At 47.2% G+C, this 72,089-nt stretch overlaps 2 protein-coding genes across 3 annotated transcripts in view; both read right to left on the minus strand.

Moving 5' to 3' along the window:
- Positions 1-10,072: 10,072 nt before the first annotated feature.
- Positions 10,073-38,115, minus strand: LOC144162146 (uncharacterized). The gene is made up of 9 exons (XM_077692634.1): positions 37,703-38,115; positions 34,094-34,205; positions 26,345-26,387; positions 22,624-22,651; positions 21,331-21,674; positions 20,707-20,966; positions 18,055-18,189; positions 16,615-17,024; positions 10,073-12,464 (listed from the first exon to the last, which is right to left on the minus strand). The coding sequence occupies exons 1-9, from the start codon at positions 38,085-38,087 to the stop codon at positions 11,359-11,361; spliced, it is 2,823 nt and encodes a 940-aa protein (XP_077548760.1). The 5' UTR covers positions 38,088-38,115; the 3' UTR covers positions 10,073-11,358.
- Positions 38,116-44,017: 5,902 nt separating this feature from the next.
- The window catches only part of Mob3 (MOB kinase activator 3), a 33,821-nt gene continuing 5,749 nt past the window's right edge, over positions 44,018-72,089 (minus strand). For both annotated transcript variants that reach the window (XM_077694378.1, XM_077694380.1), the window contains exons 3-7: positions 67,400-67,493; positions 64,061-64,194; positions 59,693-59,808; positions 52,776-52,862; positions 44,018-51,535 (exon numbers count right to left, since the gene is read on the minus strand). In XM_077694378.1, coding sequence (XP_077550504.1) covers positions 51,476-51,535; positions 52,776-52,862; positions 59,693-59,808; positions 64,061-64,194; positions 67,400-67,493 — 491 coding nt within the window. In that variant the 3' untranslated portion in view covers positions 44,018-51,475. The remainder of the gene's footprint in view (positions 51,536-52,775; positions 52,863-59,692; positions 59,809-64,060; positions 64,195-67,399; positions 67,494-72,089) is intronic.

Consider the following 72,089-nt stretch of genomic DNA (forward strand, 5'->3'; position numbering starts at 1 on the left):
GAGAACTCGTCACAAGGAACCCTTTCGTTTGCTTTTTTTTTTTTTTTTCATTTTCGTTACCCCCTCACTGGCACCCATGTGCTCGCAGCGTGGTCAGCTTCAAACGTATTTGCCCCTTTTCTTAGAAAGCCATTTTTGTGTGCACGTACGAACCCACTACGAGGTATCGAAAGAGAGAGGAAAAAAAAAAAAAAAGAAAACGTGCCGCGCTAGACAGTATAGCCGCTCCCTAAGTAGAAAACTGAGGGGCACACTTTTGTTTATTTTGCCCGAGGCGCCTGCCAAGAATGGCGGACCGGCAGGCCGCGCAGATCGCTACTGGGAAAAGGTCCATACAGGCTGAGGTGCAACGAGGGGAAGATGAAAACGAAGCAACCTGCAGCACGGTGAATAGTTTTTAACTAAAGTTTTCCTCGTTAGTTCATGTAAGGCATCGAGAACAGTAGTGCAAGGCTTGGTAACCTCTTAGCAACAGAACTCAGTGCCCATTAAGAATTAGGAATGCAGAAATCGGGAGAGACTTTTGCTAGCTCGTTCCAGTTAAGTTTCTGACATTGGACCCACAAGCGCCAAGAAGTGCCTTATGTACGATATACGCGGCGAAATAATTAGATTGTGTGGACACAAAAGCGGTGTACACAAAAAAGTACGAAGCATATCGAGGCATTTTAATCAGTACGCCACAATGCCGTGATATGCTTCGGATCAGAGGGGGGACTAGAGACACAAGGAGATTCGTTATGGCAGTACCACCTGCGCAATGAACAGAAGAAAAAATTCTAGAGACATATTTCGCGCATCACAAAAAGAAAAAACACGCATGAAATAAAAGTCAATTAGTACAAAGACTATAATTTTTTTTTTATATAGGCTCACTGTGGAGACAAGATTTGCAAATTACCCAGCGAGGAGGAAATTAAAAAAACGTACTGCAAATTCTGAAACTCGAAAAGACCTAGAAAAACACATTCGATAAAACGGCTTCGATAAAACGTACGTCGATAAAACGTACGTCGATGAAACGGCGTTCGATAAAACGGCGTTCGATAAACTGTCCGGATCCCATAGAGGTTACTTTTCGTTTTCCGTCTAAAAGCGACTGACAAGGAAGTGGGCTCAATCATGTCAAGTAGTACAGGGTGATTATTCAGGAGATTAGGATTTTACCATTTAAGTGTTTGAGTGCCATAATTCGCTCTATACTTCGTACTTTTATAAAGTTTTTATGCTGGAGATTATATGCCTCCTCAGTGTTAGAGTAATTAAAAAGAAAAAAAGCTCTGGGTCAGCCTTGAACTTTACAAAAATCGTTTCAGCCAGTCGTTGAGTATACCAAGACTGAACATCAAGTATGCAACCTTGTTGAAAGTATGGAAATCTGTTCGCATAGCTAGAGATTATGGATAAACCGCAGACCCTCCTTTTGCAAGCGATGCAAGCCTACCATGAACTTCGACGCAACTCCCCATGCAAGTAAGCAATAATGTAACCATGAGTGCACATTGGAAAAATAAAGTTGCTTTTTTATTCTCTTGGGGAAAAGGGCTCTAATTTTACTCAACATGCCAATGTGTCGCGCAATATTACGTTTTATAGAACTAGAATGACATCCCCGAAGAAGATTCTCATGAAATACTACATCTAGAAACTTGTGTTCGGAAACTCGTTCCAAAGGTTTAGATTCAAAAGTAAGTGGATTAGTAAGAGTAGCAGTTCTGTTAATAGAGTAAAAGTTTTATTAATCTTCAGCTCAAGCTGATTAGAACTAAGCCATCGGGACAGGCTGTCGAGCCATGAATTTGTTAAGGAAACAAGAGATGATACGTTCGGCTATGAAAAGCAGACATTTGTGTCATCTGCGTAAAGCACAATTTCCGGTTTGGAGGATAGTAACTATGTCATTGCTGCACAAAATAAATAATATTGGTCCTAATACTGACCCCTGCGGCACACCAAACTTTATACATTCAGTATGTGAAGACATATTATGACGAACTACAAACTTCTTCCGATAAGATAAATGACTGTGTAGCAACTCGAGTGCAATACCTTTTATTCCGTAATATGGTAACTTAAAAAACATTATGTCATCCCTAGAGAGAGAGAGAATCAACTTTTGCTAGATGGCCAGCGTTGCAGGGGGCGGCAGAAAGTTAGATGGGCAGATGAGATCAAGAAGTTTGCAGGGATAAATTGGTCACAGTTGGCGCAGGACCGCGGTAATAGGAGAATAATGGGAGAGGCCTTTGGCCTGCAGTGGGCGTAGATAGGCTGGTGATGATGATGATGTCATGCTTAACCAAATCTAACACTTTACTGAAGTCTAAAAAAATACCAATAGTGTACAGCTGTTTTTCAAATTTAACAGAGCCATCTCCGTTTATTTGTTCTTCTGAAACTCATGCTGATTAGCTGATATGAGATGGTATTTCTTTAAGGGACTTGTGATACGGGAATTAATAACTTTTTCTACTATTTTCGAGGAAAGAGGGGGCAGATATTGGCCTGTAATTACTGACACAGTCTACGGCACCACACTAGTATCAAACAGACTCTCGCCACGTTCATTTTATCCGGGAACATTCCAGTGGATAAAAATGCGTTTGTAACGTGACAGAATAATCAGCTATATTGTTCGCTACAGCTTTGATTGGGGCAGCCTTAATACCATCAAATCCCCATGAACAAATATTTTTACTTCCCTTATAAATCCAACGATTTGTGTTGGTGTTGCGGGATGAAGAAAAACGGAGTTAACGAGATTAAAGTTCTCGGGCTGTTCAGCAGTAACTCAGCCAGTTTCTCCAAAAGGCAAAAAGTGTCGGTTAAACTCATTAGTAAGGGCCTTCCCAGTGACAACTTGTTCACCTACTTTCCTTTCAACAGGGATACTGGTTTGTGTTTTCCTTTGTAAATATTTTACAATACGCCAATCTCTCCGAGGGTCACAGGATACATCCACAAATTTGTCAGTATAATACCGGGTTCGTGATTTCTTTATATCAGAATTTAATTTATTTCAAACTTCTGAAAATTCCTTTAAAACACACAGGTCTCTGCTCACTATAACCTTGCTAAAAGTTTATTTCTGGATTTTATTCTTTGTTGAAGCTCGCGGATTATCCTGGCTTTCTTGCCTCATTGCACTTCTTTATCGTAGCCGTTGGGAATCATCCCCATCATCATCATCACCAGCCTATCTACGCCCACTGCAGGGCCAAGGTCTCTCCCATTAATCTTCAATTACCCCGGTCCCCTGCTAACTGCGACCAATTTGCCCCCGCAAACTTCTTGATCTCATCCGCCCATCTAACTTTCTGACACCCCCTGCTACGCTTGCCTTCTCTAGCGATCCACTCTGTTACCATTAATGACCAACGGTTATCCTGCCTGCGCATTACATGCCCTGCCCACGTCCATTTCTTCTTCTTAATTTCCACCAGTATGTCCTTAACACGCGTTTGTTCCCTGACCCAGTCCGCTCTCTTCTTGTCCCTTAATGTTACACCTATCATCTTCCGTTCCATTGCTCGCCATTGGGAATGCGCGATCGTAAATTTGGTATTTTGTTCAGGAAGGAATCGTACAGTAAATTACGATATACTATTTTTGAGAACTCGCCCCAATCAACCATGGGCAACGCGTCTGTAGAAAATATCAATGTTGTCGTCCGTAATCACTCTAAAAGCAACAGGTGTGTCATTTCTGTTACAAGCGTACGAGTTCAGTTTTGGAATAAGACAAAAAATGGTTATATGATCACTAATATCGCTCGTAAGACCACATGACTTCACTTAAGCTATATTTATATTTGTTAGGCAGAAGTCATTCAGTGTTTTACTCGTATCTATAATGCGAGTAGGAACGTCAATTAAGTTTAAGAAAATGTTAGAAGGCATAACGTCTTCTAAACGCCTTCTAAGGCATGTCGCGATTCGCCGTCAGCCATGTTGCAAGATGCGAACCTTCAACTTTTGGCCGATTGAAGGAAAACTGCACGGCTTAATTTTTTCCGTCTCTTATACTTTTCCAGATCAGGATTGCATGCTCCAGATTACATAACAAAGGACAGAACCAGGGCTTCACCTCATAAACATAGTCTTAGCATTACACCTATATTCGCACGTACTAACATTTACAAGTATTCATTTTTCCAGAGAACAGTTTCTGATTGGAATGCTCTGCCCCACAATTTCCCTATGCTCGACACGCCGAGATGAAACTGTACAACGTTTTCTTGTCGCTTACGTCTGCTTCCTTGCCTGTATCTGTCCGTTGTTTTTCCCTAATTTCTAGTGTAACATGAATTTTGCTCTGCAGTGTATGTATACTGCAGCAGCAGTGTATGTATGAAAATGAATTTTGAACTGTATCGCCCTCTCCTGCATGAACCATACTTGGTCCGCAGTATGTGATAAATCGAATTAACAGACTCAGACGGATGCAAGACATCAATATTAAAGTCCCCAAAATCACCACACGACTATTTACGGATGCCAGATAATCTAACAAAGAATCAAGAAACTCAAAGAACTCTGTGAGCGACCCAGACTGCTACAAACGCGCTAGATTGAGCAAAAAGGCATTCAAACCTTCTATTCATTACTATTTATTCAAAAGCTCAAGAATTGGACGGGATTCTTATCAGCAAAAGGGAAATAGCGAAATGAAGTGGCATTGTGATAGCGGCGTCATAGCGGCGTTGTGGCAAATTCGGCAGTGCTGTGAAATAAGGACAAATTATTCCACACTTATTTTGCCAAGGTTGATCTTGCTGTAAACGACAACCACCGGAAAGCCTTCTTGCCTCAGAAGAACCTTTTTATTGGAATGCCAGGCATAGAGGAATCCATTTTCCCTTGCCCAGTCGCGCGCATATCGAAGAATCCCTGTCATATTTGGTTTGGTTCCCAGCAAACGATACGGTCGATTTCGCAGACCTTAGGACCTGCGGTTTGTCAAACCAAGAGTCTCGAAGTGATTGACGGGAAAAACGCACAATGATGCCTGGCGGGTCTAGGAGAACTCGTCACAAGTGAACTCGTCACAGCCAACTCGTCTTAGGTGAACTCGTCAAATAGGGCAAGTCGTCATAGGCCATCTCGCACTAGGGAAACTCGTAACCTAGAGCAACTGTACAGTTGTCCATCTCGTCGCAATTTCCGTTTTTCGTCAGTCATGTTCAAATGAAAAGAATACAGGACTTCATTTCTCTACTTAAGTGTAAATATTCTTAAACCTTTTTTTTACCTAACGTTTCCCTAATGGCGTCGGAGGAACATGCCAGACCCGACAGCGCATTTTGTCGGTTTTTTTTGTGTGCTTCGTTCAGGTAATCGCATGAGGACACTACGTATATTAGATTTTGTTTGCTGTTTTCTGCTTATTTTTTTAACTTTTACACTATTACTTCTAGGTAATCAGGTGATGAAGCTATATTGCGTATACCTTTGCGCTTTGGTTCTGCATTTCCGGTTTTTAACATTTTGATCTTTTTGTTTTCTATGTCTTCTCAACAATCACGACTGTCAGGTTTTTCCAACAGTAGCTCAACTGGATAACTTTCGTTTCCCTATTGTTGTTACATTGATGTATATTTACACCAATCCCACAGATTCCACCATGCTTTGGTCGCGCGCGCCCCCGAAACATGAAAACATCACTTCGTGTGGCTCCTCTAACTAGTGGTTCAACAACAAAAGCACAGAAATTGAAGATCGGACAAAAAAGGCGACTTTTGACTCCCCCCCTCCGCCCCCCCAAAAAAAGTGGGACAATTTTTTTAGAAAGAGTAGAAAACTGAAATGGCAAGCAAAACTTGTGTTAAAACCAAAAAGCCAATTTCAACCACCACCTGCAAAAAAACGAACAGAGAGGCCTACCCTCGAACTACGAATAGGTTAAGCTGGGACCAATTATCAGGGCTGAAGCCATTGACTCACCCTCCCCCCTATCCCTTCACCCCCCACCCCCCCCCCCCCCCCCCCGCGCGCTTCTCGACATCCGACAAAAATGGAACTGGGAGACGAAATTTCCAAGAACGAGAAGGTCGGTGCTACCAGTTTCCTGTGTACAGGATCACCTAGAACCAGATGCCCGCTTCGACCAATTCACCTACTACCAGTTTTTCTAGTACGAGTTGGCTGCGGCGAGTAGGCCTGTTCCCGTGCCTGGCGCCCTCTCTTGCCTCGAGGGAAGTCTGTGTACAGACATGGACAATTCAAATGCGGACAGCGGAACACATGGCCGAAGATACCAGTGCCGTCACCTGGCAGCGGCCCTGGAAAACAGACGGACATGCGCAGTTGAGGTGTCGGGAGCGATGTTGCGTGACCCAATCCGATATGCCGCCCTCTCCTCGCTCGCATGCTTGCCTTGTCGCCATGCCGCAAGAGCGCTGCAGGCACTGAAAGTACTACCGCCACCGCAGCTGAGTGTTGGTCGTGCTGAGGCAATTCGGCGCGTAATTGCTTGCAGCGGCGGCCAGTGCTTGCGTGAAAAACGCGTGCACGCTCTGGAAGGCATGCATACTGTTGAGTTTATCGTGCTTTCTTGAACAAAACCAGCGCACTGAAATGGGACAAAAATTAAAGCATGACGCCTAATTTCTGATGGCACTGCATTGTTTGGCGTTCGTGGTGCAGTGGCTCGAGAATTGAACAATGAGCTGGCCGCCAAGAACACGCCTCTGTTTGACGCAGTCATGGCTGAGTCACATCCCCGCTTCGGTACTTGTAGCAAACAATAAATATACCACCAGAATTCGTTTCCAATGACATGTATTAACTGCCAGCATTGTGTGGGTCGGGATAATTACTGGCAGAATTCTAACGCTCACAAAAATTAAGAAGTTACCGAGCCCTAGCCGTTCAATAGGCCAGTTTCCCCTGCACAACAATGTGGGCGGCCCGATTTTTTCGTTTTTTTTTTTTCGCAGGCAGCAATGAACATGCTTTTCTGTGTGACCCAAGTGTCCATCGTTATTTGCTCAAGTTGCTGCATTCCACATGCAAACTTATGCCGAAAATGGGACGCCGACACAGACGAGGAGCAGGCGCTCGCGTGCGCCGAGCACGCAGTGGCCGCAGTTATCTCGCGGCGCAGAGCCAACAGTTGTTTTCAGCGCTCTCGGGGCTTGGCGACGAGGCAAGCATGCGAGCGAGGAGAGGGTGACATCTCGCAGTGGTACACGCAGCCTCCCTCCCGGCATATCTTCTGCGTATGTCCCTGTGTTTCCCACGGCTGCAGCCAGGTGACAGCACCGATATCTCTACCCGCGCGTTCTACGGTTCGTATTTGAATTGCCCATGACTGTACATCAACTACATCAAGAGAAAGTTCAGGCAAGCCGACAGTCCGGGCCACATCGTTAAGTTTCGACGTCATATCTTCATTCTCAGAAGGTGGAATGCCATGGATTTCCCAATTTTGCTTTCTACTGCGCCACTCAAAGTCGTTCACAGCTGTCTGGAAGGACGGAACGTCCGGTTTAGCGCACTTCCATTCAACTTTGTTGATTTTGCGAGTTGTCTGCCAGTGCAGTTAACTGGAACAAGTGCATAGGATTTTGGCACAGTGACTGGCAAAGTAGGCCAGTGTTTTTCGAGAACATGCCTTGGACGACAACTCCGGCCGGGTATCTGGGCATCCCACTTTGAAACTACCAGGACGCTAGAGAGTACTGGGACGGAGAAACTGATAGAGTTAGATAGAAATTAACACAATTGGGGGGAAGAGATCTGTCAATGTTTACCCGTGCATCAGCATGTAATGTGTTTGCTGTTGCCAAGGTATGGTACGTCCTACAGGCGATTTGTATGTCAAGAAGGAACATGCAAAAGCTGCACAGAGTGTTTGCGTTGTTTTTGTGGGGCTCAAGTTGGGAGCGCTCGAGTCGAACTAATTTGTTTCGCTCGGTGAAAAGTGGCGGATTGGGACTGGCACATTTGTTTATCCGACAAATAGTTTCTAGGTTTATGTTTCTGAGAGATCAGAGAGATTGCTTTCTACGTACTGTGGTACAAGTCCGACTACGTGATGTTAATCCAGACTATGTAGTTTTATTTTCTGAAATGCGATGTGTACGCGTGCGTGGGTTCTTGCGCGAAGTGGTGGATGCTTTTAGGATTTTAAGGGTTAGGTTTTCCTCGGAGTATTTGAGTAGTGTACCTCGGAAACCTTTGTACAAAGATATGATTGATGTGCGTCTGCCTGTTCCGGTTTATCGTAAGTTATATGTAGTGGGTTCAAGAAAAAGAGTGAAACGAATGCCAGTACGTTCATCTGTTAAATCTTTCTTCTTTAAACATCAAACCGGCACGCTACCGGTAAAACCCTGGCTGCAGGAAAAAGGACTATATGTACACCCATGGACACTGAACTGTAGATTATCCCAAAAGCTGGAAACAATTGAGCATATCTTTCTGGACTGTTGGGATGCGGTGTTCCACTGGGACATCCTTCAACGAACCTTGAAAATATCGATCAGCATGTCCCAGCACCAATGACCTTGCTTCGGCCACAGTTGCATGGATATTGCAGATACAACTTGATTGTGAAATGTGACCTATATACCGTCACTACCAAAAAAAATGCTTGCGGAGTTGTTAACTAACTAACTGACTGACTGACTGACTGACTGACTGACTGACTGCAACGGCTTACTTGCACGAATGCTTTGCTCTGTGGACAGCCAATGCACTCGTCATTTGTACAAGTGCGGCACGCACACACATAGCTGGCTGGCGCCGCATCTTTTCAAAGTGCTACGAGTTGTGCCGCGCCTCCGCCAGATGGCGCCACGGGTCCCGCGACCGAGAGAAGACGCAGTGAAACATCCCCCTCGCGAGGGGCACGATCAAATGCAGAGCATTTCCGGGGGCGCACGACGTTAAGTAGTTTGCGTTACGTTAATGTCGTTGCACTTGTGGCAACTGCTGACGAGAGAGCGCTCGTCAGCAGTAATTTGAATGAGTCAACGATATAAGGCGCGTTCGTAGCGTCCCATTCTGTGTCGGCTTTGTGCAGTGGGTAGAGCACCATGTACATTGCGTTCCGCCCGCAGGGTCGAGGGATCGAAACCGGGCGCCGGATAGTATTTTTTTTATATATAGTAGGGACAACGACGGTGCGGACTACGGACGCCAACGCGGGTGACATCGTGAGTTACTGAAATGCTCTGCATTTAAAAGACTTACCATTAACGCCTTATGGCATTCGCTTTTTGCCCGTAAACAATGATGGAGGCGTGCCCTATGATATGTTCATGGCGCTCTGCATTATATGTGCAAAACTCGCATGGCGGTTCAAAATGCCGAAGACGATGCTCGCACAGTGCCAGAGTACTTCATTGAAAGCGTTGCTTACTTAAGAGAAGTTTATCGAGTTATGCCGGAAGAACCTGAGTGGTTACCCATTCTGGATGTTCTAGCGCAATTTAAGATGTTTTAAGCCACTCTCTTCAGCCGATTGGTGGCTGGAGCTACTAATTTGTGTACTGAGCAGTGCGTGTTGTGTTGTCGCCAAGCAGGCAATAAAGAAAAAAAAGTCGCAAGGGTAGCTATGTAAAGGGACAATTGCACCCAAGGGCAGAGAAAGAATACACGGTTACTCAACTAAGTATAGTGCTTGGGTTTGTAGCTCCAGGGAGGCACGGTTACTCATAAAGTGCTTGGCTTCGTAACTCCAGGCAGGCGCCCTGAATCCAAGATGCCTCGAGCGCGGGTGGCACCAACGGCCCTTCACTGCAGCCAAAATGGCAACAAGCACAGGCTGCACAGCTTCTCTTTCGGTGCGGTCACAAACAATGTGCCTCATCCTACCAGGATCTGATACACTCGACGTAACCAATAGTTTCGCTGTGAACAATGATCGCATGAAATGATAGAGAGAGAGAGAAAAAGTAAAGGAAAGGCAGGAATGTTAACCAGGCTACGGCCTAGTATGCTATCCTGCACGGGGGAAAGGGGAACAATGAGGAAAAAGAGGAAAACAGAAAAAGAAGCATGAAATGTGTCCGCGGTGCTGTTTGCACGATGAACCTAACCACATTACTACCGTCGTTGCTGACAATGCCACATTCGGCTACGCCTTTTGGGCAATAGACGATGCTCTCGAAGGCAACTTGACGCGCCACAGACACAAAGGAAAGGGGCTTGTAACTTTTTCTTTCTGCCTTCAGCCCGCGTGGAATAATTTAATAATTGGTGCAGGGCTTAAGTACAAGCATTTACAGGCAGCGTAACTGTCCTGCATGAGGAGCCCGTTAAACGCCCTTCACCTTGGCTTCCCGTCATGAGAGAACTTCCCTCTGAGCCCGCCACGTACCCGCTGAAGAGTTCAATCACTGATCCCATTTCATTTGCCCTTCATTACCACGAGAAACGGTGTCATGACCTCCCTGCTCACACACCCTTGGACCCCCTACAGAATTCTCGCGTTGTGCCTTCGGCATCGCAGTACGACCCCTTTGCTTGGAAGGGTGCGAATGCCTGCCATTTTAGTTATAATCCTCAATGGCTGATAAAAAAATGAAAGAAGCTCTCACTAACGCTTAAGACTTGAAGGTGGCGAAGCTGTACGCAACCTTCACGACCATCACGAAGTTTACATCCACGATTGCAGCCGATTTGCTTCTTCTTCGGTGCCGCAGCGACTTTTACTCCGCCATTGTTGCATTAAGTGTGAGCTTCTTTCATTTTTTGGAAGTTATAATCAATTGACATCACCATACAGGGCTGTACGCTATGACGTATCTTTCTCGTTCCGAGCAAATGTTGCCACAATTACGGCGAACGCTCGAGCTTTTTTTTTTTTTTTGGCCAATCTTGGCCAATCCCCCTGAATTGGTATGCTTGGCTTGGCGAACGTGCTCAGGGGACGCTGGGCGGTCGCCGCAAGGCCCATGCTCACGTGCACGCGCTTGGCAATTTCTTGGTATTTTTAATTGCGGACACGACAAATGAAAATTTGCTAAACAGCTTGATATTTTGCATTTTTTGCGTGTCTGAATAAGTTTATTTAGAGCGAGCTCATACAGGCGAATTACAGTGACGTATGTCCAGCAGCTGGCTAAGCGAAGGCTAGCTGCGCCTGCGGTATGTGCATGTGCATGGCTGTTTCTTCGTTTAAATCAGAACAGCACGGCGCAAAATCTCCGAGTACTCATTGTCGCACCGTGTTTGCTGCAGTGACGCATACAGCAGGTTGGGCGTTATATGAACAGTGGCGTATACAATCCACCCTCCGTTCGAATGGAATAACAAATTACGTATACGGTGCCAGAAAACGTACAAAAGGGTATGCTAAAATGCACTCATCGGTGCGCAAAACAATGTCCTGGGGCTTCTTTTAGACGGGTTACCCCGGCAGCACGTCCATCGGCGATGTACTATCAAAAAGCTGCGTCGGATGAGCATTGGGCGAGATGGTCCACGGAGTCGCGGTCTGGGCGTGCTTGTGCCGAGGGCGGCGCTGGCGCGACTTGGAGTGCCGCTGAGATTTGCTGCCGCTGCCCTTGGAGGTGTGCCTGTCGTCGCTCTTGGGGGACATCTCACCGCGTCGCCGGTGATGCCGACGAGTTCGGCAGTGCGTCTTCCCGTTTTCGACTGCGGGGGCGAAGTTTTCGATGGTGTTCGGCGCCCCTTCCGAGGGCGCCACCGCCTCCTGCCGTAGGCTGCTGGGCGGATCTTCCGGAGCCTGGACCTCGAGCTTCTGGTCCGTATTCTTGCTGACCTTACTGCTGCTCCCGGTCGCACCGCGTCGTCGCCGGTGACGTCGACGAGTGCGGGAGCTCGTCTTTGAGTCGGCGGGGGCGGCGGCCAAGTTTTCGATGGTGCTCGGCGCCCCTTCCGAGGGCGCCACCGCCTCCTGCCGGAGGCCGCGGGGCGGATCTTCCGGCACCTGGACCTCGAGCTTCTGGTCCGTATTCTTGCTAGCCTTATTGCTGCTCCCGGTCGCACCGCGCAGTCGCCGGTGACGTCGACGAGTGCGGGAGCCCGTCTTTGAGTCGGCGGGGGCGGAGGCGAAGTTTTCGATGGTGTTCGGCGCCCCTTCCGAGGGTGCCACCGCCTCCTGCCGTAGGCTGCTGGGCGGATCTTCCGGCACTTGGACCTCGAGCTTCTGGGCCGTATTCTTGCTGGCCTTACTGCTGCTCCCGGTCGCACCGCGTAGTCGCCGGTGACGTCGACGAGTGCGGGAGCCCGTCTTTGAGCTGGCGGCGGCGTGGACTAAGTTTTCGCTGGTGCTCGGCGCCCCTTCCGAGGGCACCACCGCTTCCTCCTGACCGCTAGGACGATTCTCCGGCGATCGGACATCGAGTAAGCACTGGCCCGAACTCTTGATGATGCCGCTTCGGGCAGGCGACGTGCCATCCACGACCACCTGGCAGCGCACTGGCGTTTGGCCGTTTGCGTGTGAGATCACATCGAAAAAGTCTGACGAAGCTCCGGTCGTAAACACCGGCACTGCGTGAAAGAGATTAAACCAGCTGTTACGATGGAGTCGTTATCTTGGAGGCAAGAAACAACACACAAAAACGCCTGGCAAACAACGTTCCCGCGTTGACGACGCTCAGTATATAGTAGCAGTCTGAAGACACCGATACAAAATGACGCAGTTATGAACGCAATGCTGGTAGAGCTGATGAACTGAGATCTACCATACGCATGAGAGGAGGTGAAAGAGCTGGACGTGGAATTGATGGAACAGCAGTTCGCAGCCCTTGAAACAAACGAGCCTCGAATATTGCACCTCATTTGAACACACGGGCACTGCTTCCCAGCACCTAATACTTCGTGAGGCAACTTTAATTCAGATTTGCTAGCCTGCATTAAGACGACTGTCATACGGGTTCCCCGACAAGACATCTCGTCCTCATAGCTCGTATGCTGCTTTACCCGCGGAGCTTAGAGCCACTAGTTCTTGTTCCAGAGTATCGGCACTCTTTTCTGCCATTGTTGTATGCCGCCGGCAGCGGCCATCGGTCGAACCGCGTCACGTGACATTTGTTTACCCCGAAAGACCCATGGGCGCTGACATTTTGGTGCCTCTGTGTTGCCGCGCGAGAGCGCAATGCGGCTGTATGACACGTTAAGAATGAGTTTTTAAGACCCCAGACAAAGTAGCGATGGCGTGCTGCGTCGGATGAGCATTGGGCGAGATGGGCCACGGAGTTTCAACCGGTGGGAAGGTGGAAAACACCTGCATCGCTTCCCGCTGGGAAAGAACGACAGTGGCCTAGCGGAACCTATAGCCACTTAAAAAGAGTAGCTTCATTAGTGGCTCTAGCGAAACCTAGAGCCAATAAATACGTAAATTCTCTCGGAAAACGAGGTGTTCTGGCCACTGGCGTCTGACTGAAGGACACTTGTTCGGGACATGGAACAATGGGCCGTAGCCCAGCCTGTTCTTCGCCTTGCCAGTGCACCATGTCCGTGGCAAGGTGCCCAAAAAGTATACCCCGACACGGACTGTAGAAGATGAAAACGAAATACTCAGACAAGATGTTAGGACAGTGGCCGGCCTTTCAACTACAATAACAAACGTGTGGCGATTGTCCTCAACGAAAGAGAACAAAAACAAGGAAGAAGAACGACAAAATTGAAAATAAAACTAAGGAAACGTACGGAGAACTGCAAGAGTTTATTAATGATAAAAATCACTCCCTACACCCCTCCCCCCTTCCCAGGACTCGCTTACTGAACCGTTGGAAAACGATAAGACTGCCATGGAGTACGCACGCAGACAACCAGCCCAAGTCACGAGGAAGAAGACCAAGTGCTGCTCCGGCTAACATAGATTCCCTACACAGCATTGAGCGAGCACCCAAGACGAGGCCGTGGAACACAACATGCCGCCCAGGAAAAAGGTCAGAAAGCACGGAATACTTCTGTACCTTCTCCCAGAATTTCTGTTTCAGAATCTCTTCGTTGCAATCCCACGTAACAGCCACGTCAACGATGACCACTCGGACGTGTGCCTGGAGAACCAGAAGGTAATCGAGCTGTCCCCATCGCACCGGCGCGCTGTCTCTAATTCTTCGAAAAGTAAACACAGCTGTCATGGTTGCCAAGCGGCGCCCGGACCGATTCCGCCCGTCAATATCAGCCGCAATAGGGCGCATAAAGCTGGCCACCCTGGCGTCAGGCACCAAAATGGCTGCTGCCGTGCATCAGTGTCGGTACTCTTCAGCGTAGCTGTTTAAGCTTGAGTTCCATCCGTGTCTGGCGTCGCTCAAAACTCGGCGCAGCAGAGTGGAGGGGAGGAAAGTGCAAGGCCAAGAATCGCGAGGGGAAGTGGCGAGGAGGCAAGGAGCTGACCAAAGGTATTCGAAGTGCACGTCCGGGCGCAGTTATTCGGGTGGGGAGGCGCAAGGTGGGGATTGGCTGCACCCGGTGATGGCTGTTACGAACTTGCCATCACCCTGCTGGCAACCAGTCGTTACATTCGGGAAGGCGTCCCCGAACCGGGTTCCGTCGCCTCCGTCATGCGAGGTAGCGTGGTGGGCGAGCGGCCAGCTAAAGTTGCTGCCTCTGAGATGACAAGAAGCCGAAGGCAAACTTAACTGGTTCACTGCATGGCGAGAGATGAGCCAAAGGAATACAGGAACAATGCCCTTCCGGGCGAGGTTGCCGTACGGGACTCTATCAGTGCGACAGAATGGATTTGCTGCTCCGAACAAATGAACTTCTGCGCTCGGGGCCCCGTATTTATGCCCAAAGCGTTAACAGTCAAACAACGCTCATTCAGCTTTTGCACGCGGTGCGAACATAGTACAGACACACACAACTCTTTCCAGAGTTAGTGCGAGGTCGGCAGTAGCGGCGCACGCTGAGTCTGAGAAAGGGGAGAGAGGAGATCTCGGCTGCGGCGTCTGCCCGCCGAGACAAATCGCTACACGCCGCGTTTGCAGCCGCCGAAGTTTTAATCATAACGACAGCGAGGCGCCCGCGATCGGGCTGTTCCCAGGCACGTTGCTACTTGTCCGAGGCCGCTTTCTTACACACCGGGGGACTCTGCAAAACTTTGCAGGTAGCGCGAACATGGCAGCGGCGCGCAGAATCGTAACATGGCGTAATCTCTGACATGCAAGTGTTGTCCTAGTTGAGAGAGACGGCGTGCGCTCGGCGGCAATGTCTGGTCTACCGGTGAGATGGGCAGACTAAGAAAAGCCAAGTTGAAACTAGTGAAGACCGCCATTTCCGCTGTTTCGTGAGTCTTTGCCTCTCAAATGCGAAGGTGGCCGAATTTTTAAAGCGAAGCTTTTAGCCTCTCACTGATGCAGTTTGTAGTCCACCCGAAACGCACTGCAGGAAAGCCAACATTTTATGACGATAATGATAATCGTGGGTGAATTGCAGAAAAAAATTAAACGCTTCCCGTGGACGGAATTGAACCTGGGTCCCTTGAGTCATGACGCCGACGTCTATCTGACTGCGTCATTTCGGCACGGCCGAAGCACTTTGCATTTGGAGATGGGTGCATGGACGTGCAAAACTGGACAGAAAATTCACCCCTCCGTCTGCCGGCGAATGGTTGAGCGCTATGAAATGCTCGTATCAGTAAAGCACTAGAGAGCCCAATCGCAGTGCGGTAAACCGCCCTGATAAGGTCCCGCTCGTTTCTGGGTTGATTCGTTTGGTGTTGGACCCGATTTTGGACAGACTCGCGTTCCCCCGTTATTGTAGTTCCGACAGAAAGGTAGTTGATTGTTTTGTGCTTTTTCTGTGACGTTATAACCCCGCCGAAATTACGCCCTGTCCTCCAAGAATAATGTATACTGAAGATATTGCGAATCACTTACAACCAGCGAGCCTCTCTCCCAGCAACATAGCGTGAATCGGAGATTGTTGGAATATACTGTGCTCGTGCAAGGGTCATGCTTGGCTAAAAATCTAAGCCTGCAGTGTGCACTGCCACCCAGTGTGAATTGTGCCGAAACAACGGAGCTGTGGTTCTCTCGTGTCGGCTTGAACATCAACGGGTGCTCACGTACCCCTGCAGGGCCACCGCGGCACAAATTCTACCGTTCACGCAAAGGGATCTAAAGGCAGCTAGCGGCAGGAGGCTCCCCCCTCCTACGGATAGGAAGAGGAACGTGTTCGTGCGAGACCACTGCGCCTTCTATCTTGGATCTGAGAAACCTGCTCCTTCCCCTGCGTGACGCACGACCTTCAGTAGACGGACGAAAAGGCTCGACCTTCCACAGCTCCGCTGCTAAAACATTGGCTACGGGGTAAAAGCAAATGACAACTGAGCGGACAAGTTTAGTGCTGTTCTTCGTGCTTCAACCGCGTGTCCTATGCTACTTGTGAACCAGCTATTTAAAATGAGCTCTCTGGGCTTCTGCTGGGTCATAGATAATGATACACCCACATGCCATGCCTCCGCATTGGGCGGACGAGTAGGGGCATGACGTCACGCAACAATTGTCCCTCGTGATGGGAGGTATCATGACATCCTGCGGAGGGTGCAATGACATGTCATTCACTTCTCGCCTAAGCAACGCACTGAAGTCTTTAGGCGTGTGTCCGCGTGTATACATGATTAGGGTCATCACCTGACACTAGCTTTGATGTCCTTAGCCGTCCCTTCGAACCATGAATTAACCCTGACCTTGTTTTTCCTTTACGTCCCGAGTCGCGTTGCTGCTTGTGCTGGAGGGCGACGGCGCCGGTCGGGGCGAAGAACTCGGTCGTAGGCTCGCCCTCTTCAGGGGCGATCGCCAGCCTCCGGGAGTCGCTGCCGGCTGCGGCACGTAGGCCAGGGTGCCGCGGCGGCGTGCCAGCGGCCGCAGAATGGAGGAGAGTTGCTCTTCGCGGTCGGCGCCGTGGAGGGCTCCTTCGACCGCCGAGCCCGGCAGGAACTGAGAGGCCCGTTTTCCGAGCCTGGCCACGAGTGGCCGCTGCTCCGGCACGAGGCTTTCGTCCAAGCTGTCCTCGATTGGCTTCAACCGGCTGAACTGCTGCACGATGGCCGAGCCCACCGAGTCGCTGTAGATGTTCACCGTCATTCGCAAACGGTCGCTGCGGTTGTGCACGGAGGAAGAGGTCCAACAAGCGAAGATGGCAGTTAAACTGAACCCTCGTCGTGCCTTCAAACTTGCGCCATTACATGCGATACTTTTCATGGGAAGGGAAGTGGGTCAGGAAGTTTAGTGAGAAAGCTGTAATTGGCCTATAATAAGTGAACAAGCCGGTGTCTGTAACGACAAGACGGCTCCTGGGGAAGCGTTGCGTAGTACGAGCTTAAACTCGGCAGTAGTGAGATCCCGAAGCTACATTGTAGGTTCCAGAGCTACATTAAAAGGTAAAAAAGCTATCCGCATCATAGGGCATCCTATGCGCAGACATGTCAACGCCCAAGACTAAAATTTATTCCCGAAGTGAAGACAAAATTACGCCCACATCTCCTCGCGGGAACTCTGGTGTGATGCAACGCATCTCATGGGGGGTTCCATTGGCGTTTTCCATCGTATTGATTACGCGCTTATAGCAGGGATTCTGACGCGAAGGGGAGGTGGGCGTAATTTTCCATTTTCACCATGTAATGCACATGCAGTACACGTATGCTCAGGTACGATCTTTATTGCAGACATGAATGAGTGCCTTGTGGTCCGTAAAGTGCACAGTTAGGGGCTCGACGATTGCATCAAGCAATCGTCGAGTACCGCGAGAGAGTGCAAGCGTAACGCGCACGACCGTCGATTGAGACCGTCGGAGCGCGGCATGCCGCTTTATATCCACAGCGCCCGAAGGAGAGGAGAGCGCGGAGAGAGAGAGAGTACTGCACATGTGCAGAGCCCGCAGCGCCGAGCGCAGCGCCGCCCACCGGCGCCTAGCAACGGAGTGAGAGCGCGCGGCGCCAACCTGCAGCTGTTTGGGAGAGAGTGTTCGCTATCGGAGAGAGGAGAGGAGGAGAGGCGCAGCTGTGCGGACAACGCCGCACAGACGCAGGAAGGACAGAGGGGCGAGCATGAGATGCGTTGCATCTAAAAAGACAGGCAGGGAGTGGTCGGGGAAAGGAATCGCCGAGATCGAGGCGGCCATGGCTTACACCAACCAGTCGAGGACGAGGACGAGGCTGATGTTCCGGCTGGAGACCTCCAGAGCCATGAGAATCATGAGGACGGTGAGCACGCCGCTGTTGGGGATGCTCGCCGCGCCCAGGCTGGCCAGCACCACCGTCAGGCTGCGTGAACATATAAGCTTGTGTCCAGCCAGCTCTATAACGCCGTGACCAGCGCAAGGTTCAAATTTTAATTCACGTTTAGGTCACCTTTCAGGGAATGGGTAATTAGGTATAATATGACAATGGCGACGGCTGTATATTGACAAACTAGCGAGCAAGCACAAACACGCGCGCGCACACTCACGCAGTCGGTTGGCATCCTTCTCATTTTGATGATGTTTCGGTGATGCCGAGGAGATATTGATTACATCGGTGATGATGCGCCTCTCATCCGTACGTATACTGACGTATGAGCAGAGAAATTTTCGCTGATTCAATCGTACATAATATTCTAACAAGAAAGTTACTTCGGCTAGCCGCAGCGCTCGTCACAATGTTAGCGCAACAGTAAATGCCCTTGACCGGTAAACATCTCTATGTCATACTTCGTTAAAACGCTGGTTTCTTGGCGATAGCTTAGCAATGAACACGATACAGGACTTGTTCCCACTTCGAAATGAGACAACAAAATGGAACCCGTTTAGATTCCTTGTAATAACCAAACATATTGTTACATGGAAGGTATTGTATTCGCAGAGGTGTTTACAAGGAGGAATTCAGAGCAGAGTGTCCAGATCCACGCGCCAACCAAATCGAGTCCGATCGCCGTCGACTTCTTCTTCTAGCTCCTCAGCACTCATCAGTCCATCTCCCGGCGAATGGCCAGCACAGACAACAACGAATACTCGTCGGATTAGTACCAAGAGCCCAACATCCTCGTCATAGCCCCCGGCCGGAAAAGCACCGACTCGCTGCTGACTAAGGTGTTGCGTCCAAGCTGTGAGAGTTGTAGGGCTTCAGTTGCACTATAAGCACGATGTCGGTCTTCGGGGTGGAAGACGATGTGGACGGTGCAACAGGACTGATCTCATACGTCACATTGGTGACCTTCCTCAGGACCTTATAAGGGCCGTGATAAGGCGAGAAAAGCCTTGCAGAGAGGCCCACACGGCGAGAAAGAGACCACAACAACACGAGCGTTCCAGGAGGATAATGGACGCTGCGGTGCTTAAGGTCCTAACGCGTTTTCTGCGGAACCTGCGAGGCCGAAAGGCGGGCGCGGGCGACCTCATGGGCTAGAGTCGCTCGAGAAACAGCTTCGAGGGGATATTCGGTCGTTGGAGTGATCTATGAGGGCATCAAGGTGTCAAGCGGCAAAGTGGGCTCACGTCCATAGAGGAGATAAAAGGGTGAAAAGCCAGCCGTATTGACGGACGTCCTTCTTAGGAGCAAGTTACTATTACCAGTTACTCAATTGGTACTTAATGGAGACGACGACTTACACGTTACAAAGGGCTGGGCAAAGTAATGTACGCACGGCTGAGCATAGCCCACTCAAAAATATCCCTAATCACCACGAGGGATGTTGCACTTAGCACATGGTCAATGCTGCCCACCAAAAGTTTCTCCCGGACCCACCACCTTGTGGAAGGCCTTGGCGCGTGAACTGGCGTTCTGGCCAGCCCCCCGTGTGCGTTTAGTGCACCCTTTCAGGCCATCCTCAAAAGGGCCCGCGAAGTCCTACACCCCGGGCCGAAGCTGGCCACGCCGACGATACGCTTAGGAACGACCATCACGTGAGGGCCATTTAATCCTCAAGGAGGCCCTGCCTAGCTGAACCTGACCAAGAGAGAGAGAATTGCTTCATTGAGGTAAGGAGGCCAGATGCCCTGGGGGGCAAAGTTTGGTCTAGCGTATCGAACAAAGAACAAAGAGGATACTGGAATCTGCCCTTGAGGTTACAGTCATCCGAAGAAAAGTAAGCAGATAGGTCTTGTCTTCCAGGAGGTCCTAGCTGCGCCCTCAGGCGCCCTAACAATATGTAGAGACCATCTAAATGTAGACACCACCCATAGTTTTGCCTAAAAGACATCATCAACAGCCTATCTACGCCCACTGTAGGGCAAAGGCCTCCCCCATAGATCTCCCTCTATCCCGGTCCTGTGCTAACTACGAACAATATATCCCCGCAAACTTGATCTCATCTGCCCATCTAACTTTCTGCCGCCCCCTGCCACGCTTGCCTCCTCGAGGGATCCATACTGTTACCCCTAATGACCAACCTTGCTTTCGCATTAAAGGCCCTGCCCACACCTAATTCTTCTTAATTTTACTAATATGCCCTCAACACGCGTTTGTTTCTCGACCTACTCCGCTCTCTTCCTGTCCCTCAACCCAAGTCCCTTAACCTTGTCGATTGTCCAAGAAGTGATCCCGGATCCCAACCATAAGGGAGAGGTAATTAGAATGGGGTGGAGTGCATTCGGCAGGAATTCTCAGATAATGAATGGCAGCCTACCATTGTCCCTGAAGGAGAAAGTGTATGACAGCTGCGTCTTACCGTCTTACCGGTACTCACCTACGGGGCAGAAACTTGGAGGCCCACTAAAAGGGTTCAACTTAAATTGAGGACGACTCAGCGTGCAATGGAACGGGAAATAATAGGCATAAAGGCCATAGGGATCTGCAAAACCGCACCTGATGATGAGCAACTCCTCGGGTCCCAGCTCGAGGCCCTCTAGCGTGGCCAGGGTGACGGCGGCGGCAGACATGACGAGCGCGGTGCCGGACATGCTCACGTTGGCGCCCACGGGGATCACGAAGCGCACGATGCGCGGCTCCAGGTCGGCCGCTTCCTCCAGGGCCTCGATCGTGTCCGGCACGCTGACGGCGCGGGAGGCCCACCGGAACGCCTTCACCGTCGGCGCCAGCGTGACGCGCAGGAAGGGCCGGGGGTCCTGCCAACGGCGAGCAGTGCGCATGCGCGAGAGAATTGGCATAATGCTGACTTTTCCTTGTCTCTCTCTCTCTCTCTCGCCATCGTTCCCACACACGCACTCCAGTATGCATATGAACACAGTCCAAAAAGTGGCAGTCTGACCGACTTTCAAGGGCTGACCTGCATGCGCTATATGTATACACTGTGAACTGTGCGCGTTTACTGTGAAAACTGAACTGCGTGAACTGTTCCCAACGCTGGAACAGTGACCACTGTGTGATTCGTGTCCTTCTCTTCCCCCAGCCCCACTTTCCCCAAGGGGGGCCTAATGGACTCGCGCTCGAATGCGATGTTTCTCCCACTGACTAGACACGCGCACGCACCTGGCCAGTGACGAGCGCGTAGAGGCCCGGCAGCAGCACGAGTCCGTAGGCGGCCAGTCCCGCCAGCGTGAGGAGCAGGTACGTGCGGACGACGGTGAGCGTCTTGTCCAGCTGCGACGCCTGGGTCACGTGAGTGGCGACCAGGAAGAAGACGCCCACGGGCGAGTACAGGGCCGTCAGGTGCGCCACGGTCACCGTGGCGTTGCTCAGGCCCACGAAGAGGTTGAGCAGCACGTCCGACTCGCTCACCGTCACCGACAGGATGCAGCCCAGCACCACCGACATGGAAAGCACGCCCAGAATGTTGGCCCGGGGCTCCCGCACCGTCTCGAAGCGGTCCGTGTCTGGGGGCGTTGGTGACAGCGCGCTTATTCTTCATGCGATGAGTGCGCTATACCAGACAAATCGATTTGTTTACTTGATTGATTGATTGACTAATTGACACATTTTATTAATTAAACCTCTGTGTAGGACGAAGTAACATCTTACACCGCGACAAGCGGCCCCTTGACTCTATGGGGGGCATGCTCCACGCTGATAACCTAAAACAATGCCAAGAAAAGAAGACCTCGGTGTTGAACTACAAATAGGAAAAGAACAAATAAATGTATCTGGGTGCATGAGTACTGAATCTGCGAGCGACGCTTGTTTTGCGGCCGTTACTGGTTAATTTTCCAATCATTTTTCAATTGCGTCGGGTTATTTTAGATGCTCTCCAAAATACGAGTACGAGCTACCGCCGTCATTGAGTCACTGAGTTGAGTCTGGAATTCAAGTCAGGCTGATGCCACTGGTGTCACCTGATAAGTTTTGCTTAACCAACTTTTTATTTGGTCCGAACAAGTTCGTTAAGTTGATGTCTCGCTGAGTCCGGAAGGAGCACAAGGGCCCTCGAAATGTCTGAACATTGAATAATCCACCAGCGCTATTCCGTTTGACGTTCACGTCGAAAAATGTAGCAATGGTACCAGTTTCCTCTCAAACGTTCATTAGAGGATATCTCGTACACGGTACACGCAAGAGTACGTCTTCCCGCTGAGGCCACCGACCAAGTATTTTCCATCGGTTTTCCAAAGGCTATTACTACTACTACTATATTACAATAAAGGCAAATGTTTTTACTATTTTCATTCCTCGGAAAATGCGTTATTGAAGCTAAAAAAAACTATCCTCGTTAGGTCAGTGGTTTGAAATCTGGATGCACCCCAGGGGAATGCGCAATTCGCGTGAACAACTAATGTTTCTAGCATGTTCCCACAACCCTGCAAATCAAAGACAAGCCGTAAATCTCACCAGTAACGTTTTTTCCGACCGTAGTAGTCTGAAACGAAAAAGATAATGCTTTAATTGCAACTTTCACTAGTGTAATGATAAGCGCTGGCATGTTCAAAAAGCAAACAAGAGTGAGACTGCAGCCGTAACTGGTATTGGTTATGTCTTTCGCTCATCGCATGTGCGACCTCTGATATTCATTACCTAATTTCATCGTTTGGACGTTCTTCATGACGTGGGTTCCACTGCCTTTGCGTACTCGACTGAATATCCGGAACAAGGGTTTTAAGCGGACACAGAAGTTGTTTTTTTTTAACTCTTTTATTTGCGCACTTACTGTGTCGACCTCACGTAACCCTAAATTTCATTGTTCAGCGCAAACTTGTAGCCTTAATTTACTCTGAATCCGAAAACAACAACCTTCATCCACCACGGCCATTTCACACACTCCGGCAATGACATGACGTCACACACGCTTACAATAAGGTTTGATGCTATTCCACTTCCTAAAATTTCAATTTTAATGCAGGATACGGTTGCGTGTGACTCTGTGTTCAGCCGCAGCTTTATATGTGTTAAACGTGCTCGCACTCCCGTACATTCCGCCCTTCCGACATGCCGGTGTGTCGTCACAGTGACGTCACAAAATCACCGAGGAGCACGCGAGCGGAGCGGCACTTTTGAACACACTTTTTCTGGTAATAGAAATGAATACAGTCAAACGAACTGGGAACACTTCCTAAGCATTTTATACTGTAACCCGGCGACGTAAGTATACGATGTTTATAACTTCGGTGTGAGAAAAGATTAAGAAGGCCATGAAGGTGAAATACAAGTTTGATTCCTTCAAGAGACTGCTTTTTCCAGATAGCAATAGCACCAATCTTGTAGCAGACGTCAAACAAATGACCGAGATAATAAAGAAAACATTGAGCCGTAGCGACACCCCGCCACTTTCCGGCGCTTTCCCTATAACGTTGCAGAATCAATTGTTTGTGCGATTGGCGGTCGCACAGCTAAGCCACCACAAAGATGACTTTGCGATTGTATTGCCAACGAGCAGTTAACAAACTGATAAACATGTTCTAGAGCTGGCCCATATTGCGCGTCACCATATTACGCGTCACCGTAGCGCGAAATCTGAATTGTTTTAACACGAAAGTGTTTTATTCCCGGATACACAAAGATTTCGCTGAGGTAATATCCGTCACGGAAGTGACGCCAGAACAACGAAGCAAGCGGCCTGTAAAGGGTGCACCCCTGCGCACAGGGTCTTCTTGCGGGGAAGCAACCTTTAGTACTAAAGAGTACGTTATAATTACGGTTGTTCGTTTTCGGGTTTTATATTTTAACACGAAAGTGTTTATGCCGAAATACACCAAGATTTCACTCACATCATATTCGTCCCGGAAATGACGCCAGTACACCTTTGCCGAAGCGACCTGTCAGCGGGACGTCGCTCGCCAAGCACACCCACAAGACAGCCGCCGACCCGCAAATTATGCTCAGCTGCAGATTTCGGAGCACATTTCACTTCCGTGTTTTGCCGATTCTTATGACAGAGCAATCACCCACAGTTTTTTTTTTTTTTCAATATTTCTTGTGCTTTCTCGGTTAAAGATAAACCTTTTGCGTGACTACAATGTGGCTGAGTGAAGTACCAAAGGTTGTATTTTTTTATTGCCCAAAAGTGCATTTTGTCTTTATGGCTCCTTTAAAGGGACCATGCAGGCAAAACACAAGTTCGGTTCATTCGAAAGTTTGCGCCTCGTTACAATCATACTGACATCACTTTTAACGTAAACTTCGCTCAGATAAGCTTTATAATTAGGAAAAAAGGGAATGGCCATGCGACTCACTTCTCGCTCATTTCCTGCAACAGAACCTGTGATGTCCTATGCCCAGCTGCGCGATTGGCGTAGGCCGGCAAAAGCAAACGCAAATTAGGCAGAGCTTATAAGCTTGCCGAAAGAGGTATTTGCGCATAAATTTAGGGCACACTACTTTTATAGCAGTAAGAATTTTGGGGTGAACAATTAAGGCTACGAACGAACACGCAAACACCGAAGCAGTTAGTGCGGCATCTTGCCGGCTGACACTGCATTCCTGTAACAGCCGTCGGACGAGTTGGACTTGTCTGGCCCAACACTGACCAACTGACATAAGCGGCACGGTCACTTACATGATCATTTTGACACATGATCATTTTTGTCGAGTCATAGGTTACGTTTTAGGAAACGATTAGTGTGAACCATAAAGGCCAGAAGCAAAGTGCGAACACCGGCTCTTCAGCTAAGGCCCCTAAAATTTAGGGACCTTATCTTCAGCGGTATTGCAGCGCCATATATGAAAATGGGCGATAAACAAGATATCCAAACGGCCGTCTGTGAGATGGTAGCAGCCCTGGTCATCAGGCTATATTTTTAAGGCCCTGCTCTGGATACGTCAGTGTCAAGTGCCGAGAACACACGGTTTAGCGGGACAATTGAAATTTTGGCCTAAAATGTTTAATTTATTAGTGAATAAAGCATCGTTTGCTGCCGCACAAGCACTGAGGGTGCGATAAAACGCAATCTTTCAAATAAAACAAACCTGTATTTTGCCCGCATGGCCCTTTTAAGTGATATAACGCCTAACTGTTTTAATGTCCCCGATACTAAAAGATAAGACTGCTTGTTGATACGCGGGATTTCTTTCGCGTGAAAAAACGGCGACGCTTTTCTTGCGCCAATGGAAGCAGAAACTACCTGAAGTCCCTAGCGACTACGTGTCCCTATGGACTTCCTGTCTCTAGGGGCTACCAAGGCACGCCGCGTCGCTGGCATGTTCGCGTACGCTACGAGAACTACGGGCACTACGGGGTAGTCACGCAAATGAAGTCTGCTACCGGGTGCGAGAAGAACTGGAGCGATCACACAGTTTATAATATATGAGCGAAGCTGCCATTCAAGGAATAAAAATCACGTGTGAGGGACAGTTACTTCTTATATGCCAACTGGATATGGCTCGTTGTGGAACGGGTGATTAAGCCGACGACAAAAGCATGCTTTCGTACGCGTTATTCTCCCATTTTTGATTTCCTGGTTTCAATGCTTCATTTCAGGCATGATGCTCAAAAAAGGCTTTTCTTTAACCGAGAAAGCGCAAGAATTATTGAAAAAAAAAAAACTGTGGGTGATTCCTCTGTCATATGAATCGGTAAAACACGAAAGTGAAATTGAAAGTGAAAGTGAAAAGTGAAAAACACGAAAGTGCAGCGAAATCTGCAGCTGAGCATGATTTGCGGGTCGACGGCTGTCTTGTTGGTGTGCTTAGCTAGCGGCGTCCTGCTGGCGCGTCGCTTCGACAAAAGTGTTCTGACGTCATTCCCGTGGCGGATATGACGTGAGTGAAGTCTTGGTGTATCCCGGCATAAAACACTTCCGTGTTAAAATATAAAACCGAAACGAACCCTATTTATAACGTACTCTTTAGTACTAAGGGTTCCTTCCCCGCAAGAAGACGCTGTGTGCCGAGGTGCACCCTTTACAGGCGGCTTGCTTCATTGTACTGGAGTCACTTCCGTTATGGATATTACGTCAGCAAAATCTTTGTGTATCCGGGAATAAAACGCTTTCGTGTTAAAAACGCAAAAGGGTCGCTGCCCGTGTCGTGCTCCCACTGCGAGCACTTAATTAACACGGGAATGCTTATCAGCCGAAGCAACTGATTACGATGCTCGACACTTATCGCATATACTCACCGTGTAAAAGAAAGCTTCGACGTAGTTGTCGGGGACAAGGTTTCTGGAGGAGAAAAAAGCGCCTACGTTGGTGTCATTCAGAAACTCCGCCGCATTGATAAGAGAAGAGATAGTCGGCAGGAAATACTATTAGAAAATTCACGATCGTCACCCTGAAGATGATTTACTGAGGTGCGGAGTTACTAATTGATTGATTTTGAGATTTAACGTGCCGACGCTACACCGGCGATGAGGCGCGCCGTAGTGGAGGGCTCCGGATTAATTTTGACCTCCTGGGGATCTTTAACATGCGCCGAAATCTCGAACACACGGGCGATTTCGCTTTTCACCTTCACCAGAAAAGTGGCCGTCGCGGCCGGGAATCAGTAGCTAAGCAAATTAAGACCGTATATGATATCTTAATTTGATTAGCTGCATGCTGAAAGTTGAACCTGAATGCGTTCGGATAGTTCCGTATGCAGTAAAGATACAGAAGTGTTGAATGGCTGCCTTTCCCATTAATCAATCAGTGCTTTATTATTGATTACTCATTTATTGGCTTGTTAGCCCCTCAACTCACGTGCCATGTTCAAACGGCTCATTCAATATCGCGACCAGAAGTAAATGGCTTCCTTATTGTACATGTAACGAAGATAACAGTAAGCATGCAGTGTCAGATGAACAAGGCAAGAATGTGGTTCATCGTTATTTTTCGCATAAACATAACGATGCCTAGAACAATACAAAAAGCTGTGTTTCTTACGGAGGAAACCAGAGGCGTGTGATTGGACGGTAAAACTTTCAGCCTGCAAAACATTAATTCGACCAGTGATGGAATATGCGCCGTTAGTGTGGGACCCATACGTAAAGAGGGTTATAGGGAAACTGGAGAGGATCCAGCGACTAAGCGCCAGGTTCATGTTATCAGACTTCAGGGGCCTCTCATCGGTCTCTGAAATGACAAAAATGTGGGTTTGAATCACTCGAGGACAGGCGAACAATTACAAGGTTAATTTTTAAAGCAATCTGATTTAAACGAAGAATTGTATACTAGAATATACAATTTACAATTATTCCATTAGAATATACAACTGTCATTTCCCCAGCGATTACCAAGTTTAAATCATTCAAAAAATGTTAGACCATATGCTCCTAAAAATAACACATTTAAGTACTCTTTTTTTTTTGTAGGAACCATGAATGAGTGGAATTCACTGCCTTCCGACTGCGTGCATACTATAACATCTGATAGGTTTGACTTCTGTGTTATAAACATGATGTAGCCCTCTCCCGCTAGGACGGTGAAAAACCTTCTGCAGCATTTCTTGAATAACTAAATAAAATAACGTCAAGAAGTTGTGCTTAATCCAATGTAACGTACATCGTCGTCGTCGTCATCGTCATCAGCAGCAGCCTGTCTAAGCCCTCTGCAGGGCAAAGGCCTCTTTCATAGACATCCAATTATCCCGGTCCTCTGCTAACTGCGACCAATGTATCCCCGCAAACAACTTGATCTTATCTGCCCACCGAACCTTCTGCCGCCCCCTGTCGCGCTTGCCTTCTCTAGGGATCCACTCTGTTGCCCTTAATGACCAACGGTTATCTTGCGTTCGCATTACATGCCCTGTCCACACCCATTTCTTCTTAATTGCAACTAATATGTCCTTAGCACGTGTTTGTTCCCTGACCCACTCCGCTCTCTACTTGCCCCTTAATGTTACACCTATCATCTTCCGTTGAATAGCTCGCTGGATCATCCTCAATTTAAGTTGGACCCTCTTAGTGAGCCTCCAAGTTTCTGCCCCGTATACATGAGTACCGGTAAGATGCAGGTGTTATACACTTTCCTCTTCAGGGACAATGGTAGGCTGCCATTCATTATCTGACAATACCTGCCCAATGCACTCAACTCCATTCTTATCCTTCTAATTATATTTGTCTCATGGTTTGGATCCGGGGTCACTAGTTGGCCTAAGTAGATATATTCGCTTACCACTTCCACTGCCTCGCCACCCATCTCAAATTGCTTTGCTCTCCCGAGGCTATTGATCATTCCTTTAGTTTTCTGCATATTAATTCTCAAGCCCACAATTCTACTCTGCTTGTCCAGTGCGGTAAACATGCTTTGCAATTCGTCCCCCGAGTTACTTAGCAAGGCAACGTCGTCAGCAAATCTGAGGTTACTGAGGTATTCTCCATTAACCTTTACGCTCACCCGTTCCAAATCCAATATTTTGGATACCTTTTGTAGACATGCTGTGAATAGTATCGGAGAAACTGCGTCTCCTTGTCTGACGACTTTCCTTATACGTATTTTACTGCTCTCCTTATGGAGGATGATGGTAGCTCTGAACCCATTGTAAATATCCTCTAGTATTCTTACATAATGCTCGTCTACACCCTGGTTCCGTAATGCCTGAATGACTGCTGAGGTTTCGACCGAGTCAGATGCTTTCTCATAATCTATGAAGGCTATATATAGGTGTTGAGAATACTCAGCGCACTTTTCTATCACCTGATTGATCGTGTGAATGTGGTCCATTGTTGAATACCCTTTACGCAAACCTGCTTGTTCTTTAGGTTGACTGAAATATAAGGTTGCAGAGATTCGGTTGGCGATTACCTTGGTAAGTACCTTGTAGACGACTGACGGTGAGCTGATCGGTCTGTAATTTTTCAAGTCCTTCATGGCACCTTTCTTGTGGATTAGGGTGATGTTCGCGTTCTTCCAAGACTCCGATACACTTGCGGTGTACAGGTTTGTCAATTCTTCTGGTACAATTTGCCCGCCATCCTTCAAGAGGTCTGCTGTTATCTAATCCTCTCATCAGGTGCTTTGCACCCTGTACGTACTTACGTAGCGTACGTAACCGACGATAGTTCAGGACCTTGTAATGAGTATACCTCTGGAATCATTCCTTCTGGAATATTAAAGTTTTTCACACGGTGTCGTTCACTGGTTATATTTATGCAGTCCAAAGTTCTGGAAATCTGAACTTCACATTTAGCAAACGATAGCATTGAATTATTCCCTGCATTTCCCTGTTTTGTCCGTGGCTAGCGTAAATCTTAAACCAGTTATTTCGCATTGCCAGATTTGAAATTGTGGTTATATCTTTTCTCACTTCACTTTCTGTCATAGCGTTTTTTGTGCCGTTCTGCTAATGTGCTTATGGGGTCCCCTTGCTTTCATGCCCTGAATTTTCGTCTCTGTGCGTGTATTCCCCCATGTCAGTTGCTGTATGTTTTCAATTGAACTCCATAGCTATTCAATGGCTGAGGACTCGGACATTGCTGCTTGTATCCCCTCATGTGGAATCTACAAAAAAAATTATTTCAATTTCGATTTCAAAAATAAGTACAATAGTAGGCCTCACGGTCAGCCCAATGCCATAGGCTGGTCGACTGTCAAGCGCAGCTGGAATGACGGAAGAAATCAAGAAGCAATACTGTGCAGTCTTAAAAGCTTTGCCTTCTTAGCTAAAAAGCTTTCCTGCCGAAACGCTTTTAGCCTGGGTAAAAGCGTTAGCTTTCGCAGCTACACTAACTCGCAAAGAATTCTCAAGCGATTTCAACTTAACCGTGCAGGTGTCGCATTATAGTAAAACAGCCGCCATGAAGGTTTTAAAGCAAAGCTTGACTACTTTCGTCCAGCGATTTCGTGGATGACGTGCAAATGACCTTTTGACCGGAGACACACCCCCGGCGACACACCCCTAGAAGCGCATCGCCTAATTCGCCGGGCCCGCTGTTGGCGCCTGCGGGCGCCGACAGCGGTCGCCACCGACGCTGCGGCCGAGGCAACCACCCCCGCAGTCTTCCATGCATGCTGCGCTGGGTCGTTTTGGGCCACGCGACCTGTATCGCGCCCGGCGAAGAAGAACGGCGTGTTCGCCATGAATGAACGCCGCGTTCACCCGGCCTCCTTCTGTGAGCGTTGCAGAGAACCGAACGGCTTTGAGACGTGGTCGGCAATAAGGCCCCTAGTCAGCAATACCGCTAAACCAAGCGAAACCAAGACTCAACCAGACTAAGCCAAGCTTTTGCTTTGCATATCGAAGGTTAGCAGAGCTAGCCGCAGCCATTTTTTGTGAGTGTTATGCACAGACGATTAATTTATCCCTGATCGAGTTAAGCATGCCGGCTAATCGATTAAAATTGTCTTATCGACGCTCAGCTCTGTAAAGAACACGCGTCTTGCCATTGTAAAAAAAAGTGGTGCAAGGAATGTACGGACCAATCACGCAGTCTGAAATTGTGAACTTCACCATCCTTGCTAGCTATCCTGCGAGCCACTGCAGGGTGCCTTGTATTACCGGGAGCGAATGCAAAACTTAAATGACAATTTGCAAGATTTTTTTTTTGTGCGATACCATTTACATAGGGCCAACTTGCGCCCTTTCCTGGTGTCCTCACGACCTGCTACCCTCCCCACACCACCCCTTCGCAGCAAGAATCGTTAACATGGTGAAGACAAGGTAGTAGGCGCCACAAAGCGGCGCTGCTCCTCCTGTGCTCACGGGGTTTGATCTTCCTCCTGCAAAGTCTGCCCATCCACTGGAACTGAGCGAATTCTAAAACCGCCGTGCATGCAAGCACACAGCACAGAAACGGGACTTGTGAAATGCGGTCTCTCTCTCTCTCTCTCTCTCTCTCTCTCTCTCTCTCTCTCTCTCTCTCTCTCTCTCTCTCTCTCTCTCTCTCTCTCTCTCTCTCTCTCTCTGTACAACGAAGCTATGCACGCCTCTTCCGCGAGATTCAACTTCGTAGACGGGTGCCGACACCACAAGCGCGATGTGTGTCTTATCGGCAGTGTGTTGGCGCTCCCTAGTGGTGCTGTTTTTGTCACTGCCTGTAGGTTTACACCGAGCGCCCATCAAGGACCCTGAAATCCCTTGTCGGAGCTACGTAGAGGTGATACTGCTTGCAGTAGCTTGCACGTACTTCTTGTTGCGTCCTGGTTCGTTAGCGGAGCCTGTGCGAACATTCGCGCTACGCGATCCTACGCAAGAGCATAGACAGAGATAGAGAAAGCTTTAATGTGTGCTGAAGAGCTTAGCCCGAAAACGGCGGGCTTGCTCCTTCAAGATGGGCGCTGAGGCAAGGAGGTTGTATAGAACTTCTGGAGTGGAGATGGTGCTCGAAAACTGACGCCGACGGCCGCCATCTTGCCGTGGGTAGAAAACTCGTTCCGCGGTAGCAGACGCATTGCATTCGTCGCATAATGTACTTGTTTTTGCGGCGGGTTACGTTATATTTTTGCTTCCGTTCTTTTTTTGTTTTGTTTTGTTTTGTTTTCAAGTTGATTCTCTCATGCGGCTACCTTCAAGCGCACCGAGCTTTTCTTGCGCGCGTTCATTTCGCCGCATGTGGTTTCGGTTATGCTCCCCTCTCCGTGTTTCTAGTTAAGCGCTTCGCAAGTCGCCCGTGCGTGCGCCTGGGGCGCACACATCTGGTAATGATTTACATTCTTGGGCGCTAACAACTAAAATAAACAGTAGACACAATGAGATTTTTTTGTGCCCCATGTGTCGTTCTTCCGAGTTCTCTCTTGCCAAAGAGCAGAACTCGTGTTCGTTCGATCCTCGTTCGCGGATGGATGCTCCAAAGGTGTAGAAAGCAGAAATGGTCTGCTCGTGCGTCGTGTTCGGCTGCGCTAATCGCGCGAAGAAGGCGTCGGGGATCACCTTTCATCTGTAAGTGCTGAGGGTATCTGTTTGTTTTGGGTTTCGAGGGCAATACTAGTATTATAACGTTATGAGTGCACATTTGCCCGCCGTTTGTGCGTGATGTAAAGGGAAAATTTGCCGTAGCACCTGCCGTCCGCTTACTGAGCATACCGTACGCGCTTGTTTACGCAGATATGCGAATGTTTTCGCTCGTAGTTGTGGTGGTCCTGTAGTCGCTTGGCTGCGCGAAATCACATGTTTGTAACTATGTGGGGCGCAAATTGTTTTTCCGCACTAATTTAAATGCAGAGTATTGCTAAGGCAGTTACCTTCAAAAATCAAGGCACTCTTGTTTAATACATTTCCTTTACATCCGGCCATACGTAATACACTGACGTTTCTCGTTAGCGCTGTTTCGTAGAAGTCTTTGATACACCGCAATGCTCTCCCGCGTTCTTCGTCCGCGTGATTCTGTTATCAATAGCACGCTGCTCGCGTCCGAACTTGCGCGGTCAACGAGGTTGTGAATGTGATTGAGTAACCTCCTGTGAGTAGTTTTCTTATCAATAGCACGCTACTATCGTGCCAACGTGCGCGGTTAATGTAGTCGTGCATCCAATTAAGTAACCATCTGGATTTGAAAAATAAAGTCAATGGGAGTCACATGCCTTCTGTAAAGTGCACGCGGAATAAAAAAAACCTGCGTTAATGTGCTTCAGTGTGTGCCAAATCCATTTCCCAAAATACGATTGAAAAGCTGGAAATAGACCCGCCGCGTTGGCTCAGTGGCTAATGCACTGTGCTGCTAATCCCTAGAACGCGGGTTCGATTCCCTGCCGCGGCAGCCGCTTTTCTGGTGAAGGCGAAAAGCGAAAACTACTGTGTGAACGAGATTTCGGTGCACGTTAAAGATTCCCCAGGTGGTCAAAATTAATCCGGAGCCCTTCACTACGGCGCGCCTGATCGCCTGCGTTGCGTTAGCGCGTTAAACGCCACAATGAATCAATCAATCAACCAATCAATCAATCAAAAGCTCATGCTTAATTTGGTCTTCGGCAAGGGCAAAACTGGGCATGTTGTTTAAACCAGAAAACGTGCATTTGCACTACATATAAAGATTGCAATATCCTGATGGATATGATTCTTGCAGTACTGCTTAAAAACCATTCGAACCGCTACTGCATTATTATTTATTAATCATTAATGAATAAGCATTCATTAATCCTAGCCACGCCGCTAAAAGAAACAAGCGTCAAATAATCGCGCTTTCGCGTGTCCCGCACTTCCAACGTGAAATCACGGCTAATAGTAACCTTATAACGCGGAATCTCTTCCCATGGCGCGCAACATGAGGTAATTTTAATGTTAAGGGGGCGGTCTATAGCCTTAGCTATACCAAATAAACGTTTATTGAAATAAAATCAGGGGTGGTGCCTTTAGCATAGCGCTGCGCGTTTTCCCGCATCGACAGCTCTGTTGACCACCTTAAGATATACACAGGCGAACTCGCTGCTTGAACCATATCTTACGTCAAAACCTTACGCGTAAGGCAAAATTCAGTCTGCCCTCAAATATCGTAATCGATATACTAGCTTACCATAGTTTTCTCCCTTGTAAAGCCAAAAAAACGCGACCGCACTTCAGCGTCCCTGCCGGCGCAGCGCCTTTTCTACCCACGGCAATATGGCCGCCGACCGGTTCGCCCGGCTTCACCTCCCCGCGTTGCCCGCTATGGGCGGCCTCCACTCCAGAAGTTTTATACAACCTCCTTGCGCTGAGGTGTCAAAAAAAGGAAAACAGGAGGTAGAAACAATCGACAGGCTGGAGAATGAAATTAAATAAATAAGGAGCCTAGAAGGAACTCAAATGTCAAGAGAAAAGATCTGAGCCTTAGAAATTTTCAGATATCTGACCTCAAGGTCACAGAACCTCGGCCAGTCCTGAACCAGAAAAGTCAAGAGGGCCTTTGCCACATCAGCATGATTACTTCATGGTTTGTAACTCGCAAACTGCCCACAACAGCTCCCAAGTTGTGCAGTCATGAGATAAAGAGCACGCGTTTCATTTCACACCGACGTGGCGGAGGAAGCCAGCTTCCCACCTGAGGAAGTCAAGGAACCCGTCGATCCCTGCCACCCGCGTGCGGCGCCAACAGGGCGTTATCCGTGGTCCCAGTATCAGAGCCACGCCGATGCCGATGGCCGACGCTGTGCCTACGGAGCGAAAACAGCGACCATCATCCGTGTGCGGCGTAGCCTTGCGCAATGCGTGCACGTCCCGTAAACACACTGCGGCGCTAAGCACAGCTAAGATTCCTCTATAGACGATAATGCGTACATCCTGCTGCTTCGCGTTTGGTCCCGGGCCGCAGTGAATGTATTCGACGATGGCGACATAACCAAACAGCTACGCTCCACAATTTCGGTTTGCGCTAACCTGGTTACAGCAGAACGGACAATTTGGGGGACACAACAAGGACGAAATAAGAAAGACGGCACGGCGCTAGCTCCCAACTACCGGTTTATTGAACAGACATATCTGGGGCAAGATGAACCTATCACGTGAGGTCTATACGCCTCGAGATTCGCGATCGCTGCGCCGCCTGCCGCCGCTTCTCCGCGGCGTTAGCGGGATTAGCGCTGCGTGGCTGATAGGTGGTCATGCAGTGTTTTGGTTCTCTTTCGCTTCTCTTTGCCTTTCCGCGCACTAAACAACTTGTTATGGTGACGTCTGTAAGCTAACTGCATGTTTAGGGCACTTAAAAGAACAGCTGCGTCTTGGTAGAGCGCTCTAACGCCAACAAGAGCTACAAGGGGGGGGGGGGGGGGGGGGGGGGGGGCGGTTCTGCGCGCGTCTTGGCCGCTCTTGCGGGCGTCGGCGACGGCAGCAGCATATCACCGCTGTCACCTTCGAACACGTTAGCACAAGTGAATTATATTTATTGTCGCCTCGTTTAGTCCTGATATTGGCACTGTAAGAGGTTGGTTCGTTTTGCAGCGCAGACAACAAATGCGGCTTTGCTTCGAATATCTACGTCGTAGAAAAATATGTTTCGGGGATGTGATAACCCAACAGCTGACAAAAACTTGTGCCTTTTATGGGAATATAAGCCACGCGAAAATGTTAAGTACACTCAAAGGCTGTGCATTGTCAGATATGTGCCCACTCATGCCTTATAGTAAGAACCAAGGTATATGTTAATGAAACCACGGGAAAATGAATGGTCGGCAAGTCAGGAATAAATATAATAGTCGTACGGGAATTTAAAAAAAACCGAGTGCAGCTTCTGAAATGCTAAAGACGTTTGTTTGAGCAAGGTAGTATTCACCAGACCAACTAGATGCGAAATGCACTGATATTTCGCTAGACATGGGGGGGGGGGGGGGGGTGAGGAGGAGGACGCTCAACTATCCTTGTTTACAAATGCGGAGCGAAATCAACGACTGAACGTTTTAGTAATCACACACACAAGCTGCGTGTTCACTTTTCGTTTGTTTTTTGCCTTCAACGAACGGCTGATCACTCGGCGAACGCATTTTTTGAAGAATACAGGGTAGGCAGTTCACAAGCGATACGAGGTGTCGTTGGAAGAGTTGATTGATTGATTGCAGGGTTTAACGCGCTGACGCAATGGAGACGATGAGGTACGCCGTAGTGGAGGGCTCCGGATTAATTTTGACCACCTGGAGATCCTTAACGTGCGCCGAAATCTCGTACACACGGGCTCGTTGGAAGAGTGTCGTGTCTGATAAGGGTCTCTGATTTCGGTTTATGCTAGATTCTGCGGTCTCCCTGTGTCATATGATGATGTTTCGAAGAAGAGTTTGGTCACGGACGCGGATTACTCCATAGGCCCATCTTCGCGCCTCTCGTGGAGGATAAATGTAACAGATGAATCTTTGCGGGCGCTCACATCGGGACAAGACGACCCATCATTAAATTTGTCGTCGTGTGCTGACTCCGGGGTGTAATTCTGCATTATCCATCGTACTTCTTTGGTACAGTGTTTGTGAAATTTATGCCGCATTGGCTTGTTCATGGTACTGATCAATATCTGATATGTGATATTGGCAGGCGTAACTTACATGCTGTAAGGTATGAGTGCTCCGCTCGATTTTGTAAGTGCAGAAAGTCGATTTAAATCATAGTGTGTATACGGCCGCATACGGAGACACTGCCACTAAATTTCAGGGCAGCGGAATTGCAATCAGCTGCATGCAAATGCTGGCTTCGGGACGCTGGCCTGTGACACACGCCCGGCGCTCATATAGATCTCACTAAGATCGAGTCATAAACGTTTATACTCTCGTGAACACACCACGCTTGCAAACAGAGTGCCTGCTCCACGTTATTCGGTATTTCGAACGCGGACAAACGGTAAATCGCTGTCTTGAACGAGCCAAAAAGCAACGGCGAAGGGACGGAACGGGCCGGGGACTCCCGCGCCTGCTTTCGAAACGGGCCGCTAGGGGGATTTCAGTGGCGCCCCTACAGGCCGCGCTCGAGGCGTATAGTAATTGTATATTTCTACGTCTTTTCAACAAACCAGTAGCGACGCGTCGTCTTCCTTCCTTGGTCCTCGTTTTGTGAACGCTTCGATTACCAAGACGCAATATGGCTATCCTGTGATGCACGTTATTAAGTCGTGGAGAAAAATAGCAACTGTGTGATATGTACCAGCTTAGGCCTAACGTTTCGTTTTGTGGTTTAATGACGCCAGCTGGTATCCGCGATGCGACGTGCAACGAACTTTTCCTAATTAATGCCTGTTGCGGATAAAGCGGGACGTTAGACTTAACGTTATATTTTGAGGCTTAACGTTAGTAAATTTAAAGATCACCCTTAGGACGTGCCAAACAGTAGTAGTAGTAGTAGAAAAGATTTATTGAGCTCAAATAAAATGACGGCGTCTTCTCAGACGTTGGACGGGGTGGTTCCTTGGTTTCGGGACCCGTATACGGCCATTAGCTCCTGGCCCCTGCCGCCAGCTAGAGCTGGATCGGCAGGGCAGGGCTGGACCGTAAGGTCCCCCTGCCGCCAGCGAGAGCTGGATCGGCAGGGCAGGGCTGGACCGTAAGGTCTCCCATGGCTCATGGGGTGGGGTAGTGGAGGGTAGAGCGGGGGTGGGGGGTATTGGGGACTTGAGTGAAGTGCACTCCGTCAGGATGTGTGCGAGAGTGCCTCTGTTATTTGTGCAAAATGTACAAGTGTCCTCTTCGGTTTCTGGATAGAATTTATTCATCAGGACAGGGTGTGTAAGTGAACCCGCCTGAATGCGCCTGATGATTGTTTGTTGTTCCCTGCTCAGGGTGCGGTGCGGCTCGGGGAAGGTGCGCCGATCCTCCCTATACTCGGAGGTAATCTCTTTGTACGTGAGCACCGGGTTGGTGGTGTCGGTGCCCTGCCCTGCCCGGAGGGTCATCGCTCTGGCATGATAATCGGCTATGACGTTGCTGGCCCGTCATATTCATTCTATGACGAGCTTCGCGTACCGGTTGGCGACGTTAGGTCACAAAGCGCGATGTTAGGCCTAACTACATTAGGCCTAACGTTGGCGTTAGGCTTAACGCCAGGCCGTCGAACACCCTTTGCACCGCATCAACCTTCGCGCAAGCGAGCTATAAACGGAGTAACACGGGAGTATTCACGACTTTGCTTTCGTACTAAAAGGAATGTGAGGGAATTGGCCCCAGCAGTAGTGGTAGTGTACCTGTGGCGAGGACGAAGTAGAGCATGGCGATGAGGCCAATGTGTCCGGCGAGCACGATGTCGATGCTGCCCAGGGCGGCGATGATGCTGGACGAGACGACCGGGATGACGAGGCTCTCGAGCATGCGCACGTACAGCTCGGCCGGGAAGTTGAGCAGCCGCGTGGACACGCCGCGGCCCCGGATGTACCAGCCCAGGGCCATGCCGCCCACAGAGGCGCCCAGAAGGCACAGGTTGAGCGAGTTGTCCGACATGCGGAATAACAGAGCGCCCTCGTCGCCAGCCTCCTCTCCTTTCGCGGCGGCGGCCGACTTCCGGCCCTTGCCTCCAGCAACCCGTGGCGGCTGCTGCTGAGGCTGCGGCTGCTGTAGTGGCAAAGCGGCCATTGTGTACGGCCGTACGGGTAGTAACTAAAAAACTTTCAGTAAAAAACTGACACCGCCCGATAGCAGCAAGCGCGACAACTCCGGCGATCCCACAGACCGTCTGCCCCAGCCATTCACTTTGCCGCTCTCGGCCACGTCTCTGCTGGGACAGAAGCCTCAGTACGGCGCGCGTAACGCAAAAACGCGGGAGGTAAGCATAGAATGATATGGGATTAAAAGTATATAGCTACGACTGAGCAGTAACAACGCCGACAATCTCCCAGACGGCAGCCGTACCGGCAACTCTATGCGGCATTTGCGATGGTGGTAACTCAGACATATATATTCTGGAAGAGTTTGGAGACTCTCGCGTTGGCGATTATTTCACCGCGTCATATCTGCGGTACTCAACCCGCCGCGGTGGCTCAGTGGCTAAGGCGTTGCGCTGCTGAGCACGAGGTCGCGGGTTCGATTCCCGGCCGCGGCGGCCGCTTTTCTGATGGAGGCGAAAAGCAAAAACGCCCGTGTGTGCGAGATTTCGGCGCACGATAAAGATCCCCAGGTGGTCAAAATTAATCCGGAGCCCTCCACTACGGCGCGCCTCATCGCCTGCGTTGCGTCGGCGCGTTAAACCCCACAATCAATCAATCAATCAATCAATCTGCGGTACTCGTCCCAGCTGTGCGGGAATTGTTGCCCGGCTGACGTGAGACGGGAATCCGCGCTTAAAACGCGTGGGGTGTTGCGCAACTCTCTGCGCATGCGTTCTGCGCATGCTCGGGTTGTGACTGACTAAGACGCGGTCGGCGTCACGCGAGCTATGAAGCCCACAGGGCTAGTTCGATTTGCAGAGGCCCAAGAGCATGCAACCGCTACCGAGCGAAGAACTTACAGCCGTTTTCGATTGATGTATACTCGACAACGTGTGAATAGAATTCATTATGGGGACACCGAGAAGTGGGCTGTTAGTAAGCGCTTGTGCTGTGTATCTCTTTGTCCTGCGTTTTTCTGCGCTTTCCGGCACTATGTCTCATTAGAGGACATTGCGTGACTCCATGATAAAATCACGGCTCAAAGATTCTTCATTGAGTAATAAATATGCACCTCAGTGCCCAGAAATCATAGCCTGATTTATGCTTATCAAGAGACAGAGCAGAGTTTTGGGAATCTATCGCTCGAAGCTGTAATGGTTTGTGCGCAAGACCTATCTCCTGACATTTGGCCAAATTATGATAAATTTCAAAAATTCCATTACAAACCACAAGCGATTCGCGCTTGAAATGCCTCTCGAATGATACAACATGAGCCACGGAATATCCCTGTCGAAATATTTGGGGGTACACTTGCCATTGCGATTTCTTGCGTCCAGACGCTGCTGCGAACGTGATTCTTCTTCGGCTCGGCAGGAGCGTGCAGCACGCGCCTGGCTGCCGCGTCCCCGTGGCCCTCCCCGAGTGAGCGGGGGCCCCAAACGAGAAAAATGAAACGGCCGCCACTGTGTACCATTATGGTCTGATTCGTGATGCTGCTGGCTCGCCTTTTTCAAGTGCGTTTTTTTTTTTTACATTTCTTAAAAACGGCCAGCGTACGTGATGTTCGTCTTGGCATATCCCTCGATTGCTCGTGCTGCTTCTGAGGATAACGATATGTTCTCGATGAATGACGCACACCCATTCGGGAGGCGCGTTTCCAAACGCTTCGCGGCACACTCCGAGCACCCACGTGACATGTGTGATGTCACTGCGCGCGCTATTCTTTTGAACGCCCGCTAAAAGGAGCCCACCGTACGGGCACTGTGGCCTCGATGTATACAGAGTACTGAGTACTGGCGCTGGCGACTTCGGTTCGAGCCCCAGTAGAACTATCTTAATTTTTTTTCATTGCTTACCCTTTTTTTCTCAATTCATTTCTTTCTAGACACAAATCGACGTGTTGTTTTGGTTAATAATAATGATTTGGTATGTTTTAGGTCGCTTTAGGTTTAGGGCGCAACCAATGACAACCTTTAATTACGGTTCTGTACCGCGCGAAAAGACGGCACGTGGGTGCTCTGTGCAGCGAAGGGTTTGGAAATACGCATTCGGGAGATCGGCCAACCATTGATGATTGGCCGTTCCTCTGATTGGATATGTTCCATCCACTAAAGAACATCATCATCATCATCATCATCATCCTCAAAATACGTATCTCCAGGTGGTATTGCTCGGGCTCACCCGCTCTATAGATGCGACTTCACGCTACCTTCCTCACAATATATATGCATCCACTGGCCCTCACTGTGCAGCGTCCTCGACTTTATTTCACATGGTCCGGGCTTGCCAACAGAATAGTAACATTGAAGCCATACTAAATCCAACTTTAGAGCAGTGGGAGCGAGAGCTGGCAGGCTGTGACCCTGATCGGCAGCTTCGTCTCGTCAAGAGGACGAATACGGCACCATGGGGTCCTGGACTGAGCGCTTTTATCTGACCGCAATAAAAGTTTTCCTCCTCCTCCTACTCCGGAAGTGGTCTTGTACAGGCGAGGAACCAAGAACCCTGCACTTTTCCTGCTTTCAATGTTGCGCCAGCACACAGGATGGACGTCATTTCTTCTGTGCCTGCCCCGAAACGAGGGAGCGCTACAACATACTCTTTGAGAGAGAGAGAGAGAGAGAGAGAGAGAGAGAGAGAGAGAGAGAGAGAGAGAGAGAGAGAGAGAGAGAGAGAGAGAGAGAGAGAGAGAGAGAGAGAGAGAGGAGAGAGAGAGAGAGAGAGAGAGAGAGAGAGAGAGAGAGAGAGAATAAACGTTTATTGAAGTCAAGAGCGGGAGGGGGGGCGTATGGAAGCTTTAAGCGGGAAATCTGATAGGAACACCCAGAGGCCTACCAGTCGTGGGTGACCTCTAACCCGGGCGCCTGCAGCCTTCTGGATTTCCTCCATGATTCCCGCCTCTTCGGACTCCTCGTAAACCGTTCCCCTGGTCCCCCGAGCCATTCCTTTGCGCCAGCACATCCACGAGTACGAATGGGCTACGTCTTATGAACGACCACTTTAGGGGAAATCCCCAAGGTGGAGTAAGTTTCAGCGAGGGAAACGACATGCGCATGAAATGCAGCCGTACGGCTACAAACGGAAGCTGTCTCGGAAGCTTTGTCACATGATTCGAACCCGGGACCAGGGCCTATCTAGGGCAGTTGCTGAGCTAACCATGAAGCTCTAGCCGCTTGCAGCGCGAGAGCGGATTGATCAACAACCCCCAGTGATCGACCATTTGAGGGGGAAATACCCAAGGTGAAGTAAATTTCACCGAGGGGAGGTGGGTTTACTTTGTACCCGCACGATCTGCCTTTCTGGTGGATGCCAAATTTTCCCTCACTAAGCTTTACATGTTGCCCGTCTTACTGAAGGAACAAGAATTCCAGAAATTTGCTGCATGAGAACAAAGCAGGCCCTGACGCATGAGGTTGTTCTGAGACCTCGCCATTAATGGTGCGGAGCGACCTTAAACAGACTGTTCCGCAGCAAACACACGGCGGAGCCGTGGTCTGCGGTCATATCCTGCTACATACGTCGTTTCTTCCTGAAAAGGGACTTATGCTGCCCCGCAAAACGCGATCCCGTGGCAGCTGAGTCGACTTATTCCATTACATGACCCTTAGTACAATCCAAACAGCACTTCCGTAGACTGATGTCAGTTTCTCTCTGTGCATAATGGATACAAGTAGAGCCCCAGGACAACGATTTGCCGATAACCCCAAGAAGACACATTTATTCCATTCGATTTATTTATCAGTTCAAACATTTTTACAACAAAAGGACACCGACGTGCGAGGTTGATGCAAGCTGCAGCTGGTATCGTGGGAAAAAATGTTCGAATTTGTTTTGTAGCGTGAGCTACAATCGCCGAGGTTGAGCAGTTTCGCGTGGCTCCTGGAGAGCCGTGCTGCGCATGCGCGAGGAGAAGTGACGTCACACGGCGCACAGAACGTTGCTCGCTGCCCATTTGCATCGGCATCACCCGCCCTGGGTGGCAGGCTAGCAGACGCACTAGCGTACGGGCCTCAGCCTTTCTGTCTAACCCAGGGCAGTTTTCCGCAATTAAAGATTATTATTATTATTATTATTGTTGTTATTATTATTATTAGATGCTACTTAGTAGTTTGGAGATGCTTTGCCCATATAAGCTACTTGTTCAAGAATTTTTTCAACTTTGCCAGGTGAATCGAGAAATATGCAGACAGACAATAGTCTTTTTTAATACTTGCCCCGGTACTTAGGCCTTAACAGCCGTTTTTCAGATGCGGGCGACGAACAACACGCACGAGATGTCGCTCCCCAGGTTGCCTGAACTAATCCGTAGCCCTCCACTAAAGCGGTGCTCGTAGTAAAGTTATTCTCTCTCTCTCGCTCTTATAAAGCCCGCCTGCATTGCACCATTAAATTTCGGGAAAATGAGGATATGTGATCCCATAGGTCGCATTTGCGCTTCGCTGGTTGGTACAACGTTTATTGAGCTTAAAAGGAAGGGGTAGACGGGTGTGGTTAGCCCCCTAATTGACCAGGAAGCCTCTCGTCCGGTCTGCCTGGCGAATAAGATTTGCTACCTGTTCGGCCGTTTGCAGTCGCCACTTCCTTCAGTTTGCATGTGCAAATGCTATGTTTGGACCTGCTAAACCATTGTGCTCTGTACCTTGATGTTTATTGTATATGTCTAGTGTTTATATGTATTCGTCCTTCGCTCAATTGTTTAACTCCTCTTTTTTTTTTTTTCACCTATACTGCCTACGTGTTGTATACGATTCATGTAAGCCCTCTACCCTATCCCCCTATTCCTATGTACTCTTTTCTCCCTATCCCACCTCCCAGGCGTTCCGGTGTCCGCCCCTGCGCGACTAGGCGAGACAATTTGCGCCTGCTGGTGGACCTTCATATAGAGCAATACATACACACATACATACATACATACATACATACATACATACATACATACGTACATACGTACATACATACATACATACTGCGGGGCCTACTCCACAACGGACTGAGCATTCGCAGCGAGGCACAGCAAGTACTGCACGCAACTGGCGCAACAATGAGGTTGCCTCGAGGTTGTCAGCGGCGAAGATATCCTACACAAAAACGCCATGCGGCAAAGCCAACTTTACGGCAGAAATAGCAATGTCCGTAGATGCAGCTTATTCAAAAGCGGGCCCCATTCTCCTACCCTCGAGTACGAGATGGCGACTGCGGAAAAGGGGAACGTGCGCGGCTGATAACGTGACCCGCTGATTCAACGTGGTGGCCTTGAGCGCTCTCTCCTCCCCGGCGGCGCGGAGATTACCGCGGCCTTGAACACTCGCTAGTCAGTACATCCAGACGTCATCTGAGCTTGCTATGCGGTAACTCCATCGTGCTAACCAGAAACAAAACTGTTGCACGAGCCCATCAGTTCAACTGCACCGAGACCATATGTACTTCATAGCATCGACACTAGGTGCTTCAGGAGTCAGGATCTGTTGAAATTGCAGCCTTCGCAATCGCTTGCGTATACATGCTGCAGTCAAGTCACTGTATTTCAAGTTATTGAACAAAGGCAGGAAGTAAGAAAGCACCAAAAGCCCTGACAAGTTGCATATCTCCTGTTCGTCAGATTTAGAGCTGGCTCAGACAAAACAAGTGGTAACCAGTGGAAACAGGTTTATTGTAAAAGAAATTAATTTACCTATCGTTGGCAAGGTAACTCGCTACTAGGACAAAAAAAGCACCAATTTAAAACTTAATCATGCCTTATCAGTGGAGCAAACAATGTTTACTTTGTTCCAAGGCTTGCTTGTACATCACTTACAACACTACACAAGTTACCTCCATTGTAAGCAAACAAAATAGGTAATTCTATATACATGAACATATATTTCGAATGTGTCGCATACAGCTGAGCTTAGGTATGGCCTGAAAAAAAAAAAACACATATTAACCATCAACAATCTTTTTATTCTCGTGGTGTGGCCAATACATACACTTCACATGCGAGGACCAAACAGCGCAGGAAAGAAATATAGAAATAGAAAAGCTGGGTGGGAAATGAACATCCTGTCTTGTGCACTCAGGGACTGCAGGGATAAAGCAAAATATAGATCCATCTCAATCATCAACCTTTGCCCTGCATTTGGGCTGCCAGTTTGCACAAAGCACAACAAGCGGTTCATATTGCTGCTGAAGGAGCCAAAGCACGAGTGCGCAATTTTTCTTATAGGTGGTCACTTTCTATTTTTGGCTGTAGAGCAGTTGCAAAGTGTGCGCCTTTTTCAACCATTATTTCTGTTTCTCTACACAGGTAGACAACAGACTGAAAATATTTTAAACGAGGATTCTAAGTGGCCAAGATGCACACTGGCTGTTAATCAATATGGCACAATTACATGATTAGCAGACAACTCCCTAATAACTAACCATTATGGGGACTTTCTACTAGGACAGTTTGCATTATGGACTTATTGAAGTTGTCTAACTCATACCCATTAATCACTGAATTCAGTATCTACCACTCTGCTTGCTTTCAAGGTTGCTTAATTTATGACAACTACAGATTGCCACCAGTAGAATCCCACACAACCACTAAAGCAAATTTATAATCTAGGATTTCCATGGTTGTAATATTCACTTTACAAATTCTGCTTCCAAGTTATGAAACGGTTTTCAATGCTGACGCAATGAAAACACTGACATAAGGCTGCTGTCAACACACTAGCAGCAAAACACTATTCACTTAGATTATTTGGCCAACTACTCATATTTAGATTGTTTTGTATATAACACCCTAAAGCAAGATTCCTATGTTAGCTTACATGCCACCTTACTCCACTTTCTCAAAGGAACAACAGGGATGCCACTCTGTTAAGTGCACTGAGTGAAATGTTTGTGCTGCAGTTTCCTCACACCTCATTCCCTGCAATACATATAAAAACGAAAAAGTGTGAATATGTCCTTTCAGGATGCCTAAGGACACTGAGATGGTGTTTTCAGTGAACAGTAAAAATCAGCTTCTTGGTTTTGCCACTCAAGTTGCAACAGCTGACAACACCAATTTTGATGACCACAATTGCACACCCGTACCTTACATCAGGAGGTCAGAGCAAAATAAACTAAAAAAGGCTAATAAAGTATCATGCAAGAGGATATTAGTTTGCTGTTGCAGGCAGCTACAGGGATGACAGTTATTCATGAACGAAATAAATATACCATTTGATGAAAATAGGGCACCATAATATGCGTAAAAAAGAGAATGCATAAAAAACGCCAGCATAAGCTTTTTTTCAATGACTGTTTCCTAGTACATCGCATAAAGAACTATATAGTTAATAACGGCACAGCACATGTCACTTAAAATAATCACACAAATGACAATAGATTTCTTGGCCAACTCGAGCCAAGCTATACAACGCAAATGTAGCCATGAAAGAGGGTTAATTTGCAGTCACTGTTAAAAAAATACAAATATACAACAGCATAAACGCTGATATGATTAACAGTGAATATGCAAGCAAGCTTAAATGAAGGGTGAAGGCAACGGAACATTTTTGCACAGGCCAGAACACTGGGTTAAAATTGCATACTGTCACCACTGGATTCTACAAGTCCAACACTTTCAGTGGGACTGTATAGTAACCTATCATCTCTTTTTTAAACTCAATTTTTCGGGCTGTCCTATAACTCAGGACATTTTCTGATCACTGCCAAATTTGAAAAAATCCATTAATGACAATACGCAAAAACAACTCAAAATGTTCTCTTGAAGCCCTGACAGCTTGTTTCCCAAATCATGGCAATAGCAAATGGTGCTTGGTTTTCAAGGGACAAAAGGTTTTAGAAGAAAAGTGTGAAAAAGGCACAAAAGTACGCAGTGCACTTAACATGAAATATAACACTTATATAACACTTATGTCCGACAGACAGTCATGCAAAACTTCATCGATTGAAACTTTTCATGATGGATGGGAAGCCAGGGAGTAACACTGCACTCAGTGGGAAGGATAGTGAGCCAAGCCAAGACAAGAAAATAGCAACAGTGAGCCGAGACAAGCTAAGCAGAATGCAAAAAGCCTTAATTTGTGCATAAAACCTTCAACACACCAAACGAAGCCAAAACAAATGCCTACAATTTGTGCCAGACACCACACACAATGCCAGACACAATGGAAGCACAAGTGCAGTCCCACGCACGCGACCGCCACATTCAACCGGCCTTTCAAAAGCCACGGACTGATGCAAGAGGTTCAGCTCTGCATCAAGCACTTCCTGTGTTCAAAATACCACTCAGAAACACCTCACTCTCATCGTAAAAAACATTCCATTCTTTCGATGCACTGCAAGCAGGTCACGAGTTAGGACAAAGGCGAGATAAGGCTGAACTCCCGTTTGACATATACTTGTGTATATATGTCCCAATCAGCTACATTACACCAAAAATAGAGTCAAACTCTGTCAGTACTTATCCCAAAGGCCGTAGCTCAGTCACATAAGTACTGTTGTAGTGAATTCTCAAGTCACCTTTTCTAAATTTGTTTTTTGTTTTAAGTTGTGCTCCACTATTCACATGTCTAATAACAGCTAAGTCTAACAGAAAAATAACTTCGTAAGCATGAATTCACCGTCATATTTAAGTTCAATTTCCATGAGTGATGCTGTTTTAACAATTCTTTGTGGATGATATAACTTTGGATAGAGCTATAAAAAAATTAGCAGATTCGGTTAAGCCTAGTAGGAAGGGGTTGGAAATGCCCCATATTCTGGTGAATCAAGTCCGAATATAATTATTTTGTAAGGTTGAAAAGACTCCAGCAAACATGGGGAAAATCTCTGTAAATGTGGTATCAATTATAACCCTAAAGAACAACCACCTGCAGCCATATGCAATGTCCTTCAAACATACCAGCCACGTTCCATATCGAAACATTTCTTTCCTGAATATCCCGTACTGTCGCCACAAAGTCACCCTTGAAAACCACGCTCAAATGCCCCACACACAGCCTGGCCCATAAAAACACACGCGGGCTCGATTCTTCTCAACGCACAATATTTACATTTGTTAAGAGAAACACGTAAACGTCCAAGCACACAGCACTGACCATTAAAATAGCGGGCACAGGATAAGCGGATCACAATTGTGCATCGTATATATTATGGACAGTCAATGTACATTTATACAAAACGTAGTAAGGCTGCAAAGCTACAATAGATAACATTTAGCTCATACAGATAAGAGAACAGCATATTCATTACACCACTCCGCTTTGTGCAAACATAAGATAAGCACTGCCAGCATTTTCCATCCTTAGTGTGGTGTTCTCAACCGTGAATGTGTTGGCAACTTTTCGTAGGCAGGTTAAATCAGCCTAAGGACCTCTCAACCAGGGCGGAGGGGAAGACGTCTAAGTTACGATTTTTCATACTACTATGTGTACACTCATTTTCCAGCACACAAAGAAAGTACTAACAGGTGCAGTTTCTTTTCTTTTTGTGGGTGTTGAAGTGCTCCTTGCTTTTTTTTTTTTTTTTCCACAGCCACTGCTTAATATTATGCTGTGCTATGCGGCAAAGCCGACTTTTCAGACTGACACACGGACACACACAAAAAAGGCAAGCAGAGATCAGTCCTTACTATAAAATGGCCAAAATGACAGCTTGGTAGGCTCTACGCATGCCTTTGCAGGGCTTGATACAAGGACCACTGCAAGAGTGCTTTGTTCAGATATAACACAAAGCGATAGACAAACAAGTTCTTGCACCAGCAAACGATTAGCAGTAAACCAATCATAATTGCAGCACTATCACACGCTCAGTTGCACATAGCAAATAAAAGCCTATAAAAGTGCAAGCAAAGGATACACAGGCTTATTGAAAGCTGACTGAAGGCAACCATAGACTGTTAAACCAGGTATTCCATATCAATGCCCTCATTTTGCAGGGTAAGCCCAACTACGTCAACGCTTCCAAAGTTGAATGCCCTGATGTGTTGAAACGGAACTAAGGACGGAATTGTGTTTTGTTTCCACTGAAACAAACCTTTCTGCACTCAGCAGTAAATGTTGTGCCTGCAAGCTTGGAAATAAAACTTTTTTTTTCTCGTAAACATTTTGTGGGCATTTCGTAAAACTACTCGATTAACTATAAGTACCACACATATTGATAGCACCCGTGGCCTAAATTACTAGCCTCAATCGAGTACAGGACTATCGCCAACCGAACATCATTGCAGTTACTTAACTCACACTTCTCCAAGGCATGGTGACAACATTGTAGTCATAATGACACAACTTACATTGCATGAATAAAATACTACTCTTTTTTTGTTTCATAAAGCTAAAATGTTTGAGCACAAGCGCACAGCGACGTCAAGCTGCTCAAAACAAAATGCCCACGAGTAGAACAGGTAGCTACAACTGTTGGTAGCATACTACCAAATTATAGTCAAACCTCGACCTAATGAAGGCAATGAATGTGCAGCGAACACTTTGTAAAAGCGTAAATTTCACTGATTAGAGGTTTCTGCATGCCTATAAAGCTAGGACTGAGCGGCGACAAAAAGCTCATCTAAGATTCACCAAACTGGGTCCATTACACTGACTTGTGGCTGCATATGACCTGGGTTAATTCAAAGTTCCGTTTTAGCCAAGTCTAATTCAAAGTTAAAAGTATAATCAACTTGGACAAGTGAGCTTTATGCACACTAAAGTAATTTCTGATGGTGTAATTTATCATTCACTCTGGTATGCTCTGAACAGCTCGTGCCAGTGTCAATGGCTGTCAGACGCACTGTCAATGTTATTGGAGAGACCCATCAAAAGTACTGACACCAGACGTTCATATTACATTCACTAAAAAAAAAAAAAAGGTTTCGGTGGGAATAGCGTGCTGAAATTACCGATGTGTCAATCTAATGATGCAGTGATTGAAAGGTTTGCCTTCTACGACAGTTGGATGACAAGCTGCTATTAAGAACAGCGTTTTCCAAACCGAGCAGAAAAGAAATATAATAAAAACATAGTAAGAACATCACTTGGACTGCTGCCTTGCCAGATTATTAACAACAGAGAATGAGATTTCAGACATCGCAAAGGTGTTAGAAGGAATCCTGAAGACAACGTGCAACTGTGCTTTGTGCAAAAGATTGCCGTACCATATTAACAAGCACGCGAACTGTAACCAAATAAGTTGGAAGAGTTAATAAAAAAACCCGAATAGAGGGTGGCGACTCATCCGCTAGACTGCCAGATTCCCTCGTAATGTCACAGGACAGAATTTGAGCAATTGAATAAGGGTAATGTACAGTGTACTGACTGCCTGCATTTTGTCTACCCTACCCTAGCAGGTGTAAAGAACGCAAGTTTGTAGTCGGGGTTGAGAAACAAGCAGGCCATTTGAAATCCATCCTGTTTTCCGTACAGTATCCTCCACAAAAGAAACAAAATCGCATCCCAAACAAAACTGCAGTGAGGTATAGACTGTCCCATCTTTCAAACAGAGCAAAATTGCATGTTGTCTGAATAGTCCCCATAAGAGCTAGTTCTAAATTACTCCATTTCAAATTTGAAATTGGAAATCTGCAGGTCGATGGGAGCATTGGAGGCATGCCATCAAATTAGTATGACATTTTTTTTTTTTTTTCATTTAGAATATTACTCCCACTTTTTTAACCAGAACACTTTTTTAACCAGAAGCTTTACTCAAACTAATACAGAACCGAAAAAAAAAAATCAATATTTCTCATTATGTGTCAACAATACATGACAAGAGTATGAAGTAGCCCCAGGAAAAAGACGCAATAGAGAAACTGGTGAATTTTTTTCGAGTCAGCCAGGATTCTTCGATGTGTACCAAGTGCTTAAATGCATTGGCATCACCACATTTTTCGTCCATTGAAAGAAAATACCGCCGCTGTAACCTTGAACCAAATTACCAAAAACATGCATGGTAACAAAGCCATCACTGCAGGTTTAAGCAGAACCTACGGTGAGGACATAATCAGCATTCTACGTTTACGTTTCAACTGAAGCAAATTAGGAAGAGACTGAATGGGCCTACCACCACTATAAAGGAATGCAGCATTTAAGCCCTAGTACACGAAGAGATGCAATAGAATTTCAGTGACAGAAAAACCTCCAGCATTCATCACAAACAGCAGTAACTAGGTGGTGACCTGTGATCTGCTTCAGTCCTATACAGCATGCCACACAAAGAAAAAGCAAGCAAAATGCCTCGAGCCAAGTCAAAGAAAACGAAACACACTGGGAAGCATGCAAGCAGAAGCTAGGAATAGACAACACTCACCAAGATAAGGCACATGTCAAAAAGACAGATTGATGAGAAAAAATAATGCCTCACACACTGCATTACAATGCAGTCATTTTGGTGTAGGAAAGAACAAAAAACATAAAAAAAAAACGACATCAAAGACATGCGAGATACTCACATTAACGCAGTCTCTTTTGTACGTCAAAACACTGCACTGCTCATCTACCCAAAAAAGGACGCAGTGAACAGAATGGCACTGACATTGCATTTTCAACACGCCACAGATAGTATTTCTGACAATGAGCCTCTATGCAAGCAAAGCAACAAGCTCTGTTATCTAATAAACGTCTGCGAAAGTATTTATGGAGCTTTCAAGGTCAAACAAAACTTCTCGTTTGTCAATAGTCCACCCTAAACAAAATGCTGCCCCTTTTGAAAGGATTAAAAAGCCCGTACAAAAAATAACTCGTAGTAAAAAAAAAAAAAAAAAAAAAAGAAAGCTTGTCTTTAAAACTTCACTTATTGGACGTAACGTTAACTTGTTCAATGTGCACTTTGTGTGTGCCAAAGTGTGAGAGTGGCTAAACTGTAAATATTATAAGATCTTTAAAAGAAGTGTAGGAAAACCTAACATTTCCAAAGCAGCATCTTTAAGACATAGGTTCGAAGGCTCAGATACCCCAAAAAGCAGGTGCCCCTCCGGCCTTCTAACTTTGTACACTGCAGTTCAAAAGATAAAAAGTCGCCCTAAAGATTTTTAAAAATAATAACAAGGAAAGTTTTAAAGCATGCTATTCACAGAGCAAGGCAAAGCAGCGTGTATATAAAAAGGCAGTAGCCTAATAAATCTCTAGTGCATAATCAAGGCATGCAGCGAAGACAAGCATTGCTTTGGGCAAGAGCACTCAGGAATCCGCCGGTTCGTGCGAGTTGCAATGGTTAGTAGTGCCCCTGCCAGCAAGACTAGAAGTTTCCGTTCTGCTATAGTCGGCGGCATAGTAGTATCCACGATCGGCGGAGCCCCCTACGGTGCGAAAACGGTGGACGCAACAACAATGTGACGGACGAAGACGGAACAGGATGCATCGACAGTGGACATCACGACGAGCATTACAGTGGTGCGGCTGCAGCGGCGTCTCATCTGTGACGAGGGCTCAGGATCACGACGTCCTTACAGACCTTCCTCGTCATCTCCGTCTGCATCAAATAAAACAAACAGCTCGCAACGCCTGCAGGACAACGCTCCAAGCGATTCGGAACACAGTGACAAACTTAGTGTCACGAGAATACAACTGCTGCATCGGCACAAAGCAAAAATTGTAAATTCACTTCATTCGTCCGATGATCACTGTTCTGTCCACAGCTCTCAGCATACATCCCGTAGAAATGCACACTGCTAAACTTAAACCATTACCCTCTGAGAAACCTTGCAAACAGCCATAGTTACGCATTACTAAAAATAACTGCGCAACAGAAGGGGGAGACAGGGACAAAGGGAAGATGGACACACACGGCGCCATCTTTCCATCTGTGTGCGTCCGTCTTCACTTCCTCCCTGTCTCCCCCTTTTGTTGCACAATTATTTTTAGTAATGGAGTACCAACAGGACGCCCAGGACACTACTCTTATATAGTTATGCAGTTGCATTATTATTTCGACGTGATAAATATCTTCAGCAAGACCTCAGCATTTCACTCAGCCTTGTTTCCCCAGGCTAGAGCATTTTTAACTGACCTGTCTAACAATACAACTATACGTGACTCAACATTGTTTTATAATCGAGTTCACTTCTATTTCACTGCTAAGCACTGACTACCCCGATGTTGCTTTATGGCTTACCATCCTTTGCTGCCTTGAGATTGCTTTCTCTGCTAGCGTTATGACCTAAATGTGTACGCTTAGTGAGCATCTTGCATTATTTTGATGGTTTTGAACTGGATTTGATCCCAGCAGTGTCTGACCTTAACTCCCCACTTTCTCTATTTTTGGACAGTTGGAAGTCAATGTTATATTAGCGCCTTTATTGGCATTTCCATGTTATCAAAATTGTTGCTGCCATTATTTATAAGTTCTCTCCCGCATTTTTTTTTCTTTCCCTCACTTTATTTAGGGCTCTTTCCCTCACTAACAATCAAATGAGAGCATTATAAGGAGCCCCAGACAAATTAATAAATAAAAGTATGCGATCACAGTAATTTGCCTCCTGAAGTCTGCTGCGTCCCTAAAAATCAACAAAAATGGCCGTGCATTTACGACCCATTCCTCTCATGCAACAGGATTCTTGTCAGACATTTACGAGTTTTGTATCATTTTCTTCCCTCAATCGGGATATTTGCTCAAGCATACCGTCCTTAGCACAGTCCATCGAAGGATCCACTGCTACTTAACCTGTCCAACATAGCTATCCTAAACGGCCAAAAAAAACGAGGTGGCTCACCAGAGGCTCCAGCTCCTTCTGGCTCACTAAGTCAAACTCCGTGATGAAGTAGTAGAAGTGCTTGTAACACGTATTCACGTGGGCCTCCTGTGGGCAAAGCAACAACCACAAAATAGACGGTGGTCAAAAAAGTTGCCGTTACCTTTCCAGTCCAGTTAGACGCACCTGTCACACTACAAACCCTAGCAATCTCTCTCTCTCTTTTTTTTTTTTTTTGACAGAAAATATAATTTTATCGCCTGTGGCCTTGTGGGCAACATCAACAGCCCGTGATGAGACACCAGCATCTATTTTTGTAGCCTGTTTCAACAGACTGTCCCCATTGCCTGCTTAAAACAAACGTAGAAAGGCCACTTATATCAATCAGAGCAATTAGAAATAACTGTCAAAATGCTATTTACATCAATCAGAGCAATTACGAAGGCACAAAATGAAGGTATCGTTCCGCATGATATCTCAGAGACGCTCAGTTTTACTAATTCTCATTAGGAGACCATGAAGTTCATTTGTTCTACTCTTATTTGTGGCTGCACAGTTTAGGCGACGCAATTTTTTTTAACTACTATTTGGTGGAAGCCTGGGGTGCTAGTTTGCCTCTACTGCTCGTAGGAGAACACCACACACCCTTCGTGGTCATTTTCAACACCACTGCCATGCCATCATACTTGCTCGCGTTGTTTTTCATTTTATTTCAACTACTTGCACATCTAAAGCCTGAGGGTTTTACAGCTCTTCTTACTGTCACCTGTTTCACCATAAATACTGATCTTCTCACTTTATTTCATTCATTTCATACTGCGGATAATTTCACAGGTTCAAGCAGGTGGGCACGATACAAACGAAAAGAACAGGTGCAGCCACTCCAGTAGGAGAAAAAATTAAACACATTTCAGAACAGGTTTGCATAGCCACAACAAGACACCTAGAAAGGAAAACACCAAAATTCCTTCTACTGCTTCTTTTCAGCGATTTGATTCCTCCACTTTTGCAGAAAAAGGACAATTTAAGGGGGGAGGGAGGTCTTAAAACTAACTTCTTTATTTATGGGTAGAAACTTGTAAAAATTTGCACACAAATGTGTTTTTCTCTATAGATTTGTAATATGCGATTATATTTGAGCTAGTGCTGCTAGTTTGAAAGTTATCATACAGTCTTAACCGTAACTAGGTAATGTCTTACACAGCTTTAACAAACTTTCACATTGCATTTTGCGAGTTTTAATTACATAAATTGACAGCCAGAGAGTTTTCATACCCGATGACAGTCTTAGTTTTTCGCTAAAGTCATGGCATCCCAAAAATATAGGTCAAGTATAAAAGACGGCAGTATTCAATATTTTGGCTTATCAAAATAACTGCAAGTCATTACATGCATAGCCTAAACAGAAAAAATAAGAATGTCATTGGGTGCCTCAGGTTGTACTGAAAAAAAAAAAAAAAAAAACGGTAGCAAGATTGAGCTTATGAAGCAAAAGGAAGTTTCCAAAAAGCTGCGTAAGGCTGAGGGAAACGACCAAAAATATGGAACTGAGAGAAGTCCATTTGAAGTTAGGCCATGTCCTATGGGATGAACCGTCAGTAGTGTGCAATATTTCTCAGTAGCAAAGACATGTTCTTCCCATTCTCAAAACTGTCCTTGGATTCCAGAAATGCCAACTACAACTGGAGATACCAGAGGCCAACACCATCAGGAATTCGGCAAAATTCATCGACTTCAAATCGGTTGGCGTCTTGCTGGTGTTGTGAAATGTGGCGCCGTCTCGCTGGCATCATGAAAACTGCAACAGACCTTTGTAAACTGCCATCGTTCATTACAGTGCACTTTGGTACCCAGAATATTGGGTACAGCAGAAGATGCCCTATTTTTTTGTTCTTTGGTGAGGCTATTTTATTCGCGGTTTTTGCGCTGGAAGTTTAAGAGAATACAACGGTGGGACACTATGCAGTGCCTTCTCCACAAATGCATTGCAATGTTGGCCTTGAAAAGAGCATTATGGGAAAAAAATGTAGCCGAAAGACAAACGTGCAAAAATGTTTTGCTGGCACTTGTGCTCCGCCAGCCAATCTTCGTAGCCCTCACCTGAAGGTTTGGGTCCGATGGCACAAATCGAGGCAAAAGTTTGAGAGGACTACATGATCAATCACCAAGCCGGTGTACACTTTGATGATGCAGCCCCGTTTAATGTGTGAAGACCATCTCCTGGTCATCCACGTGCCATCAAACATCACATCAATGTTGTTTGGTGGCTGAGCAAGGTCCCTGTACAAGCCCTTGACGACACGCACACTATCAGCTTCTGAGGCTGCTGCAGTGTCCTTGCAAACCTGAACCACTTTTCTCAATGTGCTTGGAACGTCTTGTGGTGTGGGCCTCTGTGGGACAAGTTCATCCCAGCACAAAAATCCGACAGGGCAGTCACCCCCTTTCTGATGCTTTGAATACTTTTCAAAGCCCTTAAGTTCACCTCAAAAGGAGTGATTTTGCCAGATCCTTTGGTCCCTGATGACGAAAAACGCTCCACACGATGTTCGCAAACCGAGCACGTCACCTCGAGCTTCACGGCGAGTCCGTACTGCCTCTCAGCCTTCTTCAAATCCGGCGCCGCCAGCCCGCACTTGGCGCACTTGACGTGCGCAAAAAGGTCTCTCAGTGTTGCCGTGTCCACTAAGACAAAATCTGTGACGGATTCTTCCTCCGGGTGCTCGAGATCCACTCCAAGGAGGTTGAATTTTCACTGCGTTGCTGACTTGGTCTCCATGCCGCGCTGTATCTCATCTGCGTGTTCCGTACGCGAGTCGATCTCCTCCGCCATGTAATACCTTCTGTGAAGTCGCCAAGACGTGCTTGGACCAGGTTGGGACTACAGAAGTAGTTGGTCAGGCAATGGGACAGGCGATGCAATACGAGGCGGCGAACAATTTTCATCCAGCTGAGTTGAGTGGCCCGAAGTCGCATCATGCGACCTTCGGTTAGGCGGACAACGCTTTCGCTTCCTGTACGGTCATCTTTTAGACGCGAAAGCATCTTATGGTCTCAGCATGTCCCACGTCGGCGTCCGCACTCACACTGCGCATGCGCAACTCTCCTCCTTACACCCACAGCTGCGCGATACTACACTATAAAAAATTAAACAGTTAGCGGCGCCCGGTTTCGATTCCACGACCCTCTGGCCGCAACGGAAGGTACGCGGTGCTCTTCCCACTACGCTACAAATCCGGGACAGGAGCAAGTGCTACGAACGCGCCTTATGTCCTTGACTCATTCAAACTACGTCAAGAAGCTACTGATACAACGAAGGCACGCGAAGCTGAACGTCAACAGAAACGACAAACTGAAAACTTTAGAGGAGGATGTTGCATTTCCCGTGGGAAAGCTGTGGCAGGCACGCGCCTTGCAGTTCAACCAGCCCCGTCCGCAGCGCCTCTGATGCTGAGTGTGGCAGGATGCCCCTAGGGATTGGCCAACCAAAGAATCCATCACGCGATAGGTTCGCGTTCAACCCCCGTCGTCATCTTCCCGTAGGGGAACTGCCGAAGAAGAAGAAGGAGAAGACAAAGCTGCGAAGAGGAGGGCGTGTACATTGCTCTCAGCCGGTGCACCAATGTCAACAACCTTTACCTCACCAACGCTGACGGAGACTACCGATTCTACCACAGAGACGACAACATCGACAAGAACATGATGGACGAGTTTCGGCGCCTCGAGAACCGCCGCCTACTCACCGTAACACAACAGTACTTGCGTGCCTTTGCCACCGGTGTGGACCCGGACACGGAATTCCCTCTGGCGCTAGTAAAAACCTGATCACTCAACATAACGGCAACACAATGGAACCACACGGAACCGCCACGATGCTTCGCATCCTCATCAGGGTTCCCCACGGGAAGATGGTGTAATTTTTTCAAACGTATGTCTCCTAGCATCAGTCACAGACGTATGCGATGGAAGAATCAAGACCCCTAAAAAAAATCTAGCAGAACTGCTCTAAGCAAGCACTGTGCCAGAACAGCAGACTCCAGACATGCGTAGCAGACGCCATAAAAGCAAATGTTTAAAGAAAAAAAAAAAAAAAAGACGTAGCAGTTGCGCTGAGCAATGGGAAGCGTCAGGCGGTGAACTCAAACTGCGCGCGCACTCCAGCCAATCGGCGGCCCGGAAGGCTCCTTTGGAAAACTGGCAAGGGCGGTTGTCCAACTCAAGCGATGCCATTTTGAGATGTCGCAAAATGCACACTAAGAAACAAGCTTCAAATGAAGGCCAAGATGGCGGTGATCGGTCAGCTGCCTCGCCCACAACACGCGCGGGAATTCGAAACAACTTTTGTCCAATTTGGGGCATTTCGTGGCCCCTGAGGCACTTCAAAACATGATTTTAGAATATTTAATGGTGACATTTTTAAGGCAGGTGCCTGAAGGTACAATAATTCCAAAAATTAGATTTTTCTCAAAATCGACATTTTGGCCGTTTCTGACCATTCTAAGACCTGCGTCCCCCCTTAAACTGGCGAACTTCTCAGTGAATAAAGCATCGTCTGTTGCCAGGCAAGCGCTGGGGGCACTATAAAACACCAAATCTTTCGAATAAAACAAACTTGTATTTTGTCTGCATGGCCCCTGTAACTATTTGAATTATGTGAAAGCTGTTTCTTCGAGTGTTGCTCTTAATCTAAACAGAGTATTCTCCTTTTATCAATTCAGACTAGTTGAGAGTAGTGCTAAAACAACCCTGGCAGGGGAAGGAGGGTGGACGCTTCGAGAAATCTTCCAGTATTACAGCGCGGCAGTGGCAATATGTTCTTTGCTTTTCCGACACATCACTTGCCACCTCCCCTTCCTCACTCTCCAACATCTGAACACTTGTGACCCCTCAACTGGTTGTCCAGCTGTTAATTACGACATGGAGATACAACATGCAGGTGACAGACTTCCATCGACACAGGTATGGATTGTAGCATGTTACAGATTCATGTTTTTTATTATTTCTAAGCAGACTATTAATAATTAGCCCATGCTACCTAAGGGCAATAACAAGGGAATATCACTTAAAGAAAATTAATCTAGCAACGGCTCAATACTGTCCTTGTTTTAGGCTGATAAAATAGTCACCAAAGCTGCCAAGATAGCATCCTGTGGTACCATCTCGTAGTCTTGACTTTATTTGTTGTTGTCTGTTTAAAAACTGGCCATAACCTCACAGCATCCTCATAGTTGATTTGCCATACAAGACATTTAACCAATGTAAAAGCAATTATAACAGTGGGGAAAGCTGAGTAAGCATCGCGTAAGCGGGTCTACTGCACTGCACCAAACAGCCCTGCGCATGCACCCCCTGGTGGCCCCGAGCAACGCATGCATTCGCTTGTGCGCTCGCACATGCCCACACATGGGTATCAGCACTTGTTGAAATAATTAAGGGTGAGAGAAAAAATATGCAAGCACTTCTTATGATGGAATATAGCTCATTAGCCCTCCTGGCTCTTTACTTCAGAACATATTTGCTTTCACAAACCAGGTCATCGGAACACATTGCTCAGTAATGCATCTGGCATTATCCGCTGGCGACATCGATAAGATTACACGACAGCAAAACGACAGTCAACGTCAGGCAGTAAGACGTGGGTTAAAATAAAAATTGTATTTGATATTCTTGGGTTGCCTAATCACGCTAGCAGTGCATTGCTAAATTTATTACAAGGCGATATAGCCTTGTGGTGTGCGATGTTACTCCTGCTAATTTATTGTTTGGTGCTTCCAAAATTACCGCCGTAGGATTGCATCTTAGACCTGCTGGGTTAGATCGCTACTTTTCAGCCAGCTTTGACTAAGTCTCCCGAAATGCTCCCTGGCAGAGAATAAGCAATCGTCACATATCTGGTGGTATGCGATCACCCCCGCCGCTCAATGCGGCTGGGCACCAAGATCTCGATTCCGCACGCGTACACGTGTCTTGAGATTGTGCGCACAGCTTGACATGTTTGAAGACAGATGTCGTGGCAAAAGGAAACAAGCCGCAGGGGAGAGGAACGTACAAAGGCACGACGGCAAAAGACAGCGCGAAGGAAGAAGAGAGCAAAGTGAAAGCTGGGCGCCCGTCACTGCAGAGGCATCATCAGCCCACGCAAATAATTTTCTCTGGGCCAAAACCGGCACTCTTTTTATTCTTACTCCATGGTTGGGTTTAACGCTGTCTGGCATCAACTCCAAGGAAATCAAAGGAAATCAACTCCAGGAAATCAACTCCAAATTTTCAAGCAGCTCAATGCCATAAATCTAACCATACCACAAGGTGAATCAGTCGGACGAAACTTAGAACATATATACTGTAAAGCTTTCCTTTGGATCCTTTTAAACTTATTGATGTTTTTGGTAAACGGGTCCTGTGTTTGTTCACGTCCAGCTTGTACGCGTCACATATGCTCGTAAACCATTAATTTCACCCTATACTCTTGCAAATGTGTCATCACAGTTCAAACAGTGAATTGGTGAACGGGATGGCGCGACAAACGCCCCACTTTTGAATGTGCCTTCCGCGTAAAATGCGCATGAAAGTCAGCCAAAAAAAGACAAGGCCCACACATTCTAGATTTCAACCTGGTGAGGTGATACCTTACCTGCTTAAAGGTCCCTACAAAGGGTCACTAAAGACAACTTGACACCCTGATCCAACCAAAAAGTTTCTCTCTCTGAGAACCGCTGAGTGTTTCGGCACGAAACGATGCCTCGACTGTTCAGAAAAAGCATGGTAACACATATTCCTCCCTTCATTTCTTCGTTATAAGAGGTGCAAACAATCAAGTGAAGCAGTTTTTGTACTTTGCTTCCATCCCTAAACTACACAACCTTTCACAAAAAGCAAACGGCCCGTTACACGCACTTGCGGTGTGTGTACCACAAGCGTGTGCTGTACCGTGGACGTACCGCTCCAATGGCGACGAGCCTGTCAAAATGGTGGATGTAGACGTGCACAAAAACCCGGAAAAGCCGGGCCAGAATCTTCTTGCAGGTGGGCACAAAGGTCCTCGGGAACCGGACGTCTGAAAGAGTAAGAGTGGCAGTGGGAGTTGAAAGACAAGCCAAGGCAAGACTAGACAAGGAAAGCCAAGATAGGATCGCAAAAAAGAGCCAAAAAGAAAGCTTGGTATTTAAAATCACTGACCACTAATAGAGTGAGCAGTACTTGAAGCTGTGCCGCATGTGTCTCATTCTCCACTGCTGTCGGCACCTCTTAAAGGGACACTAAAGTGAATTTGTCAAGCTCCTGTTTTTGCTTGCACTGCCTAGACTGGCTCAAATAAACACACTTTTCATTGTTGGACGGGCTTTAAGGCGGTATTCATTTTATAAAGCCTGAAAGAAGAAAAAGTACTATGTGCGGGTTGCGGCGGCCACGCCAACTAACAGCAGTGACGTCAGGTAAATGAACGAACTATGGTGACCTGTCGGAGGCCGGCGAGCTAAACGCTGGGCCGACTGACTCTGTCGGAAGGTCGGCGAGCCTGCAGTAGGCGCAGTCATGCCAAGCGGCATTTTTGTGACGTCATATGAAACGCCACAGAAAATGGGCGAGGATGCAGAGAGGACGACAGCATTTATTAAGTGATTTTTCTAGTGAATAAAGTTGCGTAAACGTAGCGAGAGTGGTCGAAACATGGCCTACGGACTCCAGACTACAATTTGCGCGCGTAATCCCGCAATGTTTACAAATCACTTCAGTGTCCCTTTAATACTCATCAAGGTAACCCCAAAGGGTTTGCAGCCAAAGGAAAGCTGGTTCATCCAAAGTTCGGTAAGCGAACACTTGCAATGTCTCAGTTGCTGCAGCAGAAAACTGCCACAACTCTGGAAACAAGAAATAGGAAGTGCTTTGGAAAATAAACAATTTCATGAAATCGAAAAGTGTGAAAACTAAGGGAGAAATAAAAATAAAATTACTTGTGGAAGTGAGAAATTATCGCCACCGCTACACTGTGCCACCACTGCGCGCGACAGTCTGGAAAGTTTTTCCCAAGCGACAGTTGTTCCCCCGGGCTCTGCTCACTGTGACTAGCCTTTTTCACAACACGCATCAATCCAACCCAGTGCAGGAATACAGGCACACATGAACGCACAAATATTCGTAAATGCAAACATGATGCCAGTACAAAACACGGACACACCAAGTTAGTGCTTTAGTCCTAAGTGGGAAGTTGCTAAGAAGGATAAAGGCCCTTTGCAAAGTCACTCATCTGAAACAGAGTGAAATGCAGGCGCCACTCAAGGCTTCACAAAGCCAAACAGGCCTGGTCATTTATGCATTGCAGCCATTCCTGCACGGTTACAGTCTACATGGCGGCATGCCCAAGCCCCCCAACCCAGGGAAGGCTCATGTTTACATCTTCCACTCAAGCACACCAGGTGGAGCACAGAACTTGGGGTATTGGCCTGCTTTGCTTTGGTTACAGCTTTTAGGTATGTTTTCCCTGCAAGTGCACTTTGAGAACCTTAACAGCTCTGGTATTTTTTTTTAAGCACAAGTTAGAGGGATGCTTGTTTCAAGTTGTTTGGACAGCTTTTCTTGAAACGCACCGTGGTGGTTAAAGTGGCTTGCCTTTACAAAGTGACTGTTGTTTGGTGGAATCTCGTGTGTTTAGTCGGGAGCTGTATGTGTGTTGCCTTAGCGGAAATGCTGTGTGTCGAGACCCTGCCGCTCATAAACAAGCACCTATTTTTACCACAGGAAGCCCTCCTGCTCTCACCGTTTGGTTCACGTTAGTTCTGCGTCTTTCCTGAACGCTGGGCCATGTTTTGAAGCGTTCAGGGTATCCACGAGCCATTAATGTATGTACAGTCAAAACTCCATTAATGAAACCCGACTTAACAAAAGTCCCAATTTAAAGAAGACATCCTGATTCCCCCTTCAGTTGCCCATAGAGCCCAATGCTTGGACCAACTTGAAATAACGAAATGAATATCATGACCTGTCCCAATTTAACGAACCTTTTCTCAAAAAATACAGCTTATAGAGGACGCCTCAAAATTAATTCATGGCGCGTCAAAGATAACATCGCGGAGCACCTTTGTCCCACTTTTACGAAACTGCGCGGCGCAAAACAGGAGTTTTGAGTTGAATTTCCCAGATAGCGCCAGCGGTAAAAAAAGTTTCATTCGCACGTCATAGATGGCACTGGCGCTGTTCCGATTCTGTCTTCACTGGTCAGATCTTTTGGGGCGTGCTTTGTGTTGTCCGTTCGCCATCGCACTGAGGGCAGTTCCCATCAAGTGATGGATGCCCTTGATATGCTATGGATGTTTGCCGGAGAAATCCGTCTGGTCGTTGCTTAGAAAGTGCATGCAAGCAAACATCACCGACTTCTTTGGTGGGAAATTAATTCGTAGACCCCCGGCGGGGGCAGTTCTTGTTCAGGTAACAATCTTCGTGGTCTCTTTTCATGCGTGCGGGCCGCAGTTTCATTTTTGGGGAATTTATGCTTTGCAAATACGACGCCGCATAAGCGTGCTGGAAGCTGCTACAGTATATAATCAAATATATCGAATTAAGTGACCAAGAAATGCCTAGCACAATTCACCAAAGTTCTCGATTTAACGAAATGATTTGAGACTGCCCTCAACTTCGTTGAGTGTACTCTATCTGTGCAATTGTTGTAAAACCCACTCTTACAGCCTGGGACAAAGCATCTACCACCTAATGTTTGGCTGCGCGATGTCGCAGACACTTCCCACTCCATAACATCCCGACATCTGCAGGTAGACTTCTCAAAAGCAGCCTCAACGCAAAGCCTTAGTTTCATTTCAAAAGGTGTAGTCTTTAGACTGCAAGAATTTAAAAAGGAACTCTGTCAAATACTCAAACGTAAACTATACATCCTTCACCTCACTGTTCATGTACCTAACCTTGCAAGAGTAAAAGTGCATTATTTCTCACCGTCTTAACAAACAAAATGGCACGAAGTTAAGTTGGGTTCGCAATATTTCCTTGTTTGCAAACGTAACCACCGCTGGCTGCTGCCATCATGATTTTAGAACCCTTTAGGTGGAGTCCTGACTAAAGCCTGAGAATCTGCTGTATACTGAGAAGCACCAACCAATGCCCCCGGCACCGACCATAGGTAGCTTTTACTCTACAGGCCAATAAATAGCTAAAAAACAAAAACAAAGCCCCCTTTTTCAAGAGAAAGATGGTTCAAACACACAAAGCCTTCTGCCATGCAACCTGAGTGAAAGTCAAACTCCAAAATCCAAACTGCCTCGACCATATCGAAATGGTGCAATTGGACAGACGTCGGCTTCGTAACGCGAGAGACCCAGGTGTGGCTACGACCGTGGCAAACGTTTCGTTTCTTGAGGCACTCGATGTGCTTTCGCTTACCATCGTCATCGTTTTGCGAAACCCACTGTGCGAAGTTGGCTTTTCTGCCGTGCGTCTTGCGCAACTAATGGTGCCATCAGTGAAGGATAGAAAGCTTCGCTTTAATAATACCACAATAAAATGGTCTAGCCCTCGCTTTACACCAATGCTTCCGCAGAGACCGAGTTCCCATGTCTGGTGTGTGCCTGTTCTACTCACGCACTGTCATTCACCTGTCACGCAATACTCAGCACTGCACACACTACTAAGCACTCTTGTTCCACCACTGGCAACGCGCTGATGCTGCATGGTGGTAACGCATTAGGCTCTTAGTATGGAGCCTTGAGTTCCATTCTCATACGAACTGGAATGCGTTTTGTATTTACTCTTTACACCAGCAGTCATTTTCTCTACCAGACAACAAAAGCAGTTTTACACAGAATGGGGCACTTGAGGATTTTGCCTTAAAATGTAGCATTTATGTTAGTTGCGCTCTCTTTTAGCAACACATAATACACACCACCTTCGAAGAGTGCAGCAGGATTGCATTGAAAAAAGACAAATCAGAATGAAAGAGATGCACACTTTGTGTTTTTCCCTCACCCTGGTTTGATTGATTTGATTGATTGTAGGGTTTAACGCGCCGACGCAACGCAGGTGATGAGGCGTGCCGTAGTGGAGGGCTCCGGATTAATTTTGACCACCTGGGGATCTTTAACGTGCGCCGAAATCTCGTACACACGGGCGTTTTTGCTTTTCGCCTCCATCAGAAAAGCGGCCGCCGCGGCCGGGAATCGAACCCGCGACCTCGTGCTCAGCAGCGCAACGCCTTAGCCACTGAGCCACCGCGGCGGGTCCTCACCCTGGTTTCTCGGCCCTTGTTTTGAGATTGAACAGCAGAGCAAAGCATAGATAACGTTGCCAGGGTGATGGCAGCTTACCAACACTGACGGGGAAGATTTCTTCGTTGTTTATTTGCCCCTCCACCCAGTCCATGAGGTGCGAGATGTACTGGGGCGCTGGAAGCGGCGTCGGCTTCTTGAATTTCTGCCCATCAACCCAGAGGTACTCGAACCTGGGAAACAAGGGTCAGGCGACCTAAGACAAACACTGCCGCACAAGATAAACTGGACGAGCATCGTGTTCACGAGTCACGTGAAATGATTCGCAGAAACCATCGAAACATCCCAGACAAAGAACAAAAAAGACACATTCAGTCAAAGTAATAACCGACACAACACACAAGACAATGGAAGTTGGTAACTTATGGCGGAAGGGAGTTTTTTCAACTGGGAGAACAGTTTTGGCATCTCTGTAAACAGTACACTGCTAGCATTTTCAAGCCTCTTTCGTTATATTTTTTTCTCTGTAATCTGTGTTTATACTGCAAAAATAAAAAAAACGAAAGTCGCTTATGGGCTTTCTGCACCGAAGCTAGATTGGGGCTACCTGAGAAGTGGATTAATTTCGACCACTTCAAGATCTGAAGGCTGAATAACCTTCTGCTTTAACTTAAAGGTTGCGCATTTCGTATCCCTCTTGGTCTTGTTTAAAGGCCAACGGTGCCTTGTTTGCTGAGAAATAAATATTTAAAGATGTCACTACTTTCTCCCATTTCCCTCCATTTCTTGGGCGACGTTAAAGAGCACATCACAAAGCACCCACAGCAAACCAGGGCCCCATTCTCAACTTTACCCAATTGTCGCCATCTTGGCAAAAGCCTGTTCATATCCCTTTTGACTTTTGTTGCACAGATTCGAAGTCAGAAGCTCGTGCTAGTTTTTGTTAAGGGGACACTGCCAAAACAAGGGGCTCAAAAAAATTACGCCCACCTCCCTTCGCGGGAACCCTGGTGTGATGCGACGCTGAGGGGGGTTCAAGCGCAAGCGGAGAGCAACCGTCAACCGAAAGGCCGCCGGAGAGCGGCACACCGGTTATATGCGCAGCGCGCCCGAAGGAGAGGAGACCGCGGAGAGAGAGAGTGCCGCGGCTATGACGCAACACAATCCAACACAATCCACTTTAACCCAATCCAATCCAAGCCAATCGATTCGAATCCAATCCAATGCCCCTCGCGAGAGAGTGGCATCGGAGAGGAGAGGGGGTGAGCGGCGGAGAGTGCAGCTCGCGCGGCGAGGAGAATGGGGGAGGGGCGGACGACAACAACGCCGACGACGCTGCATGGACAAGGCGAGTGAATGAGATGCAGTCGCATCTAATAAGCAGGGGATACTGTAGTGTTGTGCGAAAACACAGCGTAGTGCAGTTTTCAAGGGGTTTTAGAGAGCGGTTGAAAGAAACAAGACTGGCTGAAAGCTGACTGCTCCTTAAACAAAGCCAGTGGCCAACCCACGATGTCCAGCACGTGTTGTAAAAATTGCTACACAAGCGACCAGTAAGCTAGGACACTCGAAGAGCCCCTGATGCGCATTTCACAATAGCTTAGCAGCGCTAAATCTCCTGCCAAGCAACTACCTCTGGCAGCTATTCAACTGTCCACTTGTTGAGAAAACACACAGAAATTTCCACAATTGAAGGATCTGTTTATTAGTACTCGCCTGGTGCTTTCAGGAAAGCGCCTGCCTAGTAAGCACACTGCAGGCTTTATACTCCAGAATAATTTTTCTCATCTTTTTTTTTCAATTTAGTCTACTTTACACCCAAATTTTGTGTTTACAAAGTGGAGGACACAGATAAAGGAAAGCTCTGAATTAAATGGAACCCGCTGGGGTTGCTTCAACACGCACCTAGCATTTTCACAAGCGGCCGTTTCTGGATTTTATCCGTTATAAACCACTTCACATTTCAAAATCGAAGGGTTTGTTTTTTTCTTTTCTTCTGTCTTTTTGCATGAGGAGGGAGTTCAGGAAACTTGAACCACAGTCTTTAACTAAATCCTTGTCCACAGTATTTAATACACTGCTGCCTGCAGGGAGTAGTAGTTTAGTAGCAGTGAAACGATTATGAACACTCCGTTACTCGAAAGTCTAGATCTACAGTGACATGACTAACTTGCACCAGCTCGCATCCCAACAGCACAGGCTGAGCAAACAGTCAAGGGCAAGAGAGAACATATGAACAAATGCATTTCACAAGCATTTATAAGGTGCCCTCAATCAAGCCCTTAGGTATTCAGTGCAAAAACCCTTGCTGTAGCATGGTTCTTAAAGTTGACAATGCCACTGGGCACATCGCCCTTACCCTTGTTGCAGTGCAGAGCAATGTTCCCAATGCCAGCATTGTGATTAGATCTAAATCCAGTAGCTCTTTTTTGCTTCAAGAGTGGGATGGTTGCCGTTTTGAGTGCGAAGCACTGTAGGGCCTCGCAATGTCTGCGCCGTCATTTGGCGTTCTCCGTGCGCACAGCTTTGTAAGCCATCTATTGAGAGCGGCGCACACTGTAGTACCATCCGCGCGCCATCTGGGGAGAGCACCGCAAACTGCAGTAGCAAAGAACGCGAATTGCAAAGGATACATAACGCAAAAAAAAAGCAAAAACTGTGAACTGTCAACGATAATTGGTGAATAATGAGCAGTTGCAATTACAGTTGAAACTACAGTGACTACATCGGGCTGCACGAGAGGGCGCTGCCGTGCAATGTGTATATAAGCGCATTCTGGAATCAACCGACGACCATCAAGGGAACAAGCATAGACCTCGTCATTGCCAACTGCAATCTAGCCCCGCTCGAAGAACCACTGTCACTGCACTTCACAGATCACAAGGCAGTGATCGTGAAGGGGAAACGCATCCCGGAACTCGTCACAACGTACCACCAATACCATCAATAAAACACTATATATACACTGCAAACACGTCTGTCCATTCATTATTGCATTTAATGCGCGATAATTCCTGTCAATTCAGCCCAATTCAGGCCAACAGAATCACACATCTCCATGCCGTGAACGATGCTGAGGGTGCGAAGTACTGGGACGCGAATGGTCTTGCGTGTGGCGCTTCTCATTTACAGTGCATTTACTGCACCTCAAAATCATTTAAAACTCAGAGTGCATCAGCACGCACGGACGATGAGGCTCATCACACAGGCAATACACAACTTCTGTCCCAGTTCTTCGCACCCTCGGCATCGTTCACGGCGTGGAGATGTGTGATTTTTTTTTCTTTTTATTCAGAGTGGCAACTCGGGATAAAGGTTACATCGGCCAACACTGGTTTGGCCTGCATGCTTGGCTCGCCAACACAATACAGCCTCCAAACTTAACATGCCACTGCAATGTTAGAGACCCTGCACAAAGAAGGAGAAAAACGTCCGTACTTGGGCCCACCCGACATTCTGGGACAGCTCTCCTCGGTGCAGTAGTCCGAGATGGTGCCGTAGATGAGGTTTATACGGTTGAAGAAGTCCACCACTGGGGATAGCAGTCAGAGGTAAGGGAGTCAGGCTTACTGCGAAGAGCTTGCAAAACTTATGCAAAGCAACATAAAAACGTCTTTTGATAAAAAATCTGAGGCTAATTACACTTCCAACGGGACAAGACAGAGCCCAGAATACGACAGGTGAGTGGCAGATCTGTACAAACACACACGCACCACGCACGCATGCACACACGCACACACTCCTCTTCAACAGACCAAAACGACCTGTGGTTGTTTCTTCCTTTATTTTTTTCCTTGCAGCCTGCTTGCATTAAACACCACATACACAGGTGTTTCTATACTTTGAAATTACAAGAAGCACTGCGGTTAATGGAGGTGAGAATCTCACACACGCCACTTCATGCTTCGCCGCGCGGAGTCGGCTGCTTGGCCACTATGCCATCGCTGTTAGAAAGCTGTTTAAAATTTCACCCCTATCGTATCTAATGCTGCATGGCTAGCAATTTTAGCAGCAATGCAGTAGCCCTTCCCAGCCCTGTTCCACAAATGAGCTTGCTACGCACATGGTGTTTTCAGATCCCAACAAACCCACGCAATGCCAGTGACCAATCGACCAGATTTAGGGGAAATCCCCAAGGTGGAGTAAGTTTCTGTGAAGGAAAGTTTGACATCCACCCAAATGCAGCCATACGGCTACAAAGGAAAGCTATACAGCTTTCTCGGAAACTTCGCAGTTGAAGAAAAATTCGTCCTGGACCAATTTTTCTTCAACTGCGAAGTTTCTGAGAAAGCTGTATAGCTTTCCTTTGTAGCCGTATGGCTGCATTTAGGTGGATGTCAAACTTTCCTTCACAATGCCAGTGACTGCATCGACTGCACCTGTTGCACTACCTGCCGACAACTACCGGTAAAAGTTCAAAAGAAAGCGCTGTGAACTCTCAACTTGCCCTTTTCCTCACCTTTATAGCATACATTTCCTCCTGATGGCACCATTTACTGTCTGAGCTGGAGTAAACATGAGCTACCTGCAGTTTCAGAAATGAACCTAATCAATGTACCAGCTGGTCAGCTAACCACTGGTAAGAACGACCAAACATACAGTTGAACCTCATTATAAGAGACATGGATGCAAGAGACAAATGGGTATAAGAGACACTATTCACCCACATGGTTGGCTGCCTTATTTTTCCTCGTAAATTGACCTCTTTTATAACAGACATGGGATGTAGAAGACAGTTGGTTATAAGGGACAAGTCATCCTTGAACTTTAATCAATAATCTCGCTTGTAACCGACATTTTAATTTCCGATGCAGTGCCACCAGTCACTAATTGCAGTTGCTTCCATTGTGGAAACGCAGGTGAACGACAGACGCCTGCAGTAGCTATTTATTATAAATTCAGCAAACACACAGTGGTTCAGTCAGCTATGAAATGACAATGAGAAGCCCGGCCAATGGAAATGCAACTCACAGAAGTGGTTGAAGCTTACTGCCATCCCTTGGAGTGTGACCGCACATGCGGGCTCTCCCACTCGCGTAGCTCCCAATCAAGAAGCATCGCAGATGTTGAGTCCTGCAAGCGTAATGAATAGCCTGAGCACACAGCGGAAGAAGCTGTGCGCTCTGGCTATTCGTCAGGCTTGTGAACTCAACATCTATGATTCTTCTTCCACAAACAGTGAAAGGAAAGAAAGCTTAGAATCAGTTGTAAAAAAAAAGTGTAAATACAGTCACGAAGCAAACAATGATTCAGAACTGTTTCATAAATTCTGGGGGCCAAACATAAGTTAGAATGAATCTTTTGCAACATGCTGTAGCGTTCTTTTGAGCTTATTTCAGTGATACGGTGTCCAAATTGAACTAAGGTCTGATTAGTAAGTGAAAACATGGTTCCCTGCTTATAAGAGACATCTCGTATAAGAGACAGAAACTGCTCCCCGGTACGTGTCTCTTATAAAGGGGTTCAACTGTATAATGAAGATAATGTTTTCAGAAGGGCCTAAAAAGGACATCCCTGGTTATTGAGCGACAGGCGGCAACGCCACCACGACATATGTACACCTACCTGATGTTTGTAAACAAAAGAGGCAAACTGAACCCATTCACCCATGCAACTCCCACAGCTGAGGAGGCAACTGAATTTGTCACGGGCTATTGAAAGGCACACACCGTCATTGTTGTGGTTACTTCACCACTGTTTGCTTATGTTTCAGTTAAGCTATGGCACATGCGTCGTAATTTTATGCGTGTTTTGTGTTGCTTTAAAGGGATCCTGTAGTGCAAAAAAACCTGCACAACGTTTAAATTACACTGCTAGGAATACCTCGGCCAAATATTACACATGCATGTGAAGCGGGGAGCACATAAATCGCTGTGAAAGACAGAAAAACCAACCGCGCTCTCTTCAATTTCCCTCATTATGTACAACTGGCACCACTGTAATTACATCATGACAGTAGTGGCTGTCCTATTGGCTGTTGCTGGTCAACTTCACGGCTTATTTCTCACATTTCCTGCAATGATCTGCCACCGTCTTTGCAGTGCACCAACCTCTTTTCTGCCTGAACCCGTACAACAGTTTTGGCGTTTCTTTTGTGTTTTGAGTGTGCGCGGAGTTTGAGTGACGAACTCAATACTTCCCTTTCAACCAGACCACTCGACAACAAACGTTTACTGCTTCAAAAATTCCCTACCAGTTCGAGTGCGCGCTTGTGAGCAGGCAGCTATGCGTGCTTTTTTGTGGCATCAGATCGTAAATACACCCCTCCACATTGCAGAGAAAAGGAGAAAAATTCCCGGCCACTGATATATCGAAGGCCGCAGAAGGAAACGCCGCGAGCTGCCCCCCTCTCTGGGAGAGAGCGCGTAGCTTTCGTTGCGTTGTCGGCGGTAAAGTTGAGGGGGAACAATTATGCATCACTTCTAATCGTGCATAGTTTCAGTGATAGTGAACGGATTTTCATAATTCTTGCTAGAGAAGATTGCTGGGACCATAGACTTTATCCCAAAGTGCATTGCTAAGAGTTGGTGATAAGTGCTGCAGGCCCCTTTAATGGCAGCTTCCACTGATCAGATTATCAGGTTTAACGCGCTGAAGATACACCTGGGCTGTGAGGCGTGCACTAGTGGAGGGCTTCAGATTAAGTTTGACCACCTGGGGATCGTTAACGTGCACCAAAATCTCGAACACACGGACGTTTTCACTTTTAGCTTCCATCATAACAGCAGCCGCCACAACCGGAATATAACCCACGTCCTTGGGCTCAGTAGCACAATGCTTTTGCCACTGAGCCATTGTGGCGGACAGTTTCTATTGATGCAAAGGCCACCGCATCTTTACAGCTTTGCACTACACAGACCAAGTTTCACTTGACCCCAGACACACATTTTGTACAAAGATAAAAAGCAGATCCATGGCACTTAAAATCAATTAGCACTTCAAGGAACTGCCTAGCTGGTAAAAGGCTGAAGTGTGGCTGAATTGGCACAACTCTGCGACTGATGCTCATGACTTAAAAATTCAGGGTTCAAAGTGTCACAGCTACTCTCTCAGTTTCATCATAAAGCCTCGCATAGCTTTCCCTTTGCAGTGCCGTAGGGTCCTAATTCGTTTGGATGAGCCAGTTCATGAAGACGAACCAAATTCTGCATGTGCGATGGTTTTTTGTGTTCCTCTTTAAAGAGGAACGCAGCTGTAGCACGTGGCAAGTGAGGAGATGCCACTGAGGGTGGCAATGGAAGTTTAATCTGTTAACCACTACATCACCACTAATGTCCCAACTTCTATTAAACAGAATACAATATGCAATTGAATATGTACAGGGTGCGTTTTGTGGCTCTGAACAAAAATAATTCGACGAATGAGTGCACAGGAGTGCTGCAAATCACAGTATATAGGGAGAAGCCATTTTGTAAGACCGGTATTGACGAAACAGACTGGTAGATTGACAGACTGAGCAGAAGTAAAGTATTTGATTAGACACATCATAAAGCCTTGGCCAGTCTACTTCTGTGGTACAGTGCTACACTCTGAGTATCCATTTCTACTGTGAACATCAGCAAGGAAGGCCACACGTCACGGGCACTGATATGCTGGCACCAACAGGCAATGCTGTAAAGCAAATATTGTATTTTCCGGTGTATAAGTTGCGTTTTTTCCTGAAAGTTTCGTTGATGTGCCTTATCCACTGGTGCGACTTCTGTATGGAATAAATGCGGTACGTGGTAGCCGCGCATGGTCCGCGCTCGAAAAGGTGCTTGCGTGCTACGTGATGTCAGCGCACATTAAGAGACCCAGCTCTACGGTTTAAATGAATGAATTATTTGTTAGCGAGTCCGAGGAAGAAGACTTCGATGGTTTTGCCTAAATGCCACCTGTAAGTACATGTCATCTGTGTGTATCAATAAACCATTCTTGAGAATTTAGTCCTGTCTAGACTTTCGACGGTATATGCACGTCTGGCAGTGCTTACCGGGGGATGCGTTCAGAGGCGGCGGATGCCACAACTGTGTACTTTCGCCGCACTTTCTAACAAACTGATCCTCTATGAGTTTACCTGAGTCACAAGTGCGTTTTGTACACTGCTCCGTCTTGTACACCAGTGCGACTGATACACGTTTTTTTTTTT

The sequence above is a fragment of the Haemaphysalis longicornis genome, unplaced genomic scaffold, assembly GCF_048455015.1.
Source record: "Haemaphysalis longicornis isolate Haplotype H1 unplaced genomic scaffold, Haemaphysalis longicornis Haplotype H1 scaffold_12, whole genome shotgun sequence".
NCBI lineage: Eukaryota > Metazoa > Arthropoda > Arachnida > Ixodida > Ixodidae > Haemaphysalis > Haemaphysalis longicornis.

What these genes read in the sequence shown, in the direction of transcription:
- LOC144162146 (XM_077692634.1), bottom strand. Translation starts at nt 38,087, where the DNA reads ATGGCCGCTTTGCCACTACAGCAGCCGCAGCCTCAGCAGCAGCCGCCA. An exon ending in TCGAAGCTTTCTTTTACACG is followed by an intron (nt 22,652 to 26,344) that starts GTGAGTATATGC and finishes TTTTCGTTTCAG; the next exon opens with ACTACTACGGTCGGAAAAAA. An exon ending in GAGGAGTTGCTCATCATCAG is followed by an intron (nt 18,190 to 20,706) that starts GTGCGGTTTTGC and finishes ATGTTCACGCAG; the next exon opens with CCTGACGGTGGTGCTGGCCA.